The sequence below is a fragment of the Accipiter gentilis genome, chromosome 21, assembly GCF_929443795.1.
Source record: "Accipiter gentilis chromosome 21, bAccGen1.1, whole genome shotgun sequence".
Lineage (NCBI taxonomy): Eukaryota > Metazoa > Chordata > Aves > Accipitriformes > Accipitridae > Astur > Astur gentilis.
In genome coordinates this window covers 12,287,643-12,351,448 of record NC_064900.1, presented here as the reverse complement: position 1 = coordinate 12,351,448, position 63,806 = coordinate 12,287,643, and the positions used below count along the sequence as shown (strand labels likewise).

The following is a 63,806-nucleotide window of genomic DNA, read 5'->3' as shown; positions in this document are numbered from 1 at the left end:
AAGACATTTTGCTTTTAGAGCTTTCATATTGAACAATCGTAAAATAGTGCAATTTCTATAACAGGTTTTCACAAAGCACTCCTGACCTAGGACTCCTAACGCTCAAGGAGGAACATGGGGGTAGGTTTGGCCTGCATTCAACTGTCCTGCAGCCCTGCTTCCCCTTCCCGTTAAGACCGCCTAGTGCACTTGCCTCTGGTGTAGGAGAGAGCGGGCCACGCTATTCAAAGCCATACATATGGGATCATAAACATTTCCTCTTGTAATTAAGTTTATATCTTCAACTGAAAGACGGATTGTTACGTGGGACCTCCAGTCCGTATCCCTGCAAGTTTATCTCCCTGAAATGACCGCTTTATGTCACTTCACTCTCTTTCTCACGATCCCGGCATCGCAGCTTGGGACCGTCCAGCAAATCAGAGTGTGTGAATTCCTTCAACACAGTTGTCAACCACGGCTGTTTCACAGTGTGGCTTTCCAGGATGGGAAAGCTTTGCAGGACAGGGGTAGCCATTTCACTGAGGTTGATATGTTCTCAGGACATCTTTGTGTCTCTGGGGCAGTACTTCACCGTGGTCAGTGAAACTGTAAACACTGAAGCTGTAGTCTAGAGCCAAAACTATAAGGCCAGCCGTTGACATGGCTCTCTTGGTGTCCTTGCCAGGCCCCATCCTGCGTTTCCCATCTTTCAGATGACATAAAGAAGATGGAGTGTGTACGACACAGCAGAGTCTCAAAGGGAACAGGTAGGGTGTGCTCCGGTATGGGAAAAGGAGTCTAATCACCTCTACCATGAAAGCAGGTCTTAGCAGTCCTCTGCCATCAGATCAGCTAGAAAAGAGGGGGGCTAAAGCTGGAGGCTCTCAAACCTGCTCCCTTCACAGCCTCCCAAAAGTCTCTGACCCTTTGCCCTCACTTTTTAATAGTACTGGAGCATGTGACAGCATTGGGTATTTCGGTGCTACCACAGCGCAGCGACTTTCTCACTTGTTCACGGATAGTTTCAGCATCCCCAGGCTATGATGTGCAGCATGAATACGCCCTGGCTCTTGTGGTTAAGATGGTTTCTAGACCTCCAAACTGCAAAGGACATTTAGACTGTGGTGGATGCCAACATCCCGAAACCAGAATGATAAGGGAAGGAGGAGATGCATCCATTCAGCACTGCATGGTGAGACTTCAGCTGTGAGCATCAGATGCGACGCACAGATACTTGCCAGCAGTAACCACTAGTAGAACTTTCCTATGGTCCAAAAATCCTTCCTGTGCTTTTCTAGAAGAGCAGAGCATTAAATTGCCTGTTCCTTTCCCCAAAACCTCAGCCTCTTTCCATCTCCACAAAACTCTATAATTTTATTCTGTAATCGGTACCAAACCCTGCAAAGATGAGCATTAATTGCGATGGCCAGAGGGAACAAATGTGCATTAATAATACAATTTTATTTTCTGCAGACTAAACCCACAAATTATATAGGGTCTTGTCACTTGAGACTGTTCAAATGCTCCACTTCAAGCATGTGTTTAAGTGGCTACAAAAACGAATGCCTAAGCAGGCAGGAAAAACATCATACGATCGACACTTTTTTACATTCTATATCAAGGCCAGTAGGTTGTTGTATTTTTCCGCGTTGCTGGAGCGCTCATATATAAATCACTTCCAGCAGTGAGGATGGCCTGACTAGAACTTTGCTATCCATTTTTCCCCATGGATTATACAGCCATATTTATGCCTCGTGCATTTACTGAAAGAGCTCAGCTTTTCCCTTGTGCCTTGGTGCAGAGCACAAGCCAATGTCACGAGCAGCCCAGAAAATCTAGCACACCCCTAACGCTCCTAATTTCAAATTTGTAGTAAAAAGATGAGCTGTGCGGATCGGGGTGGTGCTATTTAAGCACTAAGAGGCATATGGGTTTTGCTGTTAGCCAATTCCAAACACACAAATGTGTTATTTCAATTTTAACACGTGGCTCTTGGGCTGCCATATACAGAATATAAAGACAGAACAATGAACTTTAAAAGTGCTTTAAAGCAACCGAAAACAAGTCGGTAACATCAAGTGCTACAGGGAGCTTAGCCGCTTCCTCCTTACCACGTTGAATACCCTAATAACATACATCCCATTATTCAACAGGGCGCATTGCTACCATTAAAAAGCTTTCAGTTAATGTTTTCAAAATCATCCATTTCAGTCCAAAATCTACTGTGCCATGTAAATTCCAAATTCTTACATGCAATTTGTCAGCAGACAATAGATCAAATAAGTTACTGAAACAGCTTCTGTGTCATCCACATATTTTAAAGGTCACTTTGCTACTGATGAGAAGAAAACCACAGGATTCACTCTCACAGAGAAGCTAATTGCTCAACATTTCATGTAAGTGTACTCAGACTCTTCCAAGCTGTTCATTACCATTTTTACCCTGACTGTAATGGAATTATTTAACATTTAAAATGATCAGACACACTCAATCACAAAGCTCTGCAGACATCACTGCATTTAAAACACTCCTTCTTCAAGTGCAGTAGACCAAATAGCAGCGTTCATTTCCCATTTTACATCAAGTCAGAAAAACACTGTGACTATCACAGCGCTTTTTGCACTTCCTAAGTCCACCGCAGATAGGTAGATGTCTCTCATATGATATACCCCTTGTAATATTGACTTCTCCCCCTCTTCTGTCCACCACTCATAGACTCGGTGTCAGTTCACATCAATATATTATTACCTGCTTTTCTCTCTCGCCTTTGCTCGTTTCTTTAAGCCAAGCCCTGGCATCTGCGAGTCCTCTGTTTGACAATAGCAAGCTATTCAATACTTCATTCACACCACACGAGGGTGTTTCAAGCTGCGTAGGATGCCAGAGTTAATTTGGAAATCCTCCCGTTTGGAAGGAACCAAGGGGCAAACAGATACATTTTTTTCCCCCACTGATTAAAAATCTTACCGGGGCAACATGGTACAGGAGACTTTGAAAGGAAAGAGGCGAAACATCATACGCTAGAAAACAGATGGAAGAGGCGTTTTAATGACATAATCCATTGTTTCCTGAAATCAAATACTCTTTGCTGGGGACTTTCCCGAGCTTTGTCTTGTCCTTAAGGAATCATTTTAAATATAATATGATTTCATATTATTTCCATTCAGATCTCCTTAGACAGGCTTAAGTAATCATTATCCCCCTGCAGAGCTTTTTAGAAGCTTTCCATTGGTTTATTGCTCAAAGTTAATTGCAGAGTCAGGAAGAATTGCCTACTAACATTAACAATAAATAGAACAAAATTTCTCCTCATACGGTACTGCTTCTGGAGTTTAAGTGTACACAGATCTTTCTAATGTTTGCCTGTTCTGATAACTGATGGCTTTAAATCCAGCAAAGACTCCGTAAGGTAACTAAAACCTTGTTCTGGTTAGCAGGTATAATTTCTGTACACAGCCTTTTAAAACAAACACATGTATTAAAATGGAGCCGGAGCACTTCACAAGACTTTCAACAGAGCTGCAACGAGGAAAACATCTCCCTAAAAGAGAAGACTCTCAGGGTCGGTATTAAGATGGGGTGTTTCCCCAGGAAATCCCAGACAGCAAAGCCTATTATCAGCAACGGGTAAGGAATGAGCCCAGCTCTGGGATCACCAGGCAGCCTGGGCTCTCCCACAGCCTGCTCCCAGTGTCGCCATGCTACCGCCTGCATTGCAATAACTGGAGCACACCGTGCAAACCATAGGGGTGCTTCTTAAACGAACAAGCCAAGCTTAATTAATTTACGGGACCGAAGGGTGCCTTGTAAGAAAAGCCACTGCAATTCTGTTTACAAAAAAGATGCGTGATTCAGAGTGACGCAAAAGGTAGTTCAGGAGGATTAAGGCTTGGTGGGATGGCTGTCAGGCGTGCCAGGACCAGATGTCCTGGTTTCGGCTGGGATAGAGTTAACTCTCTTTCTAGTAGCTGGTACGGTGCTATGTTTTGGGTTCAGTATGAGAAGAATGTTGATAACACACTGATGTTTTCAGTTGTTGCTAAGTAATGTTGAATCTAAAGTCAAGGATTTTTCAGCTTCTGATGCCCAGCCAGCGAGAAAGCTGGAGGGGCACAAGAAATTGGGAGGGGACACAGCCAGGGCAGCTGACCCAAACTGGCCAAAGGGGTATTCCATACCATGTGATGTCATGCCCGGTATATAAACTGGGGGGAGTTGGCCAGGGTGGGTGGATTGCTGCTTGGGAACTAACTGGGCATTGGTTGGTGAGAATTTGCATTGTGCATCACTTGTTTTGTATATTCCAATCCTTTTATTATTATTATCATTATTATTTTCTTCACTTCTGTTCTATTAAACCGCTTTATCTCAACCCACAAGTTTTACTTTTTTTTTTCTCCCCAATTCTCTCCCCCATCCCATGACGGCTGCATGACGCTTAGTTGCTGGCTGGGGTTAAACCACAACACCAGGGCATCCTGTAAGCTCACAGCTGTCCCCTCCGCTGCTGTCAGAGAGGGGGGAACCAGGCAGAGGCTGAGGACGCCCGCCTGCCCCACACACCCCACGGACTTGGGGCTCGCAGCCTTTCCTCCGTCCCTGGTTAGCGGGGTCCAGTACCACCTGCATGCAACCAGCAGGAATACAAACTGCGGAGCGCTGGGAAAAGTCACTCACTCCATTGAAGTCCTCGGGCCCTGCCGCTGACTTCACAAGGCACATTAACAACTGAAAACAAATTCCGCAAAACAATTTCTCGCTTTTATCCTTCCCTGCCCCCTCAACATTTGCTGTCTGCCAAGAAGCAGATGAAAACCACTTGTACATAAAACCACCTTGCTGCTTAGCTTCCCAGTGTGTTGCTTTTTACAGCGACATAATGCACATATTAAAAACCATATACAGCAGTCCCAGCTAATGTCACAGTATCACCTTTGTGTTGTACATGACCTTAGATTCTGACTCGGGTGTGCTTTACGGGTTTCATTGTGTCATGGATTTGCAGTTAGCAACTTAAGACTCTTTTAAAAAGAAAATCTTTTCTCTGCCTGCGCAGCAAGCTTTGAACACTTTAGTCTTACAGAAAAGCTTTTATCTGATGCTCCTGTAGCCATCTTCAAGCATCTGGTAACTTGATCTGGGCCAAATTATTCCAGGGTTAACAGAACCCAAGTCCAAGCTGAATGATTTAAGCCTCCATAGTGGGGCAGCTGACGCCGTTAGCTTGACAGGCTGGTTTTGGGGTTTTTTTGTTGTGGGTTGGTTGGGGTTTTTGTTGTTGTTTTTGTTGTTTGTTTGGTTGGTTTTTTTCTCTTTAAATTAAAGCAGGGGTCAATTTTGAACCTACCCACAATTCTCGAGCAACTATACATTAAGCGCTTATCCTGGTGAGGAGCAGATGGACTCAAACAGAAATATAAACCACCCGACGCTCAAACTTAGCGGCAGAAAAACGGAAAGCCGGGGGCTGGCAGCTGTGTGTGTGTGGGGGGGCTTTTCCCTCCCTCTTTCTCCACCCGGGTCCCACGCTGCTGGCTGCCCCTTCCCCGGTCGCCCCCCCTCAGGGGAGGGCAGGCATCCTCCCGGTCCCCGTCCGCGACCCCCGCTCTGCCCCGGGTGGGCGGTTCACGCCGGGTCCCCGCGGGGCGCCCGCCCGCCGCCGGCCGCGGTGCTGCGGCGCCACCTGCTGGCGGGCGGCGGGAGCGCGGCGGCGGCGGTGCCCGCCGGGGGTTTCCCCCGCTCGGGGTCGGCGGGGGGTGTTTGAGGAAAAAAACCCCCCCGGGAGTCGCCAACGCTGCTGATCCAGGTTTGTGGAAGCAGCAAGCAGCGTCCTTCGGGGCTGGAATGGGGTCAGGGAGCGGGAGAGAGGTCCCGGTAGCTCTCCGCGGGGTCTGGCTCCCTCAGCGGGGGGCGGTGGAAATCCCGCCAAGCCTGAGCACTTCTCAAGGCGCCCCGCAAAGGGAGAGGGGAGACCTCTGGCCTGAAGCAACCGTGGGGATTAAAGTATCCCAGAGGATAAAATAACCCCTCTCCGACAGGTATGCTACCGTCATCCTTGGCGAATGACAAGGAAGAAAGTCCTGGCTCTGCGCATCCCTTGCAATATGGCTATCCAGTTGCTTTTTTCTTCCCCCCCCCCCCCCCCTTCTGATCTCTTTCTTTAAGAACAAAAAGCTGCCTTGTTTTGCAGCGACTGATAGCATGACAAATGTTAAACTACTTTGCTTCTACAGACAAGCGATGCTCAAATTAATATCGAGCCTTCCCCACGCGAAAACTCTGTGTAGTTTTGTAAGAAGGAAAATGTTTTCTGTTCAGCGCATATATTCTCTTAGTGATGGATTTAGAGCTGCTTGTGCTATAAGGTAAATAATACAACAAAATACTTTTTAAGACCGTCTGTCGGATCATTCTTTCCAGTAAGTCACGTCATTCATTCATCTAAAGTCCAGGGAAGTGCAGGGCTCTGAACCTTGATGCTCATCGACCGGTGTTTAGCAGTAAATGAAGCAAATCCCATTCTTAAATCAGAATACCAATTTTAAGCTTGACCTGATTGAATTTTAGTTGATTTGCATTAATTACAGAAAAGCCATTGTGGTAACAATACATTTTCAAACAAGCTTGGAGGGACAGTTTCTTGGCTGGCTGAAGGTAATGTAAGACCACACTGCTGCCAAAAGCAGTGCTGCTGCTGCAGCTCTTGTGCCTTCCATTAGTGATCACACAGCTGCTGACCTGGCTGAGAACCGGGCAGCGGGCTGAGCTGATCCCACCCTTGGCACGCTCATTTAATCAGTAGTGTCAATGCAAGGAAACATGCAGCCTGGGCAGGATGGTGGTAACTCTGGACTGTCGCATCCGTGGGCTTAAGCCACCTGGGAAACTACCCCGGAGGTTTTGAAAAATGTGAAGATAGCAAATGCCAGAAGCTCATTAAGACCAAAGGAGAATAAAACGATTATATTCTTTTTTTTTTCTCGTCACGTGTACCATCAGTATCATTTCAGAAAAGCAGACTCGAGAGTAATCATTGTTTCAAAGGCACTGCACTTCCAAAAGGACTGGCATTTTCCACTGTCTTTAGGGTCCTTATTCACTTCAGTCCTTAAGTCTCTGGTCCACAGGTGGCTTGTATATGAGCCCAAAGCTGACTTTTTCTTGTGACTTTCACCAATGGCAACCGCGTCTTCTTCGTGAACACTCCCAGCAGGTCTGCACGGTGCCCTTTCATCTCACCAACCCCTCCCCGCAATCCTGTGCTGCAGCCCTGTGACCACAGATGTGGACTATTTTCTTTCCGTGTAAGGTGCTGACTACTTTTTGTTTGGTTTCACAGGGATAGGAAATTATATATTGGGTCATAGGAGTCAATATTTGTATAGCAAAAATAGTAATTGTAAGAATGGCTCATGTAGGTATCAAAAAGCTTGTGTTAAGCCAATGTTTCCAGTGTAATCGTGGTGTCCATATGGCAGAGCTGTCGTCTCCATACATTTAGTAAAACAAAAAGCTTCAACGCTCTTCAGGCGGGCTGGCGGAGTGATGTGTTAATCTGTTCCCATTAACAAGACAGCAAATTCCCAGTTGATCATCCAATTCCAATTAAGCACATGTAATCTCACGGTGACGCTCACAGTGGTGTTAACGTGATGCATACACAGAGATAGGCGGGATGAAGTAAGCGTCCTCAGGAGTGCGCAGCTTCCAACATTAATGTCATTTAGGCACTCTGAATTTTAATATGGGTCATTAACGCCAAACTCCTGTAGTCACTGTTTTAAAGACAGAGCCTTTTAACTGTGTCAGTCTTCTGAGCACTACACCGGGGGCGTAGGGGACGTTACAGGTTTTCCAGTTCATGGCAGGATGGGGGAGGCCCGTCGGACTCCACCATGGAGGTGTACTTTATCGGAGGTGGCGGTGGCTTGAAAGATGGAGGTCTGTTCATACTGAAATAGAAGAGAAAAAATGTGCTATCACACAAAAGCCGTGTAAAAAACGGTTACAAAACGTTCGCAGGAGGAGGTAGGTAGAGGCTAAGTCATTATAAGAGCACCTGACTTTTGCTCTCACATGCTGCAACTTCCCCGTTTCTGTTCTATAGCTCCAGTGCGCCTCCTGGGATTCATTTGGCTTCCTGGGCTCCCACCTCACGATTTTACTTTATTAGCGCTTTAAAAGAACAGATCTTGGTCCTGGTGAACCATTCAAAGCCCATGCAGTGATTTTTTGCTCACACTGCTCCGTGAAGGTATATTTAAAGACTCATAACTTTTTTTGGTGTCTATTTATAGGCCAAGATAAAGAAAGGTCCCATCCCAAATCAGTGAAAATAATCAATCCCATTTTTACCTTTGATATACAGCATTTGCAGTCATGTCTCGAAAGGGTTTTCTAGAACAGTGAATGATTCATTATCACCACGATTTTTCAAACATTTTAGCAATGTTAGTAAGATTAAAAATAATTGGCTCTTAGATACTGCTTTCATCAGTAGATCTCCGAGTGGTTTAGTAGGGAATTAAACTTTGGTAATAATTACAAACTCAGTGCTTGCTTGACTGGGATTCAGTTTCAGGTAGCCTACTTTCACATATATTATTCACAACTCAAATAGAGTTGCCCTAGAAGTACAATTTCATTAAAACGTGTCCGCAAGTAACCATGCAAAATGAGAGAGCAAAAGCAGCTGGCAGGGAGGCTAATAGGAGTTGGGGGCTCTGGGGAAAAAAATTGACTTGTATTCTTCCCTCACACCCCAAAGCTACACCACAGCTCTTTTTTTTAAAGTTTATTTTATAGATAACCCACAGAACAGATGAAAGGACTGAGAACACTCCACATTTCATACTGCCATATGGAAAAAAAAAAAAAAAAAAAGGCATTAGCGATCCATGTACTTAAAGGCCTTGTGCACTATGGGTAGTCTCAAATGAAAATGCGTGAATCCAAACAGCTGAGTTCGAGTTTGTGCTGTCCTCTGTGCCACCCCTCCCGCCCCTGCGTTCCCCTCCCTAGTACTTACATCTCTTTCTGGTACTGACACCATTTCCTGATGCCTAAAACTATTAGAAAACTGCAGAAGAGGAGCAGGACGGCTACCACTGTTGGCCAGGGGAAGCGACTGTCTTTCGCGTTCCTCACACCACCTGGAAGGGACATAGGAGACAGAGCTCAGCCGAATGCCCTCAGAGAAGAGGGAAATCTGGGCTTGCTGCCTGTGGCTCGCTGCTCCCCCCTCCAGGCACAGTCCTGGTGACAACCCAGCCCCAAATCGACACCGGACGGCCAGGTTCCCGGGCTGAGGATCCCAAACCCTGAGCATTGCAGCTCTGATTTATGGACTTAACCCACTTTTGTTCTGACTAGGTTTGCGGGCTGATTTCAGCCACCCCTCGGTTCACATGACGGGATTATTCAGGCGCAGCTTGGCAAGCGTTTCATCTGAAAACCATTGGTTTTCTCTGTTCCCCCGTAAGCTTCTCCGAGAAGAGGAAGCATCTTGTGATGCAGCTGGGCACAGCTGCCTGCCCCAGCCCTCCTTCCCGCCGGCTTATTTTTCACGCCACCGACGCCAAATCCCGCCAAAACATCTGGCCAGGGGTGCGGCCGCCTTTTGGGGTGGGCTCTCGTTGGCGGTACAGCATCGCAGCCTCAGCCCGGCTGCCTCTCCCCACCAGAGTGCGGGGATCCCCCCAGTGCCCCCTTCTGCACAGCCACCCTTGGGGGTGCTGGCAGCTGAAAGAGGTGCCCTCGGGGTCCCGGCTGTGGGGAGGAAGGAGAGGAAGAGCACGGTCCTCCTCCAGCTGCCGCGGAGGGTTCAGCAGTGGGCTGGGTGCCAGAGATGGTTGGAGCAAGAAGAGTCACTGGGCGATACCGCCTCGGTGTCGCCTCCCGTTGTGCTGGTGTCGCAACCCTTTGCAAGGTTGGTCCTACCGGTACGTCCCCCAGCCGGGGTCTTACCCACGGTGGCAGCCAGCGCCGCGGCTGGGCGCCAAGTCCACCGTGTTGCACGAGCCGTGAGCGGCCCCTGGGGCACGGGAGTGTGAGCGGCCAAATTTTGCTGCTGGAAGAAAACGCGCACTGGGGCGTTGCTTGTGGATGCAGGGAGAAGGCAAGAATGCCAAAAAGCCTGCGACGACCCGTGGTGTGGGGACACAGCAGCCCTGATTCCTGTTTTCATCTCTTTTCCCTGTTTTTTTTAACTTCCCTGGTCAAATGTACGTGATGGTGCGGGTTTCATACCTCTCTGCTTTTCTTGCTCACTGCAACAGCACACTGAAAGAAGAGGATTTGTAGGATAATATCTCACCAGTACTATTGAGCAGACTGCTGGTAGTAAAGAAATCTTTCCCTCTGGTAACTGAAATCGGCTGGTCTGTGACACTGAAGGACAGGTTACCTAAAAAGATATGGGCACATAACATTTTTAGTAACTTATTTGGGTGGTTTTTTTAATGGAAGTTGTGGTCTGAAGCCACCGTTATTCACCCTGCTGAAGACTGGAAATCAAATTCCAGAATCAGGGTGTCGAAATTCACTTGGCAAGACACCTACAGTTTTGGCCCGCAAGCCAGTGTTAGACAAAAAATGTGCTTTTATCAAAATAAAGAATATTAGAAGACAGACAGACAGACTATTAGAAAACACCTATTAAGATGTTCCAGCAAGCCAGCATTGAGCTGCACAGCAGTCTGGAAGAATGATAAGCTTTTTTCCTCTTTGATGGTAATGAAAAAGCTAAAGATATTAAGTGGCTTAGCAGCAACACAAAGAATCTGCCTCTGCCGTGACGGAGTGAAACCTCAGTCTCCTCTGTCAAGTACTATGCCTGAACCACAAAAATCATCTTTCATCTGTTTGTAGACAGATATTTTCCCTTTCCTAATACAGCTAAGCTACCTATGTTTAAGATCAGAACTGCCTAAGGATACATTCCTGTTTTTTCTAGCCACCTCCATGTTCGCGTCTTCCGAAATAATAGCTAAAAATATGCGACTAGACAATGGCACAGCGTTTACAGAGCTGCCACGGCACTTACGATCCACCAGAGTTGTATTCTCAGAGGAGAGCGTGGCATTCCTGAGGCTTTGCAGGGATTCGGTGGTGGAATCGTTCAAATCTGTACAAAAAGAAATAATATCCTTCAATTATCTTACAAGCCTGTACGTGACTCCTCCATTAGGCTCAACTGCGGCTATTTTATACCCTTTGTTTCTCTCTGATGCAAACAACAAACGAAATAACAGAGATACCTGAAAGTCTCTAGTATAATTGCTGATTTATAAATCCAAGAAAAAATATCCACTGTTTAAATGATGTAAATGAGTAACCAGACAGAGCCAGGAAAATCTCTTTCTTAAGAGATGCTGGTTCTGACTGAAATTGAGCACTCAAGTATATATATATCTATCTCTCTCTGGATGTATGTATGTATGCATTAAAAAGCCCTACCAAAATCAGCCCAATTTTACGGCACTCTAAAAATTTACAGAGAGTTTTGGACATTAATTCAATTAGTTCTTCTTTTCTATTAGGTTTTTAATTTTATGGGGATAAGCATGGTAGATCTGGCATTTTAAAAAGTTATATATAAAAAAAAAGGTACACATTTAGAGATCCCGCAGCGCTGTGCTTTACACAGCATGCTGCCGAGCACTACTTATTATTATTTACATAATGGCTTGTGTTGGAGCCTCCAAGCATTGAACCGACAGTGGTAATCCCTGTTGTACAAGCCCGGTGGCCCTGGGAGGGCACAGGGACACACACACTGGTATGCCTCAGTGGGTACACCGGTGCCCGTGTACTCTGAAATTGCCCCCAATTACAGCGGTGGGACTGAAGACCCTTCGAGGCCATGCCTCAGCTGCTGGGCAGGCAGGCACGGCTGTAGGGAAGCCGACAAGTGGTGCAACGCACGGTGCCTCCTGCAACTAGTAGTATAATTCAGCATGCTTTTAGCAAAATTTTTTTTTAAGCAAAAAACCCCATCAAGCTGTGCAAAAGCAGGATTGTGAAGCATTAGAAGTTGTCACAAGGTTTCGGTCAAAATGCGTGGTTGTGGGTTATACGTGAGTAAATAAGCACCGGAGTGCTGCCAAAAATATATTCAGAAAATGGAAAGCGGCTGCTATGTTTGTGCTTCAGCCAAAAGATGACTGCCATACAAATGCAAAAGTGTATTGACAGGTCCTGCCTGTTCTGGAAGCACAAAGATAAACCGAGATGTTAAAAAAGAAAGTCACTTCTGGCTTTCTGCTGCTACCACCCCTAGGTTTTTTTTTTTAATTGATTTATTGATCTTTAATGAGGCTGCCTTTCAATGTTCTATTAGCCAGCCTTTATTGCCCCACATTATCTTATTATTTCATTGCTGCTCTGTGCTTTTATATAGCTTCTCCAGTAATTTATTTCATCTATAAACTAACCTCAGTACTCACTACATTTGCCTAGCAACTCTCTCAATTTTAATATTATTAAATTAAATATGCCTAATAAAACCAGGATACTCAAACGTTTTTTTGTTCCTTTTTTGACACTGCAAATCCTTGATGGCTTGGAAGACTCAAGCCTTTATCTTCTAACTCAGTGCAACTCAACAGGAGAATTCTTCGGTGAAGTGTTGAAAAGCTGGTACAGATTACACCACCTGACTTTTGGCCTCTGCTCGGACACAACTTTTCCGTGTTTAGTAGTAGTTTTTGCATGGCAGCGTGATGACTATCAACTAGCAGCTGAAAATAAGCACCGCAGAGCTAATGTTCTTGGCAAAGGCGTCACAAACCGAGGACCACGTAGAGCTGAGTACCTGCTGCTGCGCTTTTTGCCAGACACTCCAGATTGCTGCAGATTTGCAACCCAACACTTGCTAAGTTGGTGCCACATTTGCACCTTGCGACACCCATAATGGGCTTCCTAATTCCCCTGTTGCAGTCCTACGAAGCAAAGGAAACGCATCACCTACTCACGTGCGGTTGTCAAACTCTCACTGAATGCTGTGGGGCTGGTATAGCTTTTTGTCTCTGCAGGAGAAATCAGCGGTCCTGCTGAAAAACACACAAGCTTGTGAAAATTGCTGTAGAGGACCATATCGCTCGTTTTTCATTTTTCCCCTCTTTCTTCCCTGTTTCCTCACTAACGAGGTCAAACAGTTGTAACCTACTACTTGAGATGCTGGCTTCCCTCAGACAAGCACGACACAACTCTGTGTCTGGCTTGAAAGTCTGTCACAAGCTAGAAACTCCAGAGGAGTTTGGTGAGATGGATGAATAAACTTTGAGAAAACACATGGGGCATTTAAGCATGCATTTTTGAGTTTCAGCTGAGTTTCAGCTGAAACTCAGCAGTTCCAAGTGCACTGGCTTGTTTCGACCTGAAGCCAGTAGGGTGATGAACAAACACGCATAAATCAGCATTTAGACAGGGTTTCACGGGCTCCAATGAGACAAAACTGTTTTCCCAACTAGCAAAGAGAAGTTTTGAAGAAGTTAGCGTACAGGAGTCACACCTGCGATGCCTGGTGCCAAATGCCAACTTATTTAACATTGTCCTTTAATCTTTTTTTGAAGCGCTAAGTATTCTAGCACTTAACTAGCTATTTATCTGATATTCAAACACAGGCAGGTGGTAGCTAGCAAGCAGACCTCTTTTCCCAAGAGGACTATTTCACATCTACTAAAAAGAGTCCGTCTTTCCTAACACGTGCCTCATTTTTTGAAAAGTATCATTAAGCTATCTGAACAAATCTGAAAAGGTGAAACGTAGCCGTAACCCAGCACTCAAAGCGTGAGCATCTCTGGTCTCAGAGTTGGAGCTATCGTGGAAGCGAAGCAAAGACTAGGCTGCGGTTTTAACAGCCTTGGTTCTGTCTCTCCTCCTCCTTGTCCTGCCTATATCTGTGCACTCTTCCCTTGTACCAATTCCCACCTGTCTCTTGGATTTTCATTAAAAACTTGCAAAATAACAGGAACTGAACCAAACCCCTTTTTACAACGGCAGACGTGGCATCCTGACTCGGCTGCAGCCCAAAGGGTCCGCTCAAGAAGCGTCGAGGGCATCGGTTAAAAAGCAGTTGTTTCCTGGGCTATTTACAGAAGATAAATGGCTCGACTCCAGCTTATGCTATGGCTTTGATCTTGTACCTCCTCAACCAGTGAAGGTGTATGATCCCGCGAGGAGAATCCTCTCTGTTCATATCGTATATTTGTCATGAAATCGTTGAGACAGAGGGGCTTTCAGTCCACTTGGACAAGCCCTTTGCTGCCCTGCTGTCAGCCAGGCTCGGCAAGTGTCTCTGCTTCGGGGAAGGGGAAGGCAGCGGGAGAAGCGGCGAACTTGAATTTCAGTGCCACTGCGATCTGTGTTCTTGCCCTGGCATACCTTGATCTAGCCTCTTCATGCCCCAGGGCCTTACACTGAGTGATTCAGCTCCCAAAAACACTCTGCTAGGGCAGGATGAAGCCTTGCGTTCAGCATCTGCCTCCAGCATTAACCCCCACGCTGTCCATCGCATTTCTCCTGCATCTCTGGGTAAATACTGCTATAGACTAATGTCGGTTACTTTAAGCGAAGGTTGCAGGATTGAATTACACAGCTTCAGGAGGACGTTCAACGCCCCACAGGTTCGTGAAATCAAGAAAATCTGTTGCAATCAATCTGTTTTGTTTGGGAGAACGAGGCTGCCACAAATACCAAGGGCCAAATCCACTCTTGCCGGCTGCTGCCTCAGGGGTGGATGATTTCTGAGCCCAAGCTTTGGTGCTGCCATGGAGGGGAGGATGGCGTTTGACAACGACTTGCCACATTGCCTCTTCCTCGTGCTCTTCTGCTGCCAAAACGGGAGCGTGTGCCGTGCCTGCGTCGATTCAGGCTGCGTGGCAGCCCCAGCACCCCGCTGACTGCTGCCTAAAACCAGCCGGTCCTGCAGGGATCAGCAGCTGGGCTTCAAAATGGAAAGAGACTTTAAAGAAAAAAGTGTTCGCGGACAGGCTGCACTGTAAGAAAATGCACTTTGCTGGGACTGGCGGGCATCAACCCTTTATTTTGGGATCAGAAGGTTCACAGCTTCCCCTGCTCTCAATTCAGGCTGCTGCCATGCTCTTGAGTGCATGCCAGCCTCTGGTGCCCGTACCTCTCCCTGGGGAGCTGAGGTTAAACCCTTCCAAGTGAGGTACCCTGCCCTCCACTGGCCTCCGTGTCACCAGCCCAGAGAAGAAATCGTCAAGTTGAGTCATCTGCTGTAAATATTTTGTTTATCGGGGCTTTGTATTGGTACTCCTGTGCTCTAATGTTTGGGTTGCACTTTTTCTAGCTCTAATATAATTCTATTTTTGTATGCTATTTAATTAAAGAGATACAAAGAATAAGTATTGTAAAAATATATATTCGATGTCTGTTCACTTGCTGGAATTAATGCATGCATCCTAAAAGGAGCATTAAATAAGATGAAATCAAGGCAGCATTTTCTTATATATTTATCTTTGATCTGTGGACTTCCTGGTGTGTAATGCAGTAGGGAAAGGGCTGCAGTGGACATTACATTGTTTGCTACAAAAAAAGCAAGATGGTTATTGCGTTTATGTATCTTTCTCCTACGTTCTTGAAGCAACAGAGAAAACGTTTTGGCTGAATTGTTTACCTTGTGTTGTGGAAGCGGGGGCCAAGCTTGCTTGACTTGTGAAATCCGGAGAGGCCAAAGATGTCGACCGGTGCTCTAAAGACAAACACATTACACGGTATCACATTTAGTTGATAGGGTCTTTTAAAAATAACATTAATAAATCATAAAAAACCCTGGATCAAAAAGCTTGCAGCAGCTGTTATGTAAATGCAGACTCTGCAGCAGCAATCCCGCTGTTGGAGTTCAGGTTAAATGCTCAAAACACATCCCACAAATTCAAGGGGCACTCAGAGGCGGCTGCCGTTATTAACGCTGACCCTTTCCTGCGGGTTAGCCGTGTGCGTTATTTATTTATGTTTTTATACACAGGGTTCAGTTTAACTGCAGTGGGGTGGATTACGGACTCGATGGGGGTGCTCCCCCGCCCAGCCAGGGCCTTGCCAGAAATGGTCCTGACAACATGCGGCAGCCGTATAAGCCCAGGAGATCGCCTGCACTTGAGGGTTTTCCTCTCAATTGCTGAAGATAGTTTTATACAGTTATCCATATGCATGCTCTGGTAAAGCGGTGTTATATATCTTATGTCATTAAGGAATGGGAAGGATGCGCTACTATTGGAAAAGTGGTGGTTTTAACTTTTCTATCACATGCACCTCTCTACTATAACAGGACAAATTTACCCGTAGTTGTATAGGGGGTTTTATTCCATTTTATAAAAAGGCAGAAATATAATATGTGATATTCAGCACGCCATTTTACATGCTGCCCTGACATGACAGTTTTAGCGGGATTTATGTCAGATCTCTTCTTGGGTAACTGCATAGCTCACAAATTCCCACCCAGCAGCACACAGGTACCGTCAGTAGCAGAACACGCTGACCTTTCCCTGGCACGACTCTGGCTCTGTGTACGTGACATTTAAGCAACGGTCAAGCAGAGATCCTACATATATTGACTGAGTAATAAAGAAGTCTTTTTTTTTTTTCCCCCCTTGCCTGAGGTAGTCACAACAGCTGATGGAAGTGCTGAATTTCCAAGGTCTATAACAAATCAAAGCAAACACTTTTACTGCAGGGTGAGAAAGGTGTTTATTCTGCTTTAGAAAAGTGGGTGATTCAAAGGTTCAAGAGTGAGAGAGTGCATCACGCTTAATTTCCAAATAATCTTTCAATGCACAACTCAGCCAAGTAGTCCATTGAGAAACAAGAAGCACCTGAGGTGACTGCGCTGTGAAATCCCTAGGGAAACAAAGATTTGGGGGAAAAAGCTATTGGAGCCCCTGGCACCTCAATTCAAAAAACAGAAGTGAGTTACATAATTTTATCCCACACGAACAGATGCACATTATCAGCATGCATGTTGAAATAATATATATGACCCAGTGGTGGCACCTGCATAGCTCCATCCATGAAGCACTTCAGAAACTGCAACTCTGACAGGAAATTTCAGGAACACTTTGCACTGAAAATTGCTCACCGAGTCCTCAGAGAGGAGGAGAGGGAGTTATTCCTTGTAATTAAAGGACTGTTAACCAGCCAGCCAAGCACAGCGGAGACACCATCCTGCCCAAGCAGCATTTACATCCTGAGTGAGAGATGTCTGACTTTTTTTTTTTTTTTTTTTTCCCCAGGAGGTCAGGCAAAGTAGCCCCTGAGTAGGTTGGGAGGAAGGATTAAATGTCCCCAAAGGGCTCCATGAAGGAGATGATCTATGAAAGCTCACACACCCCATTAAAAAACCATATCTGGGAAGGCAGCCAGACGGTTCCTCTGGTCAGGCATGTTGGGAGGGCGTCGGGCAGGGACCGACCTTCTGCAGATAGGAGCTTAGTGTAAGGAGGTAACCATCGACCCTCCGGCGGCTTTCCCTTGCAAGCATTTGTCCCTCCTTTGACTGTTCTGAGTGTTGCTCTTCTGTTTGCGTTTCATCTTAGCCTCGCCCGTGCTAACAGGGATTTTGTCGTATCTGGCCGACATAAAAGGACTCCTTACCAAAGGTGCAGCAGGTCTGACTAAAGACCAGGGTAGTGGGGCACGTCGAGACGTGCCCAGCTGCCAGGACGTTTCTGCAGAGTGTGCAGTGTCCATCTCCAAAGGGCTTCAGCTGAGGTGTGGAGGGAACGATTTATCTGTCTGCCATAAGCTGATAATAAGACAAACTTGCAGGGGCAGAGCGCAGGTTTGCCAAATTTACACAAATTAAGAAACGTTCCATCGGTTCTTTAATTAGGCAAAAGTGTTGAGGATCTTGGCTGTGGACTTAAGCAGAAGGTAGAACCATTAGTAGGGCTGTTATTTTTAATTACCAGTTCGGCGCTGAAAAAGCTATATTCAAATGCCAGCTGAAATTCAGAAATAACATTGTGCCCCTCGAGGCTGGAGTTTAATTATGCTTGGGCTTAATTATGATAGATTACACCACCAAAATATCTGTTTATTGTATTTTCTCTGAAGTCATAGCTGCAGAAAGGGGTACCTTACTACTCATCCAGAACCAAGTTTGCAAAAACATTTCTCCAACAGCTTTAGGAATTTATAGACGCACCTCTAACATAACCCAAGTTATTTTGTTCTCTAATTTATCCTACCTTCTAAAGCCATGGTGGTAAAAGCTTTGGATGAGGTTTCATTAGACTTATTGTCTGTGAAGAAAAAAAAAAAAAAGAAAGATGAAAGCAGTTCCTAAAGGTAGTTAGGCTTTTGTTATAGAGGCTGAAAATTTAGTCTGGAGTTTGTGTCATACTGTGCATTAGTATGGCACCTTCACAGAACATAGCTGAGAATTAATTTAATTCTTTCATTTCTGTCACATCTAAATATATTAACATTCTTATACAGAGTGGATCTATCTTAGCATTAGCATAGCCTGCAGGCAAGAACGTAGACTGCTTTAATTGACGGCTCTCCAATTTGAATATATTTCTACAAAACTGCAAATTGGGTGAAATGAATCATTTTGGAGAAAAATGATCTTTTATCTCCCTTACCTCCAAAGCTATATTTCCAGAGGAGTAAGCTCTGGCTTTTGATGCAGTCTTTCTTTGTGGAAAAACACACCAATAAGCATATCCCCAGCCACAAGTGAACACAGCTGAGCTGCAAGTAGTCACCACGGTACGTGAGGTACCTGTGGAGGCTGCTAAGGGGCTAGCAGTTCAGTTGCATTATCTGTGCAGCAAGGAGCGTGCATAGTAAAAAAAAAAAAAAAAGAAAAAAAAAAAGGTGTAACTATGGATTTGCACCTGAAGAGGAGGCATGCACAAGAAGGTGCTAAAGATCAGTCTGCCCTTCTCGCCGGCCACCCTGCATCCTCAGAAAGGCCATAAACCTCTGCACAGCCACGTCTCCTGCTTTCACCAACTACTTAGGACAGTATTTCTCCATGCTTCCCTAATCACGTAGCTAACAGTACAGGTTATAGGCGAGTTTCTCCATGGTCCAAAATGGTTGAACTGTTTTAGGGGCCTTTTGCAGGTTTCACTGAAGATGTACAACATAGCCCTGACGCTGAGGGTTTGATTTTCCAGAGAGCTGCATTGCACATATGCAGACTTTCTGCCAGGAGCACTCAGTGAGAAACACATGATTATAATAGCTCACTGGTGCCATGTGGCTAAGCTAGTGTATTTTTGGGTATGGGAAGTGCAGCAAATTACTGCCTAAACATACAGCAAGAATCTTCTGTTTGTGCAGGAGTTTCTTAGCTCATTTAGAGGCTTAAGCAAAGACTTGAACTAAAAAAACCTGTCAGAAAGTTCAAGCTATGTGATGAACTTGTACAATAAAGCTTTCATACTCTTGGCGTTTCTTCAGTATTTTAAAGAACAGAGAATACGTCTGTCTGGTATTCTTAATGTTTTAACATTTCAGATGCATCCTATCTATGAAAAACCTACCGAAGGAAACAAATATTTCTTCTGATGAAATATTCCATGTTTCATTCCCGAGGAAGGAAAACAGACATGCACACGAGAATATCTTATGTGTCTGCTGGGTCCCTTGCAACACCAGTGTTGATCTCAGCTGATAGAAACCTTCACTGTCTTGCAAGTCTTCTTGTTCAACAGCAATTTCTTGGGGAAAAAAACAAACAAACAAAAAGAAAAGCCGCAAGACCCTCTCATTACACTCCAAACTATAAATCAGAACTGTGCAAAACATCGGTACTGAAAAGCAAGCTCGTACGGCTGCAGGTTTCTTTGCTGAGACGCTATCAAAGATTTGGCAAGAACAGCACGGTTACGCCAAGCCGTCGTTCCCACCACTGGCAATTGGAGGGGGCTATGGTCACGGCTGTTGGCCAGCAGTTCCCTTTGGGGAGGCCTGAAGCTCCCCTTCGCCCAGACGGATGCCTACAGGCTCCCCGTGGCAGGAGCGGATGAGCAACCACCGCTTTTTTGGGAACCGCTTCTACAGCTGCGCCATTGACCTACTGACGGGTGGCATTACCTCCGGGCTGCTCCGTCAGGCTCGCTCTGTCCACGTACCACACGAGGCTTGGCTTGGGAAACACCTTCCTCACCACGCAGCTCACGTTAGGCTATGGAGCAGTAAAAGCCAGTCGTTAGCCTCTCTCATTCCTCACCCGGCTGCTGGCTTCCAAAATCCCTCATGGACAGAGCTTATTTACTCACCATCCCCCCCGGGAGGGAAACACTCGCTTCCTCTTTATTGTGTTTCTCCCCGCCCCCCCCCCCCCCCCATTTTTCTGGTTGCAGGCACCGTTGAATGAGAGCCCAGGGACACCCCCGTCACCCTGCGCCAGGTTGGGGGTGATGGGGCTCCAACGTCCTCCAGTCCTGTGCTGTGGCTGGGGAGATACAGGGTGAACCTCCATCCTCCCACCTGCAGCCCAGTGCCTCAGTGACAAACACCCACATGGAGAAACACTGGAATCTGTAATGAGCATGGTGTGCGGGGGCAGAATGAGACACCTTCTGAATGCCGTGTAAATACTTCCTTCGTTAGGCAGATACAGAGAAAAATCCCATGAAGACGACTGCCTAGCACAATGATACGTTGCTTATACAAAATTAAGATATCTTTGTAGAGGGCATGATAGGTAAGAGGTTTCTAGAAGTCCATGGAATTCCGTGCTTTAGATGCAGTAGACCTGGCTTTATGCCAGCTGCTCTACAAATCTGTGTTTGTGCTCAATTTAATTTCTTGTCAAGCAATAGATGGGAAGGACCTCAAAATCAAGGCTGGATGAAGGGTTGGGCACTAGCGGGGTGGGAGGTCTCATCCCCATGCTGCCTGGATATTCCCAATTACACTTACTTAGCAGCTTATGGCACTAAGAAAAATTGCCTGGTCTGTTTAAACAAAGGGGAAAAAAAAAGAAAAGAAAAGAAAAAAGCATGTGCTACTCATGCAGCACAAAGCCCTCTTGCTCCCACTTTCGAAGAAAGTGGTTCACACATTTAGTTCAAAGCAAGCTTGATGCATTGCAGCCAGCAGAAGTCAATCATTCAGTATGAAGACTGAAACTACTCAGCTGAAACTCTTTCCTTGCCGTGGCAAATAACCTCTGAACTCGTAGTGTAATTGCTTTCCCCTCTTTTAACATTCCGTTATTTTTCAGGCACTTTTAGTTCATAGTATTTTTACAAATGCTTCCTATGAAAGAAACACAAATCTGACATCCAAAGTAGATTTAAGCCCTACAGGAAAGGGTGGAAAAGAGAAGGAAAGGAGTTGGTGTTTGTTTGGAGGTAAAGAATGGACAGAGGCTCTTGGAAGAGCTTCTGTTGCCTGGTCCCATGATAGCAGCACCCCTTGCTCTGCTCAACAGGACAGTGGCAGACAAAAGCCTGCAATGTCCAACACCACACCTGGAAATAGGTCACCAGGAAAATTATACCAGTTTTGCAGAACCAGCTGACTCATGGCTTGTCTGAAGCAGGTGGATATGGCTAATAAAAGGTTCTGCCTGCCCACAAACGCTGTTTCCAAGGAAAACTGTCTTAATTTGGGATGCTCGCCGATCAAAAGCTTCAACCTGGAAGGATGCAACAGGAAGCAAAGCGCCATAGCTAGTAGCCAGAGTGGCTTGCTAGTCAGTCATATGGGCCACGAATATGTTTTATGCCAAGTATGGCCAGTGCGGCACAGCAGACCTTTAGGTTTTGGCATTACAAAGCAAGTGCTAAAACAGAAGCCCCAAAACACTCGTGTAACTCCCCAGCTCTAAACCGGGGCCCTCAGACTTGGATCCAGTCGCTCCATTGGCATCCGATTGCTCCAGCTGAGTTCTGCCTGCAGCACGACCCATCGCGCCTGACACGATCATCACCTTTCTGTCCACACGCTGGGCCACGTGGGTGCCCACCACTGCTCCCACAGCACCCGCTCCTCCCTGGGCCCTCGGAGCAGCATCCTGGGGAGCGGGTGACCTTCTTCAGAGAGGGATTTTAAGCAGCGTGGAAAGGGCAGCCCGAGGCTGCCGGCTGGTAACCGGCAGATGGGGAGGGAAAGGGACCATCGCAGCCCCCTGCAACATCGTCAGCTCCTCACAGCCTCTCAGTCCTGTCCCGGAGCCTTCCCTAGGGCTAACACAAACCCAGATTTTGCCTACACCATGGAGAAGCACTTAGCTAGCTCCAGTTTGTACCCACTGAAGCAGCTCGCTGCTGTGGGGGTGGGAATCGGTCAGGAGAAAGGGCACGAACGGCTGACATCGACTCACTGACTTGCTCGTCGCCCTGTGAGCTCGGTCAGTTTGGAGGTCCTGGCTATGTCTGATTCAGCTTAGCTTGCCTGGCCCTGCAGGGGTGGCTCGGTTGCGGTCACGGGCATTACTCTTCGCTCCAAAACTGCTCACCTTCTGCGTGGTGCCAGCTGAGCCCTCCTGCAGCCTAACAGAGATCTCAGGGTAGGCTGGAAAGCAAACAGAAATGTATTCGTGAAATGGATACCGAAGGTGGTCACGGTAACAGCTTCTAATAAGGCTTAACAGCCTTGTTTCGTAAAAAGAGTGGAAATTAAATCCTACATCCACCCACACACCTAGCTAGATAAAAGCTTGCACAGCTCCAGTTTGAGGTCAAGGAAGTGGTTTACAACCATCTATCAGCAGCTACTACCACAAAATCCATGATGTATTTCACTGCCTATCTAAACCACTCTTGGGCGGCTTTGCTGGAGAAACGAGCTGAAACCATCACGCGGTCACGGCTCCGGCAGCAGAGCCACCCTTCCCAGGCCTGCTGAAATAAAACACTCCCCAGTCATCGGTTCCTCAGGGCGTTTGCCAATTAAAGTTATCTGCAAAGGCTTTCGCCATCCCCCCAAAAGCTGACTGATTTTGGGTACCAGCTACCCACACGCTGTCGCCCGGGCAGATGTGTGACAGTGTCACACCACAGACGTTTCCTGCCTTGCCAGAGCTCACCTTCGCATCGGAGCAGCAGGTCTCCGATGACCACATCCACAAGAAACGGAAACAAGTGTTCACTTCTGTTTTCACAGCATTTTGGTTCTAGGTGCGGCTGACTGTATAGGTAAAATATACCGAGTACCGTAAGCCTCTCTAAATTGGCATTTCTATATTAGCCATTGGGATCACTGGTTTGCAGTAATATTAACTGACTTGTTAAGTAAGGACTGTTGAAACTGTGCTAATATATAGGAAATCTCAAAAGCCTTGGATAAATCGTGCTTCTGGCCCTGTCTGAGCCTTAAAACTGGACTGGAAACAAGTGCAGCCCCTGGATTACTTAGAAGATCTGTAATTTTTTCTCCTTCCAACTTAAACTTTAATCTCTACCATTAAGATACTTTTCTCTTCTGAGCTTGTTAATTGATATAGGGTCATCTCAGTTCATTACATTCCCCTCTGAGGTGAACTGCTTAAGTTTCCCTGTTGTTTTATATAGCAAATCCACCAAAGACTCTCCCGCGTTCTTTTTTTAATTTCCATTTTTCTGCCTAGTGTTACTGATGGATTATGCTTGGGAGTGACCTATATTTAATTATCATGGCCTTATGAACTTTGTGTATTTTTTGGGTGGAATTTCCTTTTTTTTTTTTTTTTTTTTCTTCTTCTACTGGGGCTTGTTGGCTTTTTCTTTGTGGATTCTTCCTGTCAGAAGATGAATGTCTTAAGATTTCATCCTTGTTTCTGCCTTGACAAAACTGTAGAGATGGTAGTGGGGCTAGCAGAAGACAACTGTACTTTTTGAGATGTAAGAAAAAGTCTGGTAAACTGGATCTTCTAATCTCAGCTAAAAGTTGGCTGGGAGACTAACATCTACTCTAGTGCCTGCTCTTCCTTTTGTTTTTTTTGATGAGAATGGGTATACTTTTTCACATCTGTATTGGATGCTGTCCTCTGCTTTCTCAGAAAACATATTTGCTGGGTAACTGTTCTGGCAGGCAGCTCTCAAGCATAGCTCTCAATGATCTAATAGATCTTTTCCATTTAACATCTCAGCCCCTGTTAACAGTTTGACATTCATTTGTCTTGCTAGGATATTTACCAATGTTTTGGGTCTAGCAGAAATTCAATATTTAGTATAGTAGTTTCTGCTGCTGAGCTTTTACTCTTACAAAAAGGAGAAATCAATTTTTGGCAAAGTTAGATGTGAAAAGGCCATCCATTTTCTCAGAAACTTGTATCTAAAAGAACTCTGTTCTAGAAAAGAAATATTTTAAAGCATTTCAGTCCAAAAGTACCCTCTTAGAAAAAGCTTTCTTGATTGAATGTCTGTTTGTACTCAACCTATCAAGACTCTCAACTTCATTGAGGGACTCGTTCATGCCTTCCCCACCCTCCCCTGCCCAGCTCTCAGTCATACCTCAAAGCAACTGTGGGGAGGTGCCACTGCTGCCCCTCAGACTTGGGCTGTCGCGGCCGTGTTTAGCCCTGGAGTCTTTGTCAGAGGGAACCTGCTCAGGGACCTTTCCCCAGGCAGCAGTACCTTCCTCTCCTCCTCTTCCTCCTGCCCAGTACGGCACCGTGGTGCGCCAGCTGCCTGCCCTCCCTGCCCTTCTTTCATGCCACTCAGCCCGTGGGGTTCGATTGCGTGAGTGTTTGGGTGACGGGGGGATGCTGGCTTGCTGAGATGGGAAAATCTCCCCAAGTTTCGGCTGGCCTTGGTTTTCTAGCTACATCCTTTTTAATGGCCAGGACGACAGATATAATCAACATAACGTGCTGTTGACATTGTATGCGCTTACTGTCATGCTCTAGATCCTGCCCTGGCCGTTCGAGGCTGGGTCTACCAACTAGGACATAAATGTTCACTTCTTCATTCCCCGGTCAGCTTTGCACAAGGAACAAGAGAGGTGCTGTCATCTGAAGTGGCTGTCTGTCTGTTCCCAGATGTCAACTGGAGCTTGCTGGATTATTCTGGCCACTGTCTCTGCCTGTTCTTCGCCAGCTCCTGCCCTGCCAGCCCATGGGCTGGCGCAGGGGCGGCTCTGGACCGTCTGCTCTCGCTCTCCCCTCCCGTTGCAGCACAAGAGGGGTAAATGGAGAAAAGCTGGTATGAGGTAATCGTAAGCAGTGTGCTTTTAGCAAATGGTAAGAGAAAGGAGTGAGACAGCATGCGAAATAGTTATTTTACCAGCAAAATAGTTATTTTACCAGCAAAATACCAGACCTGAAGAGGCTAAGGGCACAAAAACGCACTACCTCCAAGACCTGGACTCCATTGGCCTGAGGTCTGAGAGACCTTCCTCGGCACCAACGCAAACCAGCTCTCAGGGAGCCCCTCCACCTAACCCTGCCCTCAGGACACCCGTGAGGGAGGCTGACGGGGCATAGCACCCCAGTCCAAAGCCAGCCAGCACTTACTGGGAGCATCACAGGCTGTTCAGCACCAAGGGCCACGGTTGCTTTCTCTCGTTTGCCTCTCTCCCCTGTTGTACAAATATGCTGATGTGGGTGCATGCACAGACAACTACATGTGACACGGTAATTCAGAGAATAAGCCAAATAAAGCAAGCTCTTAGGCTAACAGATACACAAACCAGGGTGAGAGCATCAGGAGGGATAGAGGGGAGGGAGAGTTCAAGCATGGTGGTATACTTGAACGATTATCCAGGTAACACTGTAGCTATTTGACAAATGTTGATTTTTAAAAGCAAGACCCATGTCTGAATCATGCAAACACAAGAGAAAATTTCAGATCATTAACTTCTATTTTTATTTCTCTTGTGTCAGTGACCAACAGGTCCCAGACACAGGTGTTGCTTTTTTTTTTTTTTTTTTTTTTTTTTTTTTTTAATTCTTGCTGCTCCCCGTTGAATCTTTCTTTGCATTCAGAGCATTAGCCTCGCACGGCCATGCAGTCCTTGAGCTGTGGGCTTCCTTGGGCAAGCAGCTACAGTCAAGGGACAGTTGACAGACCCACTGTTTAACACTCATTCAATTTAGGAGCATTGGAAATACGTTTTCCAGACCCACTGTTCTATAAGCAGAAAATACAGCCCAGTTTTCAGTGGGCAGCATTTTTCTGCTTCAGTTGTACCTCAGCAACTGTAGTTCCCAAGCCACTAGAAAGGGAACAGAGCAAGTAACTAAAGATGGGGAAGGCTTCCAGCATGAAATGCCAGCCCACACATTTGCGGTACATGGGCCCTGCCACTCCTGACCAGTTTGAGACCCCCAGGCAGGACCTCATTTTCAGAACCAGAGCCTTTGGCAGCAGCTGAACACCACATGCCTTCGAGGATGCAACACTACAACGATAGTTCCAAATCACTTTAGCTGCTTACTAAATTTTGGTCATGATTTCCCAGCTGCAGACAGCACGGTCATTTTATAACTGGGGCACAGAGATCTTCATGATCAAGGTGCATACCTGTAACCCGCAAAGTGCCCACATAAGCTTACACATTGGGGTGAGATAGTGGCAATGTGCACGCCAGTGGTGTCGATATATACGCAATGGATCTACTATTTTTGATGCCAGAAGTTGAAGGAATGCCCTCAAATTCTTCCTAAGAACTATGGGGTTATTTACTAACATTTTAACTTATTGCAGCTGAAAAAAATACAACGTAAATACATATGTATAAAAAACCCCTGGCGTATTTCGAACGCTGTTGCCTTCAGAACCAGACAGGAGTGTTACCTTTCCACGTGCAAGTAAGCAGGCAGTTGGCATGAGCCCCTTACCGAATACTCTCACGGTGGTGCTGCTCTTCTGGACTCTTTCCGGGTGGTACGCCACGTGGCAGGAAAATACCTTGCCATCATCTGTGATTTTGGTGGGGGAAATCTTTAGAGTGTAGTTCAAACCCAGGCGGACTCTTTGCCCGTCCAGCATGCTGCTGTTCCTGTACACTGCAGGACAGGAGGGCTCCTTGGTCACAAGTTCTTCTTTCCTGCCATTTTCCCCCTGTGAAAAGAGCAATCCACACAATGTGTGAAGACCACACACCTCCCCACCCCCCAAATATTTTTGTAGACCAGCTCTATTCCCGCTATGAAAAGCTTCCCTCACACCCTTAGCATTGTGTGGTAGTAAGTGGACGTTTGCAACATCTATTTTTTTCCAAACACATTCTCTCCCACAACCTCAGGACCAATAGCAGTCATCATCGTACCAATTAATATGGAGTAAATAGCTGTGTCTTGTGAGTCCTGATCTCTGTAGGCTGCAGAGAGGGCAACAGAGCTGCTTGCTCACTGCAGCAATCTTTAAGTTATGCTGAACATCCCATACCTATTAAACACGACTGAAATTCCAAGAAAATCCTTGCTCTTTTAGATCTTAAATAGTGAGAACCTGATAATAATATCTAAAAGTCACCCCCCCTTAATGCCTGTGTGCCCGCCACCCTTAGATACAGGTGCAGCCGGCACATCCTGGACATCTGTGCCTCCCTACGTATCTGCAGGCTATACTCTGAATGACGCATGGTGACCCACGTGTGTCATTGTGCTGACCTTTGCGGGTTTTTTGCCCTTCCTCTGCTACTTTGTAGAGTGAACTAGCGACACTAAAAAGTAGTAAGGACAAGGATGTTCCCTACAAAAACTTTAAGAATCTTCATATTAAGAATGTACTGCAAAAAGTGAGATCTAAATAGATAATGAGCTGGGTGAGATAATCACTTTTAAGAAAACCCTCAACAGTTAGAGCTCCTTGGTGACAATAGACAGAAATTAAGAGGCAAAACTCAAGGACACTGCTGGCTGATACTTATCTCTACATACTGAAATTGATGCTGAAAGGTTACATTAAAACATGCATACAAATATTTATCCAGAAAGTGAAATGCAGTACAAAAATATAACGAGCTTTATATCTCACAGCAAGTTGCTTAAAAATAGTTTTTATGTGGTTAGCTAGATAAGTGGGTTTGCATGTCTTTGGCGTGCATCTGTGACACAGAGGTTAACGAAAACAAAAACATTACAGTCAGCCCCCCCCCCCCTTTTTTTTTTCTATTTCAAAGCAGCCTGATATCTCACTACCTTATGCTGTAACCGTGTACTTTTCAGAGATACTAAAGCTTCACTACAGCAAAAATCCCTAAGAAATCCAACACAAGGAATATTTTAGTTCTGTTACGTTTGCAAAGCTTTTTGCCACTTTCCACGGACCTGCTCAACATGTACTCCTGAAAAATTAAAAGCAATTAAGATGGAATTTCCCCTCTTTGTTTCTTCCACAGCTATTGTTTGTGGTGTCCATGTTGCAAAACCATGTTTGTACTTTTTCCCTTTATTATCACAGTCCAACACGACCAATACTTTTTGTTTAGCAGATTCTGCAGGACACAGTAAAGTCCAACATTTCTATTTGAACCTGCAAAAATACCCTGTAGTTCCTACTGAAGCTTGTACCTGAGATGAAGAACACTTACCACTAGCCATTTCAAAGGATAATTGGACAAATTTTCTGAGGTCGTGTCCTCAACGCACGGAATTTCTAAAGTCTGGTTTAACCGCACTTCCTTCACGTAGTGCTGCTCCTCTTTTATCATTGCAACAACGATGACAAAAAAAAAGCCCAAGAAGGAAAATCAGAAACATGATGTTCATTCTGCTTTAAAAACCAATGCTGACTAGTCTTCTGTTCAAGGAACAGGCACTTTTTTGATTAGAAGGGAACTGTAATTTTCAACCATTACCGATAGACACTTTTGTTACGTGAAAGCCCTGCATCTGATTCTAGATGCAGTTTCATGACTCTAATTCACAGCTTTACCTGAATTTTTGGGCAATTCATACAAACCTTTGCTTAACTGCAGGATCAAGATGTCTCCTTTTGGAGCTGAGAATAATTTGAAGCTTCAATTTTTCCCTTGCAATTTTCTTCTGCGGCTATAAACCTTCACATCAATTTTGCACACCTGTATTTCCTTTTCTCTGACGATAACCACAGACCTTCTTTTCACTAAGCAAGGTGTTCAGCATGTCAAGCAGGTTAAGATTAACCCCGTTTTTCAGTGTAAATGCCCCTTTTGTTATTGTCTAACCTGCCCGCTACCAGAAGCAGAGAGCCTGTCACTCTTTCCTTTGTTATCAATTTAAAAAAGCATTTTGGCATCTCCTACCCTACCCATTCCCCCTCCAGGGCTCTAGTCCACCCGTGGAAGGGCAAAGCGATGCACCGAGCAGAGCACAGCCGTGGTCCGAACAGACCTGCCTCCCCTCTCCCCTGTAGGCAGGCACGAGCCCACGCTGGGGGGAAACTCTTGAACCTTGCTCCCCTGGCAGCTCTGGCTTGCGTGTTGAGCTAGGATAGTCGTATATTTTGCTCCTTTTTTTATCTTGAGGGGAGGGAGAATATCTGGCAGTCCCAGACTGTTATGTTATATAGCAGTGGGGACTTTCTGGTGACTGTAACTTCCTTTACGTCTGGCACCCAAGCACGGAGTGACAGTGCCAGCAGGCAGCCTGTGCCGCAGGGACGTGCCGAAAGGCAGCGCCCGGAGCGGTGCCCAGGAGACCCAGCAGCAGAAGCAGCTTGTCTCCGCTCTCCACCAGAGCAAAGCAGCCGAGGAGGCAGCGATCACGATGGGACGCAGAGAGCACAAGCCCTAAAGGGGCTGGATAGTGCAGAAAAGGTTAAAGAAAGGGCAAAGGAAGCAAATCTAGAGCTTCCCCGGGAAGAAAACCGCATAGGAGGCTTTGCTGGGACAAGCTGCCGTGCAAAAGCGCCATGCAGCGTACGAGAAGTACGAAGATGAGTAGTCGCCCCGGGAGCTCAGCCTGCGAACGGCCTCTGCCTGTTCTCACAGTCGTGTTCTCACAGCTGCTCTGTTTCCGTCCCCATCTTTGATTCTCATCTCCATTTACAGCCTGTTGGCCAACGTCCTCCATGTTTGTCAGTCCTACATAGGCCTGCCGCTCTGCAGGCTTTTTGCAGTACCTACAAGTTGACTCCATTTGGATTCACTTCGCTTTGATGGAGTTGGGAGCTGTACTTCATTAATGACTAGGATCCTTCTCCACCCCACTTGTAGGCTGGATTAAGGTCTTTTGCCTTCTTTTGAGTGGAGGTGGTTCATTGCAAAAGATCTGGTTACCTTAAAATACAAATCTGCAAGAGGGATGTTGCAAACAGAATTTTTTAGCCCTCTCTAGCAAGGAGTTATCAGTAGCACAGCTTGCTACATCACACAGTTGCTGCAAAAAGGCACAATGATGCTGATATGAACGAGAGCTGCCCACGTTTAACGTGTAGACATCGGTAACGACATTGAACATGCCAGTATCAACCAAGGGCACCGGCAAGAGAAAAGGAGCAATGCTTGATTAGCACTATTACTGTGTTAAGGAAGAGATAGGGAAAAAATCGCGTGAACAGAAGCATGGGAGCGTTTTACGCTGTTACCAGCACTGTTTGTACCTCACTGCTCTCCACCTGATCCAGCCCCTCTGCCCTATGAAGCACAGGAAAATTCCCAAAGGGGAGCCTACTGCAGCACACGCAGGTAAAGTGGCAGCTTCGTCCTTGACACAGTTATCCAGCATGTACTGTTTAAACACACCCATCCTCTGTGGACTGCGCAGAGATGCTGGCTCTAATTTTGCCTCTGTAAGTTCATCGGGGCAGGCGGGTGCTGCTGGGTTGCCCCTGAGGCGTGCCTCTGGGATAACACCACCAAAACGCTTGGAGCTTGGGGCCATCAGGGAGCGAGGCAGCGGCTTGGGTTAAATGCTGCTGCGCACGAGTCTCGCTCAGCACCTCCTCCTGCAGGACCAATGCGATCCAGCACGGGGACCAACATCCCTCCTGCCACCAGTCTGGCCTCACGATGCGGGCCAAAGAGGCGGTGGGAGCGCTGCTGCCCTCTGCTCCCCCTGCCATCCCCTGCGCTCACCACGCTCCTAACCCTTGAACACGTGCTGCATCTACAGCCCCCCAGGCACAGGCAGGGCGAGCATGTTGGCCTTGTAGCTCTGAACTGAAACCGTGCCAGGTTTGTTGCATTTACTTCAATCTTGGCTTGTTAACAGCAACCTGGGTCAGGAAGAGGTTTCTGGTGTCAGCAAATCCAGTCCCCTATGTGCACACCAACACGCTTGCCCAATGTCCCCGCCCAGCTCCGTCTTCACAGCAGTTTGGGCTTTTGCCCTCACTGCTGGCATTAAACAGCTGTTCCCAAAATTGCTGCACTAATGGTTGCCACTATTGTTTAATTTGTAGTCAAATCCATTCATGTCCATTTAAACCCATTTGTTCCTTTGCCAGGATAATTTAAATATCCTGCCTGGAGTCCCCCCTCTCCCCTGAGGTTACTTACCAAGAGCAGTCGTGCTGTTTTCCAGATACCTTTTGGCTGACAGAAGCAGCCAAGTCTCCATTCCTGTGATTGTCCTAAAGAATCCCACACTTCGCTCCAGTTTGTTTTTGACGGTGGGGACACACATCCCTCCACTGAGCTAACACTCAGCACACCCTGCAGATGCCAGCCCTCAGCCTCAACCAGACAAGGGTGTTTTCCTTTTCTCGTGCCCAGTGCTGCGTGCCACAGCAGCAGCACAGCGTGGTTTGGCGATCCAGCAGCCTCCGTCCCACCATATCCTGAGCCGCTCATCCAGTCTTCTCCACAGCATGTTTGTCCAAAACAAAAATGTGGAAACCATCCGTCTCACCACCTTTTTTGCCTTCCTATCTAACTTTGTGTTTCTCCAGACAAACAAGGTTTCCTAATCACGAGCTGGATAACAGCAGCTACAGAGTGCCTGGTAAATAGGAAACTGTGCAGGCGGCAGCATTCAGTGGCACCATTGCAAAGCCCAAACAAGTCACCGTCACCGACCAAGAAAAGTTCATCTATCCTGATATTCTCCCCACTCCCACTCCCCATTACAAGAAAGCAACATCTCGTTCGTAATCGCTTACCTTCTGCCTTGACAATAAGCTGAATTTTTGCAGCCTTTGTCCCATATGGGTAAGTGGCAAAACTGCACTCGTACTGCCCGCTAAGGGAGACGGTAACATTTTTCAGGTGCAGAGCCCACCGATTGCACTCAGACGTGGCATTTGGATCACGGAAACACAAAACCTCTGGAGCATCCCAGTCGCAGCACTTCCTCATGCTGAAGGACACTGAAAAGTTGTAAGAGGCCTCAGGAAAGGAGAAGTAGTGGGTGCCATAAACAGGGTGATAAACAGCTATTCTGGTAAGCTGGTTGTCATCGGTCTTGGACCACTGAGTCTGTATTATGTAGGTGGTGTGTGGTTTTGGGAAGGTGCACACCAGGGTCACGTCAGCACCTGGCAAAGCACGAACCACTTCTGTTTGTGTAATGACATCTTCAGGCTGGCCTTAAAAACAAACGGGACAGTTTTCAGTGTAAGTCACGTTTAAACAAAGCTTTCTACTAAGCCATCTTTGACATGATTTGGTGCCTTAGCCATAGACAACTATGAACACCCTACGACTGTAACAACAGGCTTTCTAGCGGGGAGCTTTTTACAGCAGATCTCCACCAGTACAAACCACGGAAAGAGAACTGGGAGAGCAGACACACGCTTGTCTGGAAGAGGGCGGGCAGCTCCCATCACGCTCACGGGAGTGAAATGGGAGCTCTGAGGGCCTCTGTGAAAATGGAAATCTTTCAAGGGATATAAATAAAGTGGAAGCTGGGCCTGGTTATTCCCCAGCTCTTTTTGCAAGAACAAATGAATTATCCTTGCTGGCTAATTCTGCCCTGCACTGTTCCCCCCTGCCCATTGCTATTGCCTTCGCTGCTTCAACAGAGAAAGCTGTTCTTTTACCTCCACGTTATTAAACAGATCCTGCATGGCCTAAATGAGTATCTGCTTCAGTGTCAGAGTGAGATGCCCTGGTATGTATCGTTTCTTCCTCAATTAATTTCATAAAGCATGTTGGCAGTCCTTAGTGTGCCATATAAAGGAGTAATGGGTCGGTGAAATGAAGGGGCTTTCAGCGGGAGCCTGTACCGCTTGGTTTTGCTGCTGCTGTAGTAAAATGGGTTTTTCTCCCTTTCTGCCTCCTATGAACAAGATGCTCACAGTCCCCAAACCCCTATATAGAGGGCACTGACAAACTCAAGGAGATGAAAAATTTATGGATGGTGGAGTCGTAGTGAGACAAGTAATCAATCACACCTACAGAGCCATACACAAAAAGGCCTTTTTTCAAAAGGGCATGCAGGAACCCAGAAAAAAAGAGTTTGTGCAGATGTTCTTAGGTAGGCACTTGTTGCCCCCCATCTCCATTGGATTTTATCCTCCCTGTGGATCAAAACATCACTGTAAATTTGTTTTGGGAACTTGCCCCGCAGTCCCACCAGCCATACCACTAGACTCCTCATGGCAGCAAGTGCACGCTGCTCACCTTCTTTACTTGAAAAAAGCCGGTACCAATTTCTTTGCTTTGACGTGTGCTCTGCCATGCGGTACAGGGCTCCGGGGTGCCCGAGCCGGCGGTTGCCCTGCCGGGGGCCAGGCAGCCTCGATGGTGTGCCGGTGTGCCCCACGCTCTGCCGGCTCAGCCGGGAGCCGGAGAGGGACCCTGCGCACCCACAGCTCTGGTTTGACAGGGAAGAAGACCGAGGGCAGAGTCCCACGTCCCCGCAGAGCTGGTTGAGATTTGGTACCAAACCACTGAAGGGTGACATGAACATGTGGAGACCAGGCACGTGGTGAACAAAGCTACTGAATGGTCGTGGCCCACAGTCTCTGTTTTTTATTGCTGTGCATGCTCTGTTCATCTTTTAATTGACTTCCAAGAGAGGGGATGACATAAGAGGGTAAATAAAAATATGCTTGAGTGACAAGTGCTGTGAGAAAAATTACTGGAAACTATTTTTGTCGGTCCAAGGAGCTTATGATAGCAAATGCTTACTGATTTCGCTGTAAGTTTTTCATCAGTAAATGTTACGTAAAAAGCTATTAGCAATCTTGCGATCAGACCAGCAGGCAAGGGACACCTAGCAAGTTATCTCTCATACTCATACTGATACATTAGGTCAAAGGACCATGTAAAGAATGCCTACCAAGACTTACTTGAATATTTTATATTAAGATGAAAAATTACATATGTAGAGACATAATTTGAATTTGTGTTGTTTGTTAGTGGCCTGCCACTTTAGGTTATTTTAACTGAAACCCTTTCATGCAAAAGTATTCTTATCTTTTAGTTAGCATCTCAACATAACTAGTCTCATTTTATGCCAACTTTGCTCTTCCAAATCAAATGCTCTCCATTAGCTCATACTTGTGCTCTATTTGAAATTTAATGGAGTAACTCCCAGACATTTAGATGTCTGATCTCCACAAAGGGCGTGGTGGTATGCACTTTCACCTTTGAGTGACTTCAGTGAGGATTTCATCCTCGGAGAAAAAAACAACAGTCCTATTTTTCCCTAAACAGTATTGCTTTCCTGCATGTGCGTGTCTTGATGCTTCTGGTTCTTTTTTTGCATTTTAGAACTTTTATTTTCTATGAATACACATGTGAAATATTTTCCTCTCTTTTACCATCCAGTTTGCCTCGGTGATGTAGAAAATAGGAACAGCCTATGCCAGATTTTGAGATGCATCTTACCATGCTGATCAAATACATGAACTTTTTCCTTTCTTAACTGGAAAAAGGCTTATCCCATAAAATTCTTCTTCCTAGCTGGTAATAAGTACTCCTGCATTCAGCATGGTCAGCCTGTTGGGGGGGTAGGGTGGGTGGAGGGGTTTGTGAGCATCAGGCTTTTTCCTGGTTTTACTCAGATTGTTTTTGGTTTAAACTCCCTCTGATGGGGATACAGTTCTCCTTACTCAACTTTTCTGAAAGTTTTACTCCCAATGACAAAGTTGTTTCTCAAGCCTTTAATGCAGCACGTAGGGCTGGGTGGGGAAGAGGAAGGGAAGAATCTATTTAAAGGGTTGCAGCTGTACAATTTATCCTTGCCTTTAAGTGTTTCAACTCTTCCTCTCTGCATACACAGGCGTGTGTGTGTGTGAGAGAGATATTTTATTTACTCTTCGAAAGCAGTTTTTCTTTTTGCCCGTTGGAGATGAGCACATGTTGCCCTAAATACAAGCGAGCTCCTCTCAGTGATTATTCTGGTGAAAACAGGTCAGGCGTTTTGAATAAACTAACCTGGTAGTCGGCTCAAGCCATTTACTCCTTACTAGCTGCACATTATAACTAGCTTATTAGAAAGCTGTCGGGAAATAGAAAATCGTTACCAGTAGCTACAGCTTGCCCTAGTGAGACACGCTAAGCCCAGCCTGCAGATGCCACCCTGCCCCTCGCCACCCTCCATCATAATCTGAGTCAAGGCGTCCCACCGACATGCTTACCTGCAACGCTGGGCACCGAGAGCAAACAAAAGAGGGAGAAGAGCCACCTTTTTTCCATCTTCACTGGATGAAGTTTTGGTAAATACGTCGCTCTCTTGGCCTGCTCTTGGCAGTGTCTCAGAAAAGGAAGTTGAAATGATCTGCCCTGTGCAGACAGGCAGATGTGCAACATAGTCACGCTCATCATTTTCGCGTGACTTCAAAGAAATGCTTCATTAAATGTGAAAGCCTCAGTTTCCTGCCAGAGCGATAACATTAGTACGTTTTGTGAAACCTTTATGTTGAAAAAGGTACCTATACTGTAAGCCCAAGTTGAAGACCATTTTCTTTTTTCCTTTGTCTTTTCAGACAAACTCAGAGTAAGCAGTTTACTGGTTTACACTCTCTCAAAACCTTGTCAGGTATCTAAGGTTGACTATATGATACATGATGTACAAAAAAGCTGACTTTTTTTTCCCCTGCTTCATTTCCTTCACGTTAGTCAAAAATAGCTCAAATGTACTATTTCTAGAGTCTCTACACTCACTCTCTTTTAAAAAACCCAGCAAAATAGCAAAACGAATCCCCCTAAATTAAAACAGAGTGAATTGAGTGTCTTCCAGATTCGCCTTTTCCCCCCCTCCTTGAGAATGAGACCACTAATTATTGTCTGCAGGATGAAGAATTACAGCACCACACGTGACAACATCCCCTGGTGTGGTTAACCCCCGCACCTCACTCCGTTCAGCTGGTAGCTTTGGCAATGGCAGCACCCTCAGGCAGAAGCGCGTGGTTCCTGCCAGTCCTGTGACCTGTCCTCATTGCAGGTCACCTGTAAATCCTTCCAAACTGTCTTTGAAGCACACTGTGTTTCCATAAACTTAGGCATACACCTGTTAACAAAGCATCTCATTGCAGGCAAGTCTTACCCAAACTGGACCGGCTGTTGGTGGCTTTTCAGAAACAGGTCTGAAGTTCTTGCTCATCACACTTGTTTCCCCAAAACCAAAAGAGCAGGGTAGGACACCTCATGTACACAACGTGGGTGTACCTTATCTGCTGGCTCTTCCCGATGTGGGATGGGTGTTTGGAAACGCAGCTGGGCAGGAGGTTGGTTGCCCCTAATAACTCCCTCCCTGGGGGCCCGAGGACAACCTACTCTTTGGACTTTGGGAGAGAGCTGATTACAGCCCATCCACCAGCACGGAGAAAGCGAGTGGCCTAGATGACACGGTCCCTTAAAGAGGCACCCCTCTCCACCAGGACTGCCCTCCCTCGGGTGGCTGGTCCATCCTTGGGTGATCCAGGTCCTGACACATCTTTTCTGAAACAATTTCTGTGGCCCCCCTCTCTGCTGCTCAGGCAAGGCCCACGGAAACTGCCAGCCACTACCTGCAATTTTCTTCCTAACTGTTTTCCATTTCCTTCCTGACTGTCTACTTTGCTCACCATGAAGGTCCCCATAGCTCCAGCATGCAAGGCACAGAGTTCAAGGTAAAAAAGAAAGACCTCCCTAGTCATTTCCCTATTTTATGCACTACCAGATGCAAACAACATCTATATCACTTCCTAATTTCTGCACATGCAAGCTGTTGGTAGCACATTTAAGCAGGCTAAGGTCTCCAGCTAGAACAGCTAATAGTGCTGCCCAGGCTGCGGTCAGGCCTCCAGACATGTCTTGGAGCATAAATGTTGCTGCGTGGTTCCTTTTTTTGTTTGCATTGCTCCTCTTCCTGAGGAAACACACTAAAAGGAGTCGTGGTAAATGCACTGGATGCCTGGGTTACTGCTAAGGGAGTTGTCTCTGGGGATGAAATCTCTGCTTGTCACTCAGAAGCCTGACAGAGGAAGATCTGTCTCGGAGGATCAAGAAGTCCTGAAGTTGAGGATGAACAGAATATTCAAGCCATTGTAATTGACAGTCACAGAAGGGAGTAAAAATATTAAAGATATATGCTTTCGTTTCCAGTTCAGAGCAGAGACCACAAAGAACCCAGAGATTATCTGCACAAACTAGAGTCCAAGCAAATTGGACTTCAATCTAGAATTTGGGCTCTCATTCATAAGTGTGGTTACCTTAGTTTCTCCTGCTGATCAGTTCATGTAAGCTTTGTACCATGAGAGAATGTATTTTGTGTAACGTGGGGAAAAAAGCAAGTCTCAAATGAGCCTTTTTATTGATCTGAAACATACATCACAATTTGACAAGACAGCCCAAGCACTGTGTGGTATATTCAATAGCCACAGAAATCCCTGAGCAGCTTGTTTGAGTTACTAGATCCCTGTGTCTTGCCCTTAGAAATTGTTTCCCCTACTAAAATAACATCTTCGAAATATACTGCTGCCATGTTGCATTGTGTTGGCTGAATGCAGCCACACAGTGTTGTTGCTGTGCTTAGTGATAAAAGGCAGACAAGAAAGAAACCTTCCAGCTCGACAGATTTTTTTTCACTTTCAGAGCTGTGTTTTGCCCTAATTCCTACCTTGAGCCCAAAGCCTGAAGCGGTCATTCACCTCTCTGCTGACATTGATGTGCGCCAACAGCTAAGCCCTGCCTCTGCATATGACATCAAAACCCACTCCTGAGATGTGCCACTTATCTCAGCCTACCGGCAGGGAGCCGTCTCTTCCCTGGAGCCAGACGCAAGGTCCCGCTCAGTGCACGTTATTATGAGAGGTTCCTCCCCCTCCCTTTTCCCTGAGAAGTTACTCACGGGCAGCTTGGAAGGTGCCACAGTGGGATGTTACACACCAGGCTGTGGATGGCAGGGATGAGAGGAGGTACCGAAACACGCCCAGGGGCAGCGGACCTCATTGGGAGCTGAAGGGAGGACATATCTGTAATTGGGAGGTTTTAAAGGAAGCGAAGCTGTGCCCAGGCAAGCGACACATGTTGTCAGGGGCTACGTGAACCGCAGCATTTTCTTTTGGGCTGGACAAGCAGTTGGCCTGGCTGGTCCTCCCCTGTGTCCCAGGCGGTGGCAGCGCTGGCAGGAACCGATGGGCTCTGAGCATCGCCCAGGATGGGGCCCCGAGAGTGCACTGCAGCACGGGGCTCTGCCCGCTGCTCAAGGACGACTCTGCTACCTCACGCAACATTAATTTTTTTCCCCTTGGGTGGGAGTGGGGTGGCAGTGGAGGATCCTCTAATTATTTTCTGCAGCTCCGTTCACCCCCAGAGGAGGCATTTTGAACACTATAAATGACTCTCTCTGTGGCAATCACCCCTATTATGCGTCATGCTCACAAACCCCTCCACTGCAATACACTTCTTCTGCCTCAATTACAGTAAGCTGCACCTAAGGAAGAAGTAGAGCTGCAGCCAGTCCCACAGAAAAAGGAATCTTGAACTCCAGAGACAAATTCAATTATTCACAAAGAGAGCCTTTTCAGAAATGCTAGCGCGTGAGCTCTTCCTGCCAGAGGCGAGGATGATTACCCTTGCAGACTGGTGTCCTCTAAACATTGCTTAAAGAAAGCGCTGCTCCCCGGTGAAAAAGAGATGGAGACTTTGAAGCAGGAATTTCATTAAAGAGTAAACTAACCTTTCAGGTTTGCGTGGCTCTTGGCACAGAAACTCCCACTTTGTCATTGTGTTTTGGTTCTGAACTTCTTTGAAAGCCGTACTAATGACTCTGTAGCTGGCAGGCCACTTTGGCCACGGCACCTCACGGAGGGCTGAACGAGCGGGTGGCACGGGCTGGGGGGTCAGCGTGGCAGGGGACAGGGCACTGAAGCGGTGGTGGGATCCCCACTGGGCTTTTTCAGTGAGCCCCTGCTTCCTCCATCGCCCCTTCCCACCTTTAGCTGCCAAGCCTCTCTCCTGCTTGCAGCGCTGCCTCTTCTGCATGAGGGAACAGAGAGAAGTGGGTTTCTTCCTCTGCTCCCTCCTCCTCCTCCCTCCTCATGGCTACACGTGCACGTCCACGTGCTGTGTTTGACACAACGCAGCCCTGGTTTCAACTGGGGTGTCTCAGCAGCACGGCAAGGCGTACACGCTCCCCCTCAACAGCAATTTTTCCAGCTGAAAGACGTTCAAAGATCTGAATGGACTTTTCATCCCTACTCCCTCCCTGGCAGCTCGGAGTACAGGAGAACAGCAAGAACAGCTCAGCCTCGGCCGCTTCCCTGCTCCGGCCGGGTCTGCCCTGGTTCCAGGATTGCTCCACCGCCTTCCCCAGCTCTGCCGCAGCTGCTCCCGGCGCCAACCTTAGCAGAAGTCAAGGCGGCCCTTTCTACAAGCATTTCATTTGCCATTACGTCCTACAGACATTTTGGGGCCAAATCCAGCTGGACGATGGCTCTTTAATTACACCTTTTGCTCATCCCGCTGGTAAATATTGCTTTCTTCACTTTGTAAGCAGGGAACTTGCTTCTGAGTGGCCTCGCCCGAGACTACAAGTCAAAATTAGTGGATAGGCAAGGACTACAGCCCTTAAGTCCTCTCTTCTCGCTGCCTGTGGGAAAAATCTCTTTGTGACCACTCCGTGTTTACAAAGCCTTTCAGATAAGGCAAGAGGATGCCTTTTGGGAAAGCAGGAGGATCACAGGGAGTGATCTAGCGCTGAGTTCCTCTGTGTGCACTTCTCTGACTCTGGATTTCTGTGATGTAAGAAAGGGACTGCAAAAGCTGGCAGTAGTTTTTCTTCTTAGAAGGCCTAACTTACAGCTCATGTTTCAGAGAAAGAGAACGTACACTTGGGGATAAATAGAAGAGAATCGGCTTCCTCACCTTCTGTGCCATTCCAGTCACAGATCCCTGTGGTCCTCTGCTCCCATTTAATGCCATTTCTGATCAATGATGGTTCATCAGGGGAAGCCGTTGAACGTTACATTGTGCAAGGTGCAAGTTACTGAAAAAGCAGAGTATAAAAAGTGCAACCAATGAACAAAACAGAACAAATATAAAGCACATTGACCCAGCAACTACACACCAATGAAAAAACCACTGTGTGAAAGCCAGCCAGCCATTTCCAAAAAAATTAAAGACCCTACAGAGTCGTCGTTTCCAAAATGAAATGCAAGGCACATGTGAGACCAGCCCTGCTTTCTTTGGTTGCTTTCTCTTCTCCAGTTACAGCACAAACTGTGCTTTCCCCCCATTTCACACGGCATCAGCTAAAGGCTTTTCACTTGTACATCTCCTCTTCCACGTTTTATAAAAAAATGTTTCTAAGTAGGTTAATAATTGTGTAAGAAAATGTAATGGCACCCATAGCTTTAAAAAAGGCATTTGTTAGGAAATGGTAACCCACTGCCAGTGCTGGGAAACATCTGCTCATGTTAGAATACAAGGCTGAGGTTTCCACTGAAGCCTCCCAGAAGGGCCATGTCATCCCCTGGTCACTTTGGCAGGAGCTTCAGAGACAATGTTTGGAGCAGCTTTCATGAATCACACCAGCAAGAGAGAACAGGAGTCTGCCTGGGAAAGGGCTTTGCATAAACACAGCTTGTGGGGCTTTATCTTGAGGTCTGCATGAAAGAGGGAGTTATCAAGACAAGCAACAGACCACTCAATCAGAAACAAAAAGCTTAGGTTCACATCCAAAGTGCTGTAAACCTAGATGGGTTGTACAGCTCATTTTACCGTGCAGACTACCTCTGAAGGATTTTGTTCCCTAATTCATTTAAATTCCTCCGTACTATTGTATGCAAATACCTTCTTGCAGACACACAGCTGCCTGGCCAGAGCTCAACACAGCAGACTGGTTAGAATTCACAAGTGAAGAAATGCATCAAACAGAAAAGAATAAAGGTGTGAAAGTTAACTTCAGATACAGTAGCAGTGACAATTTGAGGGCAGCAGCTGCCTTTTCATTACCAAAAAAAAAAAAAAAAAAATCAAATAATTTACAGCAATAAAAGGCCAAGTTATAGTGACATTGAGAACCATAACTTGGATTTTATTTTTTTGTTGAGAAAATACTTTGAAAGCATCAGACGTTAATGAGTTTGTTTACACACAGTATCTTTGTAGCCCTATAAATACCTTTCATGTTATCAGCACATCAGAAGCAACCACAGGCAAGTGAGATAACTCTCCCATCACATCCAGCATCTATTAAATTGTCCACTACACCCTAATTCCATGTCTCTCTAGAAAAGGTGGTGAAGTACAAATGAGAAAAGCACAGCAGAGGTGGTTTTTCATGTTGAGCCTGACTCTGCAGAGAAGAAACTGTACCTCAGTGGAGGCCGTGTTTGGACTCCCGAGGTGCTGTAGCCTGGAGGCTTGCAGAGCAGGACACCTCACCCAAGCCCTGGAAAGAGTGGGGTCACCTCCAGAAGGCCACGCAGAGCTGAGTGCGCTGTATACGAGGGCAGCGTAGGGCAAATACCTTCCTAAATCTGGGTATCTCAATAGAGTTAACAGCCTGCAGATAGATGGGATAAATACAGCACAGGAGTAGCTAGAAGGTAAAACGGAGAACAGAAAACTTCTGGGATGTTTCTGCATAATGATATTTTCCAGACCGTAAGCAGAGTAACATTTAGCTACTTCAGATGTGGATCCTTTTGGTTCGCTCCCTGCTCGAAGGCATAATCCGAACCTGCCCTAAGGAGCCTGCGAGGACTTGCTAGTGCGTCAACGTGCGCTGAACACTGATCTCCTTCCAGAGCACTCCTGGCTAAGTAGCTGAAGAAAAGGATGGGGAGTTAAGATAGTTTCCAACAGATAACACCTCTTTCAGCATTCAATATGAGTTTCTGAAGTTTCCACCGCCACTAAAATTAAGAAAGATTTCTAGCTTTTGGTATGGGTCACTGCCCATGTAAAATAGATATTCAGTTTCTAGATAAGTCTGTCACCTCCTGAAGCCATACTAGGAAGTGCCTGCACTACTGCTTCTGGTTTCAGGGAAACATCCTACCCCAACTACTGGGGATTTAAAGGAGTCGCTGATCACACGTTTGTTGTCCAAAGTGGAGGAAGGACAATCACGTCATGAAAATCGCCCCTAAGTGTCACCTGGGCTGGAGTCTTGGTTGTGAACCAAGAGTAAGTTGGTAGTCACCTCCTCCAGCCCTCCTCCCAGCTCGCCCCCTTGCCCTAGATGGTAGGTATTTCCATCCCAGTCACTGACTTGTGACATACCCACTCCTGGGAGCCTGCTCGTGACCTACCGGCACGCAGGCACCACTCGACTGAGCACCGCTCTTCCTCCCGCCTGAAATGAGGTTATGCTTTAACTTCTCCACAGCTGATTAAGCTTAGCAATGCTGCTAATGGCAACGAAATCATTTGAGACCTCTAGCAGAGCAGTTAACTTCTATTTTGCATGATTGACTCCATTTTCTAAATGAATATGCAGTGGCTCAGTGGGTTTAAGGCCCTAACCAGAGCACTGCCCAAGTCAATGGGTGGCACCTGGGCCCTTCCAGACTGTGTGTCCCAAAAAGAGCACCACTGTGTAGACGAGGGAAGCCGTTTGCGTTCCCCAAGTCTCATTTCCCAAAAGGCTGAAGCCACCTTCTGCCCCTTGGAAAATCAATGATTCAGTAAATTAATTTCAGTCTGTTACTGTAATTGGATTTTAAAAAAAGCATCTTGCAAGACTTTCCTTAAAGTCAGTAAGCTGGAGAACTGCACTGTGACTGAGCACAAATCAAATACTTCTAACTTTGACATTTTAATTGCAAATAAGGAAAAAATCTCTCATTACAGAACTGAACCAAGTTGGCTTATTCTGAATCAGACTCTCCAGAGGACAATTCCCTCCCCTACCCCCTGCTCCCTCCCCTACCCCTGCTCAGCTGCACAGCAGCTGAAGCAGCAAACATCATGCAAACTAAGGCAGCCGCAGCCATTACTAGTCATCCTTTCTCCTTTTAAAATTGCACTGACTCACATGCTGTATTTCTCTAACAGATGCTACCGTGCAGCAAAGAGCTTGTCAAGGAGGAAGAACAAGCCCACCACAGAGTTGCATGAAAAAAACAAGTCTAGAAGCACCGTAGATCTGTTTGCAGGAGGCTGGATCAAAATCATTTCAGGCTTATTTCAGTGATTTACCTGAATACGCCAGAGACGCATTTGGCTTGCAGTGCTTCTAGAAAGTCGTGGCCGTGGTCTTTCAGGATGCACGAGAAAGTACTGGGGCTGGGGATCAGTACAGCTGACCAGCTGCTCAGAGTACAGGTACAATTTTAGAAGTCTGATTTAATATCTTGTTCTACCAGCAACGCTCGTGGCTAAATGGGAAATAAAACTAATCTATCCTTATTAGATTTGGGCTGTAATCTCATATCGCCTCAGATATTGGACTTCCCTGGCAGGCTTCCTGCTTTGCACTGGCTCTGGTTCCCAGGAAGCTGAAAAGGGCAAGGTGGATAATAAAAGAAATGTAAGTTCAAAGAAAATTCATATGTAGTTCAGCGGTTTGAACAGTAGAAACACCTAACAACCCACGTATGAAACAAAAAGGGAAAGCAGCAGTCTGTGGGTGTGGTCTGTTCACCCAGAAGAAATGTTTTGTTACTCCAATGTGGATGCTGGGTGCAATAAATGTATTTTGAATCCTAGGGAGGATTTCCCACTTTTCCTGAACACAAAAAGTACATGGCCAGCTTCGTGGGATCGGCACCTACATCATACAATAGTTGCCCACAGGAAAGAACTAGGATTTTTTCAGGGAAGTAATCTGCTGTTTCAAAATGGACAAAATATTGAACAGAGCAAGTATATTGGCTATCTTATGCTTAGAATTATTATAATTATATAAAAATATAAAAAAATATTAACCAAAAAATAGCTTAGGTGCACTTAGTCTGGCTTTGGCACAAAATGAAGAATTGCATCTCCTGCCAGGCTCTCCAGCACGTTTTCCTGCAATTTTCCATTTTTCAGTTGCAGTTTCCAGCAGTCTTTCTCATGGGCGACCTTTCCTTCTCTCACCAGAATCGTGTTTTGCCACCCGCTGACCTTCTCCTCATGCAGTAGCTCAAGGAGTGGGGCAGTCCCTCTGGAGAGGAGGTCGCCAGACCTAGGAGAGAGATACCTCTGTAAGACCTCACCCACCACCCCTCAAAAGGCGGGCTGACCTCCTGTTTTGTTTTGTTATTTAAACCCCTCACGCCAATTCCCAGAAAAATCTTCGCTGTCTATCATCTATGCAAAGAGACACAAGTTCCCTGCTAATAACAGCAGCTTTTTCATAGGACCTGAAGCATACCTAAGAGCTTGACATTTACTGGTTCACGTTTTCTAGGAAGCAGGATTTAGCAACCCACATTGAAACACCACGAAGAAGCCTATATTTTTTTCCCCGGTTCCCCATGCTGTGTACTTTCTCTTTGGGAAACTGCCAAAGTCTGTCTCAGGAGGTTGTTATTTTCCTCCAAGAGACCAAAATCAATCAATCAATCCGTGGCTTGGCAGCGCCGGAACAGAAGATTAGGACTCTCAAGGCAGATTATAAACACAATCCCCTCAATTAACTTCTCTGGGATGGGCTAGAGGCGGTTAGATCCTCGTTAAGTCAATTACTAACACAGATGGTCAATGTGCATATTTCTTTATGACAAATCTTATTAATTTCATGTGCAAAGCAGTAAACCCAGAGAAAGGCTAAGAAGCAGGGCTGCTGCCCTGCCTGCCAGGCCAGCAGGGACAAGCTGCACGGAGCAGGTTTGGCTGCTGCCACCTCCAAAGAGCCGTCCCCTCCGGCCACCGGCGCCGGGGCTTTTCCCGACCCCCTTGGTTTTCAGGTGTTTGAGACCCCGCGCCCTGCCAGTCCTTCCTGAGATACATTATAGAGACGTCAGTAATGGAGAGGGCTCTGAATTATGCAGCTGGTGTTGTGGGTTTTTTTAAAGCTACTAGTTTGCATGCCAAGGGTAGTGCTCTTGCTTTGGAGCGGGGAGAAAGGCTGCTGGGTAGGGAAGGGCATCTCTAGCATCTCCTTTCACAAAGTCTCCTGTGACTCTCAAGCAAGAAAGCTCCGCAGGCACCCGCAGTCCCTACTGTTTGCATGACGAATCAGTTGAAGGAAACACTTTGTGCCTGTATAGTTTAATGCATAACTAGGTAACTCTCAGTCAATTTTAAGCGTCCTGTTTTCTGGGCCTGAAAAAGCTTGCTAGCTCACGCGCATTTATTGCAGCTGGAAAGCCGGCACCAGAAACTTGCGCTGAACTTGCTCTGACAACTTAGCCGAGATGCAGTTTTGCTGCCAATACAATCATCCTCCTCAGAAAGCCCTTCCATAACATCCCATTGCGTTTTTAACAACTGAACTTTGCCTTCTTCCAGACTTGTTCAGGATTTAGCCTTAAAATGATCGGCTACGGTTAATCTTACTACAGAAACAGTGACTTGTCAAGAGGATGGAAGCTAAGTATGCAAGTCACGCCTTTTGGGTCTCAGCCCCTGCACGTAAAGGCCAGTTTCCCCTGCTGATCCGTGTCATGCCTATGAGGCAGCTTCTTCATCTGAGTTACGGGATCAGCCTCTCTATTTGAAAAATGAAGGCATTCAAGGCCCTGCCAAGGGCGAAAAAAACCCCAGCCCTTAACACTGAGCACAGATTGAATTCTCCTTCAGAAGTTCAAAGGAAAGAAGCTGACCTGTGACCCAGAAAGACTGAAATGAGTTTGAAAATGTCCTGTTCTATGACACAGCACTATATCCACCCTCCTTGCTCAGCAATAATTTATTAAAACTCCTTCCTGCCCGAACAACATTTAAGGGCGGCTAAACGAGCAGCAGAACTGGCAGGCAGTACCCTGCACTGTCCTATAGAGTAATTAAAACGGTGCCAGGCAAGTGTCTGATTTAACCTTTTGTCAGGCTCCTGGAGCGCCTGTAGCGCATCGCGTCGTACGAGATCCCGGCAGCACGGCTGACCTCCAGAAAAAGAGCCCCAAATTGTTCCCCTGTGAAAGGCTAGCAGATGGACTGGCTCTGGTGGCCGGTGTACTTGGCACGGCCTGAACAGTGACTGGGAGCAACCCAGTGAAGAGAGGGAAGGGCTGGCAAGCAGCTGGAGACACCCCGATGCTCTCAGCGAGGAAGACGGCATGTCAGCAAGACCCACCAGTGAAATACGTGGCTGGCGAGGAGCGGTGACAGCTTAAGGCCAAAACTGATTCTTGCGTTCATCCATCTGGATAAATATTTGTTGCTGTTATGTGTGCTCACCGGTGGGAATACATGATTAAAACATTTCTAATTTGCAGCGCCTTCAAATGCATTCAAGTCAGGCTCCCTTCTCCATGCGATAAATGGCTTTTATAAATCCTCAGTCTTTTTCAAATGCTCAGTCTTTTTCTAACTTCAGGTATTATTGCAGGTGAAAAATCAGAATATTTGTGCTTTAGCAGCCTGTTGAGCGCGTGTTGCCATTTGATGAAGATTCAGATGTATAACTGCAACCCCAAGTCAAGCTCATCTTCCCAGTGAATATGTAATAGGTACGGGCTGACAACAGAAAAAGGCAATAAACAGTTTTTGTGAGAAGGTAATCTATCTTATCCTATTCATCTTTTCAGTCTCTGGCCTTTTTGGTCTGCTCAGCACCCCAGCTTTACAGGATTCAGCATCTGCCATGTGTGACCAGGGTTCTTACCTCATGTTGTTGACTGCTAGCGGTGGTAGGTAACGTTTTCTTTCTTACACCTTTTTCTTCTGCTTTCCTTGTATGGGCTAAGATAGCACCAGCCAGACCAGAAAAGCAGGAGGCCTAATTACTGGAGCTGTGCAACTGAAATGATGGAGTTTCTTAAGACTACAACCGAGATAAGCAGCTGCCTAATAAACAAACAAGCAGGATGCCTGTAGTCTGTCAGAGGAGTAATCGAAGCCTGGATAAGACACTTGGGGTACTTTAAGACAGGGCTGTGCAGACTTGGAGAAGTCCAATTACAGCATCTCAATTTATACACAATAAATTGAAGACAGGGCTGATGGTGAACAGATCCAGAATGAAAGCTGAGCACTTGGCAGAAAGCAGTGATTGACAAGGAAACGTACAGTTCCCTCTGTAAAGAACTTAATTAATTTATAAAAAAGGAGAGCCCGACTCCAGCCTTTAGCCAGGCATTTCTACAGTGCCGGACCCCACCAGGCGCAGTGTTGTGTATGCTACTTTTCAGCCGTTCTACTTGAAGCAAGAAAGTTGGGGATGACAAATACAGTACTGAATTGGACCTATGCTTAAAGACAGCTGAGTAAATTAGGATTCCTGGCTGGGGAACAGGAGGGGACAGAAGGGGCAAGGACAGCCTGCTGAGCACTCGTTATGACTAGCTGGTGATTTCTAGCAGCCAGCCTTGGCAGAGCTCATCAAACCACCGCTGTGCTGGTAGTGACTGGTGGGAGAGGCATCTCCTGGGGAGAAAGCAGCAGCCGCGGCTGCGTATCAGTGCTGGGGAAGTCCAGCACAGCTTTCTGACAAACAAGGTTTGAAGCATTCGTAATTAGAGAGGCATGACAGTCGTGATGATTTTATCCATGCTAATTTCTATCGTGCCTTTTCAACCCAATTTTTTCCTAACATAAAAAGTAATCTGGTAAAATGGAATTGTTTTAAAAAATTTTTTTTTCAGGTGTCCACCTTTTATCATAAGAGCTCTGGTGGTCCAGAAAAGCAGAGTACAGATCTTGAGCTGCTCTGGCTGAAACCAAAACACCTCTTCCCTGCTCCCCATCCACTCCTTTGTACTTACAGGGCTGCTCCTGAGGCACCGGCACCAGACGCATCAAACTCCTGGATGCCCAAGACGGAGATGGGGGAAACAACACGACTGTAATCATTGTGCCCTATGAAGGGACATGGCCAGCCTCCATCCCAGCCCTCAGAGTCCCCGCAGTTGCTCCCCAGCTCTATCAGGTTTGTGACTACCCGTGAACTTTTCCCCTCTCAGCTAAGGTATAGATAGCTACTGCCTGTAGCGTTATATTACCACGCTGCAGACCTTTAGCTACTTCAAGAAATAAATAATTTGGAGGTCCCTGAGGCCAGGCTCAGCTAAACCCCCGTGGCTCTGCTTGCCCCCCAGCCAAGGCAGCCACGCTACAGACACCGCTCCAACCCTCCTCTTTGTAATCAGTGCCTCAACAAGATACTAATGAGTCAGACAAGCAGTTCTGAGGGTTAAACGTTTTTGCAGCTGGTGATGCCATTCCTCCACAATTAAAGGCAAATGTCTCAGAGGTACTTAAATCCTTGTTTGCTGCCAAGACAACTACACTTCTTGGAATGATAGGCTTAAATCTTTCAACAGAACTCACATTGCTGTGCCTCTGTCATTTACGGGCTTTCCAGAGAATAGCAATTGTCATGCTTCGGGTGAAACAGCGTAAAACAAAAAAACACCCATAAATCAGAAATATTTTACTTCAGGAAAGGTAGAGTCATTAATAACAGCAACACGGTAATGCATGCTAATTAGATCTATAGGAAACTTTTTCAGGGAAAGAGACACAAGACTGTGCCACAGCCCAAGCCATTAACATTCAAGACTTTATCTTTAAAACAGACACTTGGCTTAGGGACATTTTGGCTGGCGGTAGCTTGTCCCACCACCTCAGCAGGGCCATCAGCTGGCTGCTCTCACGTTTTTGTTCACACTTACTGGCATTCTCTGAGCTCTGCTCCCTGCAGGGCCAGGCTGAGAAGGGCTGCCGCAACTTACTTTCATTTCTCCAGTTAATTTCTTTGGGCCCTCCTTGTCTCATACTGCTTTGAAAGCCAGCAAGTATCTCACTGCTGGTTACCTTATAGCAACCTTCTACCGTTTTCAAAACTCTCCATCTTCCACCCTTCGTGTTTGCTATTGAGGTCTGGGGAGTAATTCCTAGAAATTAGATTTTTTAATTATTATTGTCGGTTCTTTACAAAGATGGTTTTGCTCTTCTGTTCCTCCAAGCTAGGACTTTTTAGTGTGGGAAGCTTGTTTGCAGGTTCAGCCTTTGCAGAGGACTTACTTACAGAAAAAATCAGCTTAGCTGAACTTAGGTTCGGCTCCGCATATGTCCGTCTCAGGGAGAGCAGATACTCCTGAATGACGGGTGCTGACCTGGGTTATTTTATTCCCATTTGTTCTGTTTCCAAGCCCTATTCTCAACCCCAGATCTTCAGAAGATAAATCTAGCAAACCCTCCAACCCGTCACTGCTTTGCAGAGGATTATCTTCAGACTCTCAATTCCGAAGCAACGCAATCAGGTAACCCCATCAGTGTCCGCCGCCCTATCCACAGACACCCAACCATATCGTGCCTGCTGTCCGGTCACCGGGCAAAGACCATCCACCCGAAAGCCAAAGGCAGCGGGAGCGCGAGCAGCCTTGTGCCACCGTCAGCCTCACGCCGGTCCCGAAACAGAGAGCCCGCAGCCGAGCTCTGCTCCTCCCCGCCGGCGTTCCTGCGCGTAAAGTCGGTGAGTTGTGTCAAAGGGGGGGAAAAAAAGGGTTGAACAGGTTGAGCGCCCACTCCCATCCTACTAAATCCCGTCAGCACCCTCTCGCTGACTCTGCTTGGCAGTAGCAGGGACTATGCGTTAAAAAAAAACCAAAGCGATGAAAAATCCCAGTACAGTGGGGTTGGTTATACGGGGGCAGGAGCAGGGACACCCGGAGCCCCCGTGGGCACCAGGGGAGGCACGGCTGCTGAAACCGGCTGCTGGCACCGCGAGGCGGGGACACGGAGTAAAAAACCAACCAAACAACCCACACTAAAAAAGCCACACATAAACAACCCCTTTGAAAACGTGCCCGCAATTTCTTTGCCCACAAAAATCAGAACGTGTCTTGCAGGAAAGCCTTCCCCATCCCTCCTCCCGCAACGCTGGCCTGCCCGTCCAGCGCGGGCTGTCTCGACGCTTAGGTTTCCTGGTGCCTGTGGTTTTTCAACCACAGGGTTTTAGCACTGTCAGGCTTTGTCTGGGGCTTCGTCCAGAAGAGATATCTGTGACCTGCGGCAGAAGTCGGTTTTCCCCTTTCCAGTGTATCTGGTTATTGGACGGCTTCATCTCTGAGCCCATCAGTTAATTATTTTCTTCCTGCCTGTCATTTAGCAGTCACCTCTGCTGGTTCAATAGACCTAGTAACAGTGCCTTTTCAAACACGTTTAAAATTCCAATTGACTTCAATTATCCTGAGGTAATTTACCCCTAAACTGCCAAAGTAAGCACATCAGGCTGTCCGGGTATCACGGAAGCTCAGAAACAAAGCTACCTTGAGTACACAGGAGCAAGTTCCTCATTGCTCATGTCTTGAATCGCTTTTAGTACAACAATTCACCCTAAAGCAGACACAGAGCAGAATATCACCCAGTCATTGCCTCCTAATGCATTTTGCAATGTATTTGATTTTAATATCAGAATATTACAGTTTCCAGTCCCAAGAGATAATAGGCGAAACACAAGGGTTTCCATGGGACATTGGTGTATTTTGTCTTTTATATTTGCTCTGTGCTTTGCTTTGGTGGTACAATACACTTATATGCCATTACCATAAATTCAATTGTTTGCAAATTCTCTCTCAATTTTCCATCCTCTGGCAATAAAGCTACATTTAGAAAGGGCTGTCTTTAGCAATTGCTTGCCATCCTTTTATTGATGGATTCTCTGAACATCTCATTGCACTTTTATTCTATTATCTGTTTAATGGTTTTTCATTTCCTCCAACATAGACAGCCCAAGGAATGTTTTACCACAATAGCTGCCACTTCACTCTTCACCTGGGGGTAGGCTGGGGGGGCGGGGAGAGGGAAGAGTGGGGATTTTTTCCAATTTTTTACATGAATTAATTTTTAAAATGAACTCTACTTTTATGTACTAGATCTTTGCTGTCTTGAAGAGTCTTCCTCTTTATATCTCCTCCCTGAAATGTAGGGATTATGCACTGAAACTGGTATTTAAAATTCTGCTAACATAAATGTTGACTGTTTAAAACATCTGATTTGTATCACAAAGAACTCAAACTGAATAATTTATTTTGACAATTATTTCAACCGATTTAGTTTACTAAATTTACCCAAAGACATTGCTGTTACTGGTGAAATCAGGTGATAGATACCTAGTGAATTATCGTTATTTACTATTTATTTCAATGTCCCTCATTTCGTCTGGTTGCCCAAATAGGATATGCCTCAATTAAGAAGGTGCAACTCTTTCTTAGAAACATGGTGATCCATAGATATGTGAGATCTGCAAGGAAAGGGAATGTCTTTCACAAAACCTGTTGATAAAACTGTGAAAAACCCAAGAGCCAGGGCACGCAAGCTTTCTGGTATGGAGTATAAGAAGCTATGAACAGTTTCAATTATGATACATGAAACTTCTAAAAACAAAATTTCTGTGGACAAACCTCTCTTTTGTTATTCTTCGCTTATATATTTTATTAAGCCAAATTCTTCTGTTGTTTAATAAACACAGTTTAGTCTAGCAATTTCTAGAGAAGTGGTATCTGATCTCTATGGTTTCAACAAAATCCCACATTCTGAAGGAATCATTTCCCTTCATTAAGCCATTTAACATCCATCTCCCTGAATATCAACAAGGTCAGCCCTTTCACGACAGCAAAGACATCTTACCACTGTTTCGATGGTGTTGCATGGAGCTGGTATTGCAACATTTAGAGAAAATGCATCTATCTGCCATTATGTATATAGCGGGATGAGTATTTCTTCAGGAGGCTTTGCTCACCCATAGCACTCCATGAACTCCATGAACTGCATAATGAACAGTAACATAGGAGTTATTAAAGGCGTTTTCAGGATAAACCTGTCTTATTAAATGCAGTTTGAAGAAGCTATTTTTCATCCTAATGAGGTGCTGTGAACAGAGATTAGCTCCCAGGCTCCCGAAGAGCTGAGATTCCCATTCAGGTCCGTGGGAAGCTCAGGCACATGAGAGCTGTGCCATCAGCCTCCGAGGGACTTACGCAGTGCAGCCTGCCACTGGGAGGTTTCCTCCACGCCGGGTATAGAGAGAAGGGAGTCCTCACCATTGGAAGGACACGTTGGCCAAAATGTTTAGCACAGCGCACAAAATGTTGTCTCCTTAAAGATCGAGTAGAAACAGGTATGAATTAAATCTGGTATATTGAAGGAGCACAGTGAAATACCTAACATCAAAAATAAGCAATTAAATTAAAAAAATAAGCAATTAAATCTCATCTTAAGGTTAAATGATCACCAGTTCAATTCAATAATGTTTAAATTTTGGATTAATAAATATCTACATGGCTGAAACTAGAAGTAGCCATCAAAATAAATCTCCTTCTACTGCAGATATTTACCTGACTTGTTTGAAGGGGGGTTTGTCATTGAAACATGAAGCTAAGGCACACACGAGATGTCTTCTTCAAAAGTTTTCATAAAAAATAGCTGAAGGCTGAATAATTCTCCATAGCATTGTGGCTGAAGAAAAAAAAAAAGTAAAAACCGACCAACCTCAAGAAACACTTACATGACAAGCAGAGGTAAAACAACAGAATTAGAAAATGAACAAGCACACAAAAATGCCACCCTCCTCCTACTGTGTTTTTTCTAACACATGACAAAATGGTCTTCCCTTTCATGAGTTTCAGTGGAGCTGTGCACAGGGGACAGCATCCTTGGGGCCCCAGGGGCTGCCATGTGTGTTTAGCAGAAGGACGAGCTTGGCACCCCTGGGCCGGTGGCCCTGACGCCACTTGCTCAGAGTAGTTACAGGTGAACTGAAACAACTGCTGAAAAAGGCAAATGGAATCTTACTAACAAATGGCAGGTTAATCATACAACTTGACTGGCCTGGTTTGAAGTCAGCTGCTTATCTTCCGTGGACCAAGCTGGGTTTTATTAACAGACATGGGCATTTTGCAGTTGTTTAGAAAACGAGTTCATTTACAAGACAACCCTGAAGGACACAGACCGCCTCATCCCATCTTAGTCTCAAACTGCGCAACTGGCTGACTGAACCCCAAGAGACTGAATAATCCTTCAAAGAGTGAGACTGAACTCCAGTGGGATCAGAAGTTTCTGTCTGACCACAGAGAAATCATTTCATTTTCTTTTTTCACTGCTCTGCAACTGAGAAAATCATCATCTTGTCATGAATTTACAGATCATTTCATTCATGCAACAAAAGAAAAAAACCCCAGGATGCACAATCTCTTTGTTTGAACTCAATCATTTACTCTGCTCAATACCATTCCAGGCTGAAATTAAATATTTTCCTCTTCTCCACCTAAATAAAATGTGATCCAACATATTATGCAGTTCTAATCTATTTTGGCCAGCTACATTTTTATGCTGATAAGGGAAAATTAATTTAACCATATATGCACAGGAATATCATCACATTGTGCATGGAAGATAAAATCTCACAAGGCATTTGGCTCGTGAATGTAGCTTCCAGGAGGATGTTCATTTCCAATTGCATTTTCCCCCAATATATTCTTAATTTGCCTTGTTCTATATGGTTTCCAGTTATCATTTTGTACGGCAATAAAAATCAGTGAAGCAGCAAAAGCTTACAGGCCTATGCCTAGGTTTGATTTATGTAATGGATGGCAAAATATCGTTGGTCTGCATAATTGAAATTCATTCAGCTTCCACTGTTTATAATGCGGTTCTAAAGTGCATTATGTAGTTATTGATAAACAATCATTTTATTTGAAATAGTGCTGGAAAAAGAAATGTGTTGCCTTCATTTTCTTGTTCCATGTATGCTTTATACGTATGAAACTTGTAGAGCTACGTAAAACCTGTTTATTCATATCACTTTCTGCTTAAAGCCTTAAAGTGGACTGCTATCTCCTTATAAAGCACAACTGGTTAAAAACCAGGCTGTGGCAAAACATCAGAATTTTAAGACTTGAAGTAGCACTCATCTATATGTAAAAAATCTGAGTAATGAGTAAATTCAACAGCTGACCTGAACGTGTCTCAGATACCCTGTGTTCTCCACAGCAGGAAAGCTGCAGCTCCAACCACTTTCCTGAAGTTCAATTTTCCCCTAATCGGGGGAAAAACAATCAAAATGTCATTTTCTGAGACATCTCCTGTAAGGATTTTTTTAAAATAACATTTGTTTAAAGACAACACTGAAGCCTCACTCAAAAAATTTGTAACTGTCTCTCCCACAATTTGATGAGGTGTCTTAATCCTACTGGCAGGAAAAATTGCATGCACTTTTTTTTTTTTTCATTTCCCCTCTTTTTTAGGATTTTACATGCTATATTTGTATCTCTGAAGGCATCATTTTACAATCTTGTTTTCCCCTTTATTTCCGCCTTTTCCTCATGGTGCAGTTAAACAAAATCGTATTTTCCATAAAAGTTGTGTTAATTCTGGTGAGGGTCATTAGACTGGCAGCTTTGAAATAAAGAAATTTTCATTTACCCTACAAAAAAGCAGGAGAAAACCAATAATATGCCTTTATGCTAACCCTGAATGAACCACTTCTGAAGACTGTTCAGAGTAAATACAGTCTTGAGGGCCTGCTCCGGTTCACGACACCTCTCTGGGAGTGCTTGCAAGGGTCAACAGAATTTCCTGTACAATGGGAATTCAATAACATGTTCCTTTCTATAAGGGATGTGACTGTCTCCAAAAAACTTATTTCACACTGGCCGAATCTGAGTCACTGAAAGGTCATCGCTTTAATTTACCTCTGGATTGTACTGAGTACGTTTCAAGTCCTGTTTTCAAAAATGTGGCATATTACTGCACCAGAACCTGGATTTACCACATGCAGGTTTCAATAGGTTTTACTCTATGGTGGAAAAGCCAACCAATATATTGCATTTTGTTCCATGGCTTCAACTGGAGCTCTTTTGGAGATGTCTCAGGCTAGCATTTCAACTTGGCAATCTCCTGCACTGTGTCCTCACCTTGGGATCTCCAACCACAGCTTCCAATGTATTCTGCTTCTTGACAAATGACAAAAATGCGAATTAATACCTTTGGTGCCTCGAAACAGTGCCAAAACATGCTGCGAGGCTAGGGTGAAGAAAATCATGTTGTTCACCGCTTATCCACATTTTTGGGGGGGGGGGGGGGGGGGGAGGAGAGGTGGAGGTGAGGGGAGAGGGGACTTCCCTCTCCATAGCAACTAAACTCACTTTTCAAAAGCATTGACTGAAGCATTGAGCACAAACCCGCACCTTTGCCGCAGACTGTTTGCAGCGCTAGAGGCAGCATCTCTCTTTCACTGCTTCTTTGGGAGAAAAAAAAAAAATAAAAAAATCAGTTCTTTAAGATTTCCTCTTCAACAAGAAAGCCTAGATAATGACTCCATTATCCTGATATTTATCTCTGGAAATGTTCCACCTGTGAATGCGAGGCAGGTGCCTTTATGAGTTATTGCAGCCTGCTATCTCTTGACATCTTCTGACCAAACCTCCTCTCCTTCTAGCAATCTAGACGATTGATTTATGGTGTTCGAAAGCCATTCCTGACATATATAGAGTCATTGGTATTGGCACACAGTGCTATTTCAAATGGACCTCACTATTTTTGCTCTTTTAAATGTAGCTGGCTATTGGATTTATGGTCCCCTATGAGGCAGCTTCAGCCGCTACGCTCACAAGTGTACATGGACTATGCTACTTGCTTATTTACCTTTGATTTCTTGCCATTGAACAAAAGATTTAGGAGGTACATGGGGAACTGACTGGTACGGCAGGGTACCACAGCACTGTTTTCAGGTACCAGGTCCCTCTCATGGGGTTTTCTGTCGGGTTTTTTTTGTGGTGCTTGACTTGAGAAAGCTGGCCCCAGGGCCTCCCCTCCATGTCAGCAGTGATGCTCCGAGGACGGGGAAAGCCCTTGGGCATCTGAGAGCTGGATGCCAAGAGCAGGAGGTCCTGAGTCAAGAAAACCTCAAGAATAAGGTGCTCTGAAAGCAGCCCTGGTGAGGAGCCAACCCACACCCCTTGGTCGCCACGTTTATGACAGAGGGAGCTGCAGGACGGTGAGATGAGGAGACCAAAAATACCTCAGGGAGCAGTTTTTCAGGGGCATAGCTCTGCCCTGGTGGTTCATCTCACAGTGGCACGTTGTTGCCAGCACAAGCGAGGAGCTATAGGTTTGCTCCACTGTGAGTGGAGTCATGCTCCAGCTGGATTTGGTCTATGAGGTGTTGGAACTGAGGCTGGGCCAGCCCATTTTCCTGCTAGCTAATGAAGTCTGGAAAACAATGATTCCCCTGTTCACCCATCTCACCCACAAATCGGGGGAAAAAAAGAACTAATTTTGCTTCCTGTAAAGAAAACTTTACGTTTAGGATGGTTTTAAAAAGTAGAAGAAGCTGGGGCTTGAAGGGGTGTATGGTAATTTCCTTTTTCACATATTAAAAGGTTACATTCTTTTGTACAAATATTTTCCTTTGTCAGATCAAACTAAAAGCTGAATTTCTCAATTACTTTGGCCATCTTTAAGTTAATTAGACTATTCAAACATTCATTTGAAACTTCTCATGAATCTTTTACTAACATTTAATGCCATAAAAAAGTTTTTTCTTATGCTTCCCAAGTGCTGAAGCCTCTTTCCCTTTCCTATCATTTATTTGATTTTCTTTTTTGAATCCTTACATCTTGTACATGCCAGCTTCCTCAACTGTCATGGTTTAACCCCAGCCAGCAACTAAGCACTACGCAGCCGCTCAATCACTCCCACCTCACCCAGCGGGATGGGGGAGAAAATTGGGAAAAGAAGCAAAACCCGTGGGTTGAGATAAGAACGGTGTAATAGAACAGAAAAGAAGACACTAATAATGATAATGATAACACCAATAAAATGACAACAGAACTAATAAAAGGATTGGAATGTACAAATGATGCGCGGGGCAATTGCTCACCACCCGCCGACCGACACCCAGCTAGTCCCGGAGAAGCGATTCCCTGCCCCCCACTTCCCAGTTCCTAAACTAGATGGGACGTCCCGTGGTATGGAATACACCGTTGGCCAGTTCGGGTCAGGTGCCCTGGCTGTGTCCCTTCCCAACTTCTTGTGCCCCTCCAGCTTTCTCGCTGGCTGGGCATGAGAAGCTGAAAAATCCTTGACTTTAGTCTAACCACTACTGAGCAACAACTGAAAACATCAGTGTGTTATCAACATTCTTTGCATGCTGAACTCAAAACATAGCACTGTACCAGCTACTAGGAAGACAGTTAACTCTATCCCAGCTGAAACCAGGACATCAACAAATGAGTACATGAGCAGCTATCTGTGATTTTTGGCTCAAGGAAAAGAATATGACACAACATACTTAGTGGACTGTAAAACTGAGCACAGAAAATTATAGGACAACCAGTGGGGAATACACAACCTGGAAGGAACATATTTGCATTTAGAGCTTAAAAAGATATACCTGGGATTGAGTATTTTTTCTTCTAGTGCTTGCTCTTCTCCAACCCTAGAGAATACAAATAGTTTTTTTATAGTTGTCATTCAAATTTATAACCTGTAGATTTATTAGTGCTTACCTTTCCTTCCCCTTCTTAACTACCAAACTTTGTTGCTTACAATACAAAACAATCCTCAAAAGGCTTATCAAATTCTAAAAAAGTATTGGGAGGAATGAAGAATTGTCCCTCCCCACCTCTAAAGAATTAAAAAACCCCCACAACTCTCTGCGTGAGAATAACATAAAAACTCTTCTGGAAATTCAGGTACATTGCAGATTGATGTACTATAGTATGCAGTTCTCAAGACACTCTGGCATGTACTAAAAAAAAATGTTCTGGTTTCAGTAATGTGCCAAAGTAAATAAGCATTTTTAATTTTAAAAAGACATGCTGCAGAGAGAGATCTGTGGAGTTTAATGGTAGAAGTTTTTACACCCTTTTAGAAAAGGCTTTCTAGGAAAAAAAAATAGTTACACACAAGAATTATTAAAACCCAGTGGGTAGGCTTCTCTCTCTCGAGTCAGTGGCTTGCTTATGATTTACAAGACTCTACCCGAAGCAAGAATCTGGCTTTTGTAACCCGTTTATTTACAAATCAAAATGGAAGAGATGAACGTACTTAAGCCCTTTACAGGCATCATAATCAAAACTATGAGACTTTCTCCCCTTCCCTGCAACAATGCTGACTGACTGTTTGTGCTATCCATATATGAGATGGTCACAATCTAGTTGTATTTCACCAAAGATGATGACAGTCACAAGGAACTAAGTTTTTGGATGATTCATCACTTTGGAGACTAACTGCGAAGTAGTTGACTGGGGTAGGTTGCTTCATGCCCAGCAAAACACTGCCAATACTTTTAAAGAAGTTTCTACAACATTTTCCTTGCCACAGGGAACTTGTGCTCCAAAGCCGGTGACCTGAGCAAAACTGTTCGTGGCCTGCTAGAACAGAACTCTCAATGACTAGTTTGAACGGGCATGGCAGTGACTGACTACGTGAAACCAAGTTTCACGTACGCTTGCTAAAAATATTTGTCTGTCTTTCATGTTATCGAAGAAAGCCTTAAACTAGTTAGGAGGCTAACTGGGAAACCACTATGACAGTGAAGCTTCAGTGTTTGCATTCAGTCCTTTTTGTGCACTTGCATTGCTAAATGTGCATGAAGATCTATGAACAAGAGATGTGTGTTCAGATATGGTGTGAGACTAGGGAGCAACAAGTTCCTGTAGCAAGCTGAGAGGCACATATGATGAAAAGAAGGTTGTATGGCACCTACTTGCATGATAAACTACTGACTAAATACAATTAGGGAGAAAATTGAATTTTTAAAAGCTACGTTTGTGATTCTACAAAGGGATATCTTGATTCTCTCATCCCAACACTATGTATCTGGCCACTGGAGATGAGCCAGCAAGTATCACATCACAGCCTCTTCTAACTGAACCACAGCATCTCTTGACTTCTGAATGCAAAAAGGAGACTTATCCACAATAAGAACTGTTTCCAATGAATAATTCAGCAAGCTCCAGTCATGAAACCCACAACAAGCACTGCAAGGAAGATGAAGTATTTTCGCTGCCCATCATTATGTATGTTCATGCCACAGGGATTTTTCAATTATTGAACAGTGTAGAGTTGTCTTTGTTTGTAGAAAATGTCAACTTGAATTGTGTGGCTTCTACACATTCATTTATGTTTGCCAAAGGCTGCTTAACATTAGCTTGGCTTTTTACTCCTCTGCCACGTGAAGTTACAGATCAAAAATACTGAACGATTACTAACATTTTATGAAGCATCTTAAGCTGGATGCTTTAACTGTCAAGACATTGCCAATAAATTCTTCCAATATTTTCTTATCAGAAAAAGCTCTATTAATTTTGTTTTTATTCACCAACCTAACCTTTGTAAACAACTGCTAATGTTACAGAAATTTAAGTGTCACAAGTTACAAGAAACGTAAGGTGAAATAGCTAGTGTTAAGCTTATAAGCTAATATCCTGGAAAATGTTACTGCTTTTATTTAATTCATATTGAAATTCAACCCACAGCTTAAGAAGGAGCTGTCTTTTCAATTTACAGAGGGTATGAGAACAGTGCTTTGAGCAGGCAACAATATCTTGCATGTAGATATACTGAGCTTCAGTTTGGTGATGTAAATGACTTATTTTATCTAGTGATGACAGAAGTGACGGAGTTCCTGGTGTGTGAACTCGGAGGCAAGCATCCACCATTTCCTGGGGCACCAGCAAGAAAGGAAAACCACCTGTAAATTACTGTTATGTGTATTGTGTGGCAAGAGCTATCCCATTTAACTTATTTGTGAGATACGAGGAAGAAACTCAAGTTTGTTCTATAATTATAGTTGTGGTGTAATCAAGTCTGTGCTTGCTTGTACATCCAGCACCTTTATGTCCTTAATTTTTTGGGTTCCAGGATTTTAGCAGATCCCTGGTTAGTCTCTGCACAGAAGAATCAGCGGACCAATAGGACAAAAGATGGATGTGAAGCATGGTGTTGACCAAACTCCTAGTCACCATCACAGCAGAACACATGACTAACTTTCTCAGGAGCTATTCGGGAGGGAATTTTGGAAAACGCTAGATTCTCCTAGGTAGATCCCTGCTCTGGGTAGAGCAATCTCCATGCTTCAGTGTGCTGATGAGCATCCTAAGTGGGGAGCTGGCTGTCCGAGGGACTCCCCAGGCATTTCCTGTTGCAGAATTGCCCAAGTTCTACATAGGTGGGACACCTGGAAATAGTAGAAATAGTTCCTGCAGATTTAGAAATGGTCACTGTCTCTTGAACAGTTAGGTGCTTTGTATGTAGTTTAAGATAATCAATAACAATGGTTACAATCCTGATACAAAGGCCCTTGCAAGAGAGAGTTCTGTTGCCATCCAGACTGCAAACAACCATCCTGTTCAGAAGATTTGAATGCCCACATAACCACTACCATTACACAAAGATTCCAATACAAGAGGAGGTTTTCAATTTTGGTTTTGTTTTGATTTGTGTTATTAATCACTCTGTCCGTGCCTGCAACAACTGAGTACAGTAGGATCGTACAACTTATGGTCATCTGGATGGTTTCTCCACCGACTCAGATAAAGATTTTGCATACGCTGCAAGTCTTATGCTAAATAGAGTATTCTGCTACTCGGACAAGTTGGACTGATCGTGAAAGAGGCATCACAGTTTTATAACAAAACAGAACTGAGAAATGTGAAGTGACAGGTTTGTTGAACCAGAACTTCACAGAAGGGTACTCTATTTCATATTGTCCGTACCATCAACATCTACATATGATAAATGATACTCAATAGCAAGCCACTATCAACAAGATAATGACAAAAATCACGAATAGAAACTTTCCTGGAATGTCACCCTTTCCTATTATTTTATACTTACAAATAACATCTCCGTAGCCTAAAATCCATCACTCCGACAGTGAATCAGCTGCTAAATGTTATGCACCAGATCTTCATAATCAGCTTCTTGTCTAGAAGCCCACAGAATAGCTCCTTTCAAAGACAGTCCACACTTTCCTAATTGGTTAATAACTGACACGGAAAAAGATGATCCCTGTAGAGCTGAATACTGCTACCTTTCTTAACCCAAAAATAAACTTCAAGGTTCCTGAAGTGATTTTGTTCCCATGGAGACAATAATTACCAATGTTATACCCCTCAGTGAGACCTGGGAGGCAACTTATTGATTATGATGAAGTTTAACTGAGCAAGATAAACTGCAAAACATAAATGCAACAAAGTTATCCAGCAATTATGGTTAATTAGTTCAATAATTTTATCTGAAAAATTATTTCTCGAATACAGAACTATTCGTATGCATGCCCATCCGCATGCTGTTTCAACTTTTTTGATTTACTTGATGCTCTCTGAGTACTCCCTGCTGTTAAATAATTGGGAAAAGCCAATGAAGGAAAATTCAGAAGAAATGAACAGATATTGTTACATCTAAGGATTTCCAGAGGCTTGCAAAGATTCTACTAATTAGCACACTGCAGCAAAAGATACAACGCAATTGCCCATTAATCACCATATACCTTTTCTATTTCTAAATGCGTGTAATCATTGTATTTTTTCCTCAGTCCTGCACCCTATGTCCATGGCATAAACATTAGAAATGCATACTTATCCTGAGATACTTGTCTGATAACCGTCCAGCACTGGATATCTGTGATAGGCATCATAGGCATCCGAATCTAATGCACTTACACGCTGGATGCATTCCCCAGACACAAGTGTGCGTAAGCGTACGTAGTGACATGCTCTACTGACCCAGCTTCCTTTTTGTGAGTTGCAGCCAAAATCTCTGGCCTTTACCTGCCCCGTCTGAACTCCTAACAGGGACACTTTAAGCGAGATTTACTCCTTCAATAAATGGTCCCTTACAGCCATCACCTTTACCAAGTTCACGATAGCAAACCTGAGCACACAGCCCGTAAGCGGAGGGAACACAACCATCGCTGCAGGATTTCCTGAGAGAGGCAGAGAGCAATCTCAGGTTAGCAGCCCAGGAAAGCTAACCCCAAAAATCCAGTAAAGAAAGCTACAACATTAAAACAGCTTGGAGTTATTGCTGGGCGGCTCGCACAGCCCCCCCTCAGCCCTGCTGTATTTATTTATACCCTGCTCTGGGGTAAGATCTCAGCTTTGGGGTGGCGGCTTTCATGCACACACTGATCCTTTCCCTGTATGAGCGCTTCCTGGCAATTCTCACCATCAGTAGTAATCTACAGCAGGCTGAAAAAGCATTACTTGATTATATGGTGCAACGATCAGTCATTGGCCTCACTTCTCCTTGGAGAAATGCATCCGAATATAAACCACATCTGATGCTGTAACACCAATAGACAGGGAACAATTACCACTGGAGTTATCCACCTCCAGTAGAGTTAATTTAACACATGGTATGGTCCTCTCTAGACTCCATTTCCAGCTATCTGCTTATTGGTGTATTTTTCAAAGGTACAAAAGGACCAACACAAAGGGATTAGAGAAGGGACTCATGATGAATACGAGGTCGTGAGCAATCACTGGATCCTGCTCCTGACCTTTCTGATAGCACACGACTTCATAACTCAGATATATTTATGACATCCCTATTACCTAAGCCCATTTTCCCACTTCTAATTTGCATAAGTCAGATTGACTGTTACGCGTCTGTCTTCTCCGTAGACATTACGACAGCACCTCTAAAAATGTTAAATAAGGTAACTAATAACAAGCTCAGTCATTAACAAGTTCAGCTGCAAATCATGATCTTATCTTCCATGCTTCAGAAAAGAGTTTGTCCTGCCACAAGCAAGCCAGGGCAGCTGGCATCCAACCCACACCCCCCCCCCAAATAAAATAATAATAAAAAAATAATCTGGTTTTCAATGTAGCTATGGAAAGAAACATAGAGCTACTTTTCAGACTCCAAATACCCCAACTCTGTTCTCAGCTCCTGCAAGCTTTGTAAGCCCAGGGAACGGGCTTCACCTCTCCATCCTTCAGCTCCCCACATACAAATCTGAGCTCCTCTTTCCTCTCTACTTTCCTTCAGGACAGGATTCCTCCAGCTTACCTACCGAGCCTGGCAGAGCCGGTCATATCCCAGAAAGTCGGCATGTTTAAGCAAAGCCAAGCAAAAGTGCCAATTTCAAAGCTAACCTGGCTTCAAGCCAACATTGTGCCTGTGGGATCTGACACAGGGCCACGGGATAATTCAGGCTGGAGAGGACCCCGGGGGTTTCCAGTCCAGCCTCCTGCCTAAAGTGGGGTCAAGCACGGAGGCCTCGGACCCCGAACCAAAGGGAGGGAGAGGCTGCAGCGCTGCTGTGTCACCGAGGATGTGTCAGGCCAGGCTGGGAAGAGGCAAGAGGAGCCACGGAACGAGTCTGATGTCTACAGCTGGGGACACGGACTGGTCTGAAAACTCTTGACTGGCTTTAGTGGAACAGGAAATTAATAACATAGGGAGCATCGTTTTGGTGCTGGTACAAATAAAGCGCTTCGTGAGACTAACAGGTGAAGGACAGAACATACATGGACCTACCGCACAGGCGATAAATTTTAACAGAGAAGGATGTTTTGGTCAAGCCCAGCCTTCACCCAACCCCGCTTTCAGGTCTGAAACAGGCT

At 45.3% G+C, this 63,806-nt stretch overlaps 1 protein-coding gene across 1 annotated transcript; it reads right to left on the bottom strand.

Moving 5' to 3' along the window:
- Positions 1-6,690: 6,690 nt before the first annotated feature.
- CD96 (CD96 molecule) lies at positions 6,691-35,420 on the bottom strand. Its single transcript, XM_049824320.1, has 14 exons — positions 35,343-35,420; positions 31,917-32,342; positions 28,426-28,535; positions 26,729-26,951; positions 22,427-22,482; positions 20,053-20,143; positions 19,500-19,676; positions 18,192-18,245; positions 15,623-15,697; positions 12,954-13,031; positions 11,024-11,104; positions 10,295-10,384; positions 9,008-9,131; positions 6,691-7,931 (listed from the first exon to the last, which is right to left on the bottom strand). The coding sequence occupies exons 1-14, from the start codon at positions 35,398-35,400 to the stop codon at positions 7,823-7,825; spliced, it is 1,752 nt and encodes a 583-aa protein (XP_049680277.1). The 5' UTR covers positions 35,401-35,420; the 3' UTR covers positions 6,691-7,822.
- Positions 35,421-63,806: the final 28,386 nt, after the last annotated feature.

Bases quoted from the DNA above. Each gene is read 5' to 3' on its own strand.
- CD96 (XM_049824320.1), bottom strand. From the start codon at position 35,400: ATGGAAAAAAGGTGGCTCTTCTCCCTCTTTTGTTTGCTCTCGGTGCCC. The intron at 32,343-35,342 runs GTAAGCATGTCG...TTTGTTTTTAAG, and splicing joins CTCGGTGCCCAGCGTTGCAG to GCCAGCCTGAAGATGTCATT. The intron at 13,032-15,622 runs GTAAACAATTCA...TGTGTTTTTCAG, and splicing joins CCCCGCTTCCACAACACAAG to CAGGACCGCTGATTTCTCCT.